Source organism: Malania oleifera, chromosome 5, assembly GCF_029873635.1.
Source record: "Malania oleifera isolate guangnan ecotype guangnan chromosome 5, ASM2987363v1, whole genome shotgun sequence".
NCBI classification, from domain to species: domain Eukaryota; kingdom Viridiplantae; phylum Streptophyta; class Magnoliopsida; order Santalales; family Ximeniaceae; genus Malania; species Malania oleifera.
Genome location: NC_080421.1, coordinates 30,140,375 through 30,212,463, shown reverse-complemented (window position 1 = coordinate 30,212,463; position 72,089 = coordinate 30,140,375). Strand labels below are relative to the sequence as shown.

Genomic DNA, 72,089 nt, shown 5'->3' with positions numbered 1-72,089 from the left:
ATACTTGTAACTACGCCTCCTACGTGCTCAGCGTCACCCGGTGTCATAGAGTACACCTGTGCCTAGGTTGTATTCCCCTAGTGACCACCTTGGGGTGCCTGATTCCCTCTCCCATACTGGTATTGCTGAGGTGTGTAATTCAATGTCGCGGGACAGTCCCACACCTGGTGCCCTATCACACCGTAGCGGTAGCGAACAACCATTCTAGCCCTACACTCGCTCCAATGCTTCTTATGGCATCTAGGACAAGTGGCACTCTAGGAACTCCCCTGTGAGGCTCGATATCTTGACACCTGCTACTGGCCTGATGAACTACTAGACCGCTTCCACATATCCTGACTAGAGCAAGACTGAGACCCATGAGACCAGGGCCTCTTCTTCTGGTTCGCCTCTCTCCCCCTTTCATGAATACTAGCCTCCCCCTCCATGGTTATGTCCACTAGCTTAGTAAAAAATTGGATCAATAATGCCGCCACCTGTGCGCGTATTTCCTATCTCAGTCCTCTCTCAAACATCCGACCTTCTTCGGCTCATCTAGAACCATATGTGGAGCGAATCGGGACAACTCCACAAATTAGGTCGCATACTACTATACAGCCATGGACCCCTGGGTAAGACGTAAGAACTCCTCAGCTTTTACCTCCCGAGTAGCAATAGGGAAGTACCTGCTGAAAAAGATCTCCTTAAAACAGCTCTAGGTAATAGATACATACCCTGGATACTGCTCCTCCACCAGCCTAGCCAATCTCCATCACCTCTATGCCTCCCCCACCAATTTGAAGGCGGAAAAATGGACCTTCTACTCCTCTGTGCATTCCAACACATCCAACAGTTCCTCCATCTCCTGAATCTAGTCTTCCGCCACAATCTGGTTTGGTCCTCCCAAGAATGCCGGTGGATTTGTCCGAGAAAACTGCTTAAACGTGCAGCCTCTATCAATCACTGACTGACTCCGTTCCTGAGAATCCCTCCGAGATTCTATCTTAGCCTACTGTGCTTTACTACGCATCATGGCCAAAGCCTCAATATCATCCTCGCGGGAGGTATCCACATGATTGTCCCCTTTAGTCATAACTTCCTTTCCCCTAGGATCCATCCTGAAGATTGGATAGAAACAGACTTAGAAATCCCACATTTATAATGGTTAATGCAAATATGGAATGACTAATAGTTGAAATATATAAGTTTGCAGTTAAAGGAATCACTTCTACATTTATACAGCAAAACTACCAAGGTATCGGTCCCTAATCATAACGATGACACGACGTACATACTTTTTCATCCTATCATTCTCAAACTAAATTTCTGAGCCCAATCCTTCAACCTAGAACCAATACCATCGATGGATTTACCATGGTTTTCCTGAAATCGTCATTCCAGGAAAAGCACAGAAGACCATCGAAAGACCATCATCTTAGAGCTTTTAGACTAAACCTTGACCTAACTTACCCATTCTTATCCTTAACTTATCTTAACCTATACTCTAGTAATTATCACTGACAATGTCTGCAGAACCTAGCAAACCTAGGCTCTGATACCACCTGTAACGCCTCAAACCCCTCGTGGTTCCGGGGTGCTACTTTAGTGACGTTTGTGTATCTGATACCATAATCATTAAACATAGATGCAATAGAAGTAATGAAACATGCACCAAACATACATTACCAAAGTTCTAAGTCTTTTCAAACATACAAGTTCCTAAACATCCATATTACAATTCGACCCAAAACTGGACAACTAGTTCGGCCCATACAACCATAATACATTTCCATTAACTTACCACATACTTATGTACACCTAAGATCATACAAATCTTCACAAAAAAAAACTATTCTAACTTTCACCCCCTAACACTGCTAAGCACGATACCTATTATTTCCTGGAAAGATGATTTATATATTGAAGTGAGACACTTCTTAGTAAGGGTGATCAAGTTAATATCAGTGTGTGGGCAGCATGCATTAATGTTTACATAAAAAATGTCCATTCTTTATATAACTAAAAATAGCTATCTTTACATCATACGTACTTATATAGTTGGAAATACTTACTTCATTTGCCTAACATAAACAGTTCATTAATCACATAACATTATTTACATAAATATACAAATATGCATAAAAGACACTCCCTAAGACTAATGCCATGCATAAACCCCCGTGGTCAGGGTTGTGCTACCCAAAGGCTGGACTAAGTCTGGGTTGATCAACCCAGACAAAGTCAAACATACATCTACGTCTAACACCGTCCACGCAGGCATCCACAATTTCTTGCATGCTCCGATTGCCCTACCATATCCTGAAAGTTTGGGCTTCTAAGTAAGGTACAACCTCTACTAAGTCTAATCACCTAAAACCACCCACACCACTCTCGCAGTACAGTGTAGGCGCACATGACCACATATATAATTCCTAGCAATGGTACCATGCACCTGACATAATGGTCCATCAGAGTTCCTAAATCATATCATGCAATTTAAGTAATAAGACCATATTTCATATTCATTTCACATAAAAACTGACATATAAACTTCTGGCCCTCGGCCATCATATCATACCAAGCTCACAGCCGTTAAACATAAATCTGGCCCTCGCGGCTGCAAACATCATCCTGTATTTCACAAGCAGTTCTAGTATTTCACAAAGTATTCATCATTTTGGTTATAAAATATTATGTACATATCGTTCACCTGCCACTCAGTTTCTAGTATTTCAAAACATAGCCCGTAGGCAACCATGAAAACATAGCATAAACAGTTTTAACATATATCGTAGATTTGAAAACAAATCTTTTAAATTGTCGGTTTTAGAAACTTTAACAAAAAACCTGAACATACTTACTTCATAAACATTTCAAACCGTTCAATTTCATAAAAAGATTGACTTAACTTAATCACAAGGCGCTCGAAAAACTGAATCCTGACTTTTCACGAGATAAAAAATCAGCTCTGCTAGGATTGTAGATATTTGCTCCCTAATCCTCGTAGTAACTTCCGATCATTGGGACGGGCGACGAACGGCGACGGATCGAAGAGAGAGAGAAAGTATGCACTGATTCTAGAGAAAGAGAGGGGGAGATACTTTGATTTCTTAATGAAGAAGCAAACAAAAATCCTTTTTATAGCCCCCTTGACCCGGTCAAATTTGTCGACGAAGTGGCGTCCTCATCGACGAACCATAGAAGTCCGTTCGTCGATAAACCCTAGCCTAATATTTTCCCATCCTAGGTTGGTAACCAGTGACAACCTAAAAAGGACTCAATCGTGTGGTTTTATTCACTCAACTATTAAATGCAAATTCAGCCATAGGAAGACACAAATCCCACGAACCTATGTTCTCACCTACTAGGCATCTTAATAGGTCACCTAAGCTCCCATTAACTACCTCAGTTTGCCCATCAATTTGGGGATGGTAAGCACTAGATAACTGAAGATTGGTTCCTAACATGACCCACAAGGTTTTCCAAAAGTAACCTATGAGCTTCACATCTCTATTATTGATGCATGTAATCCAAGTGTCATCTTCCTTGGGAGTAAGGAGAGTAGGGTAGACACATACACTTATGCTCTTTTGAATAAAGTCATGTTCCCTTAGTTCATTCACTTATTTCATCAACTTAGGCATTTTTTTAACAACATAGTTCTTCCAAAAATCACATATGGTCCCTTCCGCAACACATTGCTTAAGTCCTCTTCATTCTAAAACTTGAAAATTATCCACCCATTGTCATGGTTGATAACTTCAACATTAACCTTCCAGGAACTGACTAGCGAATTCAATGCAGACTAACCAGGGAACTTTGTAATGAAATAGCCCACCAGGCATTTCATCAAAGTCCTCTCTAGATCTGCCAAGTCTGTTTTCATGACTCAAGCACTAGTACCATAGAGTCAAAGACTTCACCTTGACTCACTTTCACACAACCCTAAGTACTTAGTGGATTTTAGCACTCAGATGTCCAATTTAGGCATACCTAGTCCAAACCAAGTGGGGTCAGTAACACATCCATGAGATTGAGCTTTACACGACGGAGTTGACGTTGCCCAAAAATTCCTCCTTGATTGAAAATTATGCGCTTATACACAAACTTAGTAAACTTAGTTCATTTTAAGCACCCAAGTGTCCAATTCGGTCATACGAGGTCCAAATTGAATGGAGTCAGTCCCGACATGTTGTCACATTGACCTAGACGTGCCGGAGCTAACGGTGCCCAAAACATCCTCCCCAGGAGCTTTTTGCCCACTTAGAAGCAAAGTTAGAATACAAACATAGTAAACTTAGTTCATTTTAAGCACTCAAGTGTCCGATTCAGGTATACAAGGTTCAAACCGAGTGGGGTCAGTCTCGACACGTCCATGACATTGAGCTTGACGTGCCGGAGCTGACGAGACCCAAAAATTCCTCCCCAATTGAAAACTATGTGCTTATAGGCGAACTAAGTAAACTTAGTTGATTTGAAGCACCCAAGCGTCCAGTTCGGGCATATGAGCTCCAAACTGAGTGGGGTCAGTCCCCACACGACCGTCACATTGAGCTAAACATGTCGGAGCTGACCATGCCCAAAAACTCCTCCCTGATTGAAAATTATATACTTAGAGGCAAACTTAGTAAACTTAGTTTATTTTAAGCATTCAAGTGTCCAATTCGGGCATATGAAGTCCAAACTAAATAGGGTTAGTCCCGACACGTTCGTCACTTTGACTTGGACATACTGGAGCAAATGGTTCCCAAACACTTCTCCCTAAGAGCCTTTTCCCCACTTAGAAGCAAAATTAGAATACAAACAGAGTAAACTTTGTTCATTTTAAGCACTTAGGTGTCCAATTCAGGCATACGAGATCCTAACCAAGTGGGGTTAGTCCCAACACGTCTGTGACATTAAGCTCGATATGTCGGAGCTGATAGTACCCAAAAATTCCTCCCTGATTAAAAATTATGCGCTTATAGGCAAACTTAGTAAACTTAGTTGATTTGAAGCACCCAAGCGTCCAATTCAGGCATACAGGCTCTAAACTGAGTGGGGTCAGTCCCAACACAACCATCATATTGAGCTGCACATGCCAAAGCTGATCATGTCCAAAAAAATCCTCCCTAATTGAAAATTATGCGTTTAGAGGCGAACTTAGTAAACTTAGTTCATTTTAAGCACTCATTTGTCCAATTCAGGCATACGAGGTCCAAACTGAGTGGGGTCAGTCCCGACACGTCCGTCACACTAACCTCGACGTATCGAAGCTTATGGTGCCCAAAAACTCCTCCCTCGGAGCTTTTTCCCCATTTAGAAGCAAAGTTAGAATACAAACATAGTAAACTTAGTTCATCTTAAGCACTCAGGTGTCCAATTCGGGTATGCAAGGTCCAAACTGAATGGGGTTAGTCCTAACACATCCATCACATTGACCTGGATGTGTTGGAGCAAACAGTGCAAAAAAGCCTCACCCCAGGAGCTTTTTTCCCACTTAGAACCAAAATTTGAATACAAACATAGTAAACTTAGTTCATTTTAAGCACCCAAGAGTCCAATTCGAGCATACGAGGTCTAAAATGATTGGCGTCAGTCCCGACACGTCCGTCACATTGACCTAGACGTATCGAAGCTGAAGGTGCCCAAAAACTCCTCCCCAGGAGGTTTTTTCCCACTTAGAAGTAAAGTTAGAATACAAACAAGCTTTGTAACTTAGTTCATTTTATGCACATAGCTTACAATTCGGGCATACGAGGTCCGAACTGAGTGGGGTGAATTCTGACTGATCAAACTTAGTTATTTACAATTGTATCATTTTTTTTTTAACTATGTCCGAATGTTCGATCATTATGCTATCAAATCATTTTTAATTATAGTATATACATATATGTTCAAATATTGTATACTATTTTTTTCTATGATTATCATTTTGTAGGGTTTGCAGTTATGACAACACTACGACGACATCAGGCACTATAGTCGGATGCCCACAACTTTTGAATTTTCTTGTATTTTTTGTTATCTGAATGGAATTAATTTGTATATTTTAATTTGAATTTGTATTTGTATGTATTTGAATTTTGAACAATTTGTATTCTAATTTTGAATATTTTATGAATGAATCTTTTAGTAATTCTGGTCTAAGTTTATGTATGCTAAAATGTAATAACAGGTTTTTACAGGAATTTTCAAAAAGAAAATTAATTCTTTCAAAGTATTAGTGACGGTTTGAAAAATCGTTACTAATAATAGTTGGGGGAAGTATTAGTAACGGTTTTTAAACCATCACTAAAAGTTTAAGATCATCACTATAAAATCTACTTGCTCTCGTCTCAAGATTGTTACTAAAGCCCAGGTATTAGTGAAGGTTTAATAAGTGTCACTAAAGCCCCAGTATTAGTGAAGGTTTAATAACCGTCACTAATAGGCCATTATTAGTGACAATTGTTAAATCATCACTAAAGGCTTGCCTAGGGAGCATTAGTGACGGTTTAAATACCGTCACTAATAGTAGAGTTTTAGTGACGATTATTAAGTTGTTACTAATACTTGGGCTTTAGTGACGATTTAGATTTTATAGTGACGGTCTTAGGCTTTTAGTGACAGCATAAAACCGTCACTGAAAGTGGAGTATTAGTGACAGTTTCTAGATTCATCACTAATAAGTATTAGTCACCGCAGATCTAGCGACTAATTTAAAATTGTTACTAATACTGATTGAACCATCACTAATACTAATTAGAGACAGTTTTATATTATTAGTGATGGTTTGAAACCATCACTAATAACTTTATTTTTTTGTAGTGTAACACGCTTAGCTAGTATGGGGGGACAAAACATTACTAACTTACACTTCCCACACAAGCATGGGAGACACAAATAATAAATACACCAACTTACTAGACACATTAATGACTCTCACAACTTACTAAAAACTCATGTAAGCTAAGTTGTCTTACGATATTACAAATTAAATGTAAAGACATAAGCCAAAAGAAAGTCAAATCTATGTGGGGCCTATAAGCCCGTGTGGGGCCCACATAGGTCTTGAGTTGAATTTTGCTTCACTACTTCCCGTTGAGTCTTCAAGCACCTAATGTCCTCGAAATAACATATCCAAGAACAATATAAACAAAATAATAAATTCTTCAACAAAGGTCTTCCATCAAAATCTTCAAATGATCCCATGCTTACCCACAAAGTAGTTATGAACAAAACTGGACATGTGGAGCTCGTCCATGTGGTACCACGTTAGCAAAGGATTGGACATCGGAATGTCATCCATGTATCACTATGTCAACAAAGGAAATAGGTAAGGCATGTTGATCCCATCATCTCTCTCGGGCCCATGATAATTCTTCTCCAAAGAATAAGAAGTGATGTACTAAGAATACAACTCTGGGTTGAGGTGAAGGAGGTTCTCTTTAAAAAGCTAGCTCCTCTCGAAAAGTGGTTTGCCTCTCCACTTGACCAAGAATTTTTGGTATGATCCTGCTCGTGTCAACGTAGTCTTATCATCCAAGATCTCATCAATCTTATCAAGGTTCATTGGTATGGGTAAAAGTGGAGGCAAAGGCAATTTTGGGGTTTCATGCTCATGAGGAGTGGGGAATGGAGTAGAATCACTTGCAATGTTTGTATTGGATGACTCCACAAAATAAGATGCTTCAAGAAAAGGGGTTAGATCCTCAACATTAAATACATTTCTTTTGCCAAAATCAATAGGAATATCAAGCATGTAAGCATTAGAACTAATTTTCTTTAAAACTTTGAAAGGAACCATCTTTTTAGCATGCAACTTTCTTACCTTTCCTACAGAAATCCGCTCGAGATGAATACGGGTCATAACCATATCACCCTCTGAAAATTCTTAAAACCTGCGATGTATATCAACACTCGATTTATAATGCTCATTGTTTAAGTTAATTTTCATTCTTATTTCAGAGTGTAGATCATGTATATGCTTTGCAAAAGCATTAGCTTGTTCACTCACTCTAACATGTGGAGGTAATGAGATAAGATCTATGGGCTTCGTAGGATGGTAACTAGTGACAACCTGAAAAGGACTCAATCATGTGGTTCTATTCACTGAACTAATAAGTGCAAATTCAACCATAGGAAGACACAAACCCACGAACCTATGTTCTTACCTACTAGGCATCTCAATAGGTCACCTAAGCTTCTATTAACTACCTCAGTTTGCCCATCAATTTGGGGTTGGTAAGCACTATAAAACTGAAGTTTGATTCCTAACATGACCCACAAGGTTTTCCAAAAATAACCTATGAGCTTCACATCTCTATCGGAAACAATGGTTTTGAGAAACTTATTCTTGACGGTAATTTTGTTGATTGCTCTATTATTGATGCATGTAATCCAAGTGTCATCTTCCTTGGGAGTAAGGGAAGTAGGGTCGACACATACACTTATGCTCTCTTGAATAAAGTCACGTTCCCTTAGTTCATTCACTTGTTTCATCAACTTCTCATGTTCTCTCGGGTTCACTTTATGATGTGGTAAATTAGGTAGAGATGAAATAGGAACAAGGTTAATGACATGTGGAATCTCTCTTATGGGAAGTGTTCACTTTGGTGTAATCCAAAGAGGGGGGTTAAATTGGAGATTTAAAAATTGTTCCTAAGTTTAACTAATCCAACAATAGTAACACAACCTAGAGCCTGTCTATATAATCGTAAACCCAATCAACACGTGTACAACATATAATAAATCAAGCATACAACATACATGTGCTGAAAATAAAAGTGCAAAAAATAAATTGCAAAAATATAAAGTACGCGGACGATATGTTATCGGGGTTCAGCCAATACTGCCTACATCCTTGTTTCAGCTCGCAAGCTCGAGGATTACCACTATTGCTCACTTAACGGGTAGAGCGGCATCGGTTACAACTAGGTCAAATTACACCTGGGTTGACCTCAACCTTTACAAACTCTCGTTACGGGACGGAGAAGGCCCTACCGATCCTTACAAGTTAGATCAAACCCTCTCAGACCATGCTTGGAATACAGCTAATTCAAAATATAATTTTGTGTACAAAGTATGTGCTTCTCGAACAAGCGTATTTGTACCAATATCAATCAATTCACATAAATAAGATAGGAACTATAAGCTCAGTGCAATATGTGTGATAACACTCAATCTAATGTCAATAGTCAATCAAGAGTAAGAGTGTATTCTCAAACTATCTTTGAAACTGTGTATCAATATATCTCAATCACAAGTAGGGTTTCAAAATTTTTCCAAAAGTGTAATCAGAATATCTCAAGAATGATTTTCCCAAAATTCTAGCACAAGAGATATTTGTAGTAAAAGCTTATAGAAAATATTTTGCTTCAAAAATCACAATACAAGCTTAGGAGTCCTACAATAATAATGCTAAGACCCACAAGCTACAAATTTTTCCCACACAATAGATTTATTAATTAAATCTGAGAAGAAGACTTTATGCTAAACTCTCAATCCAAAAACAATCACACTCTCACAAACAATGAGAGTTTAAGCAAGTGAGAATAATATAGAATCACTCAAAGGCACTCTCACTAGGTTTGATTTATCAAAAGAATAACAATGAGTGTGTGTATGGGTTTGGTATTTGAAAAATATGCTCTCAAAAATTCAGAGAATTTTACTCTTAATCAAGTTGCTAATTCTGCATTGATCTTGCAAATGAACCCATATATATAGAGATGCCCAATATTTTGACCGTTGAAGACATAAGGGGAATTATTAGTATTATTTAAAACATGGTTAAGTTAATTAACCCTAATTTACACTTATTAACCCACGGTAAAATTTGGCGAACCCGAGAGCTTTGGTCGCCCGAATAGACACATGACTAAAAGTAAATTTTTCATGTTCGAATGCCTGAAAATATGTTCGGTCTGCTGGCCAAAGCGATTTTCCGACCTGCTTGAGGTTTAGTCACCTGACCTCAAGTTCGGTCTGCCGAACTTACACTTTCGGTCGACTGAGGGCATTTTGAACGTAATTGTTCGGGCGCCCAAGTTGTTGGAAAAATCCTTAATAGAAGTTCAATTGACCGTGAACACTAAGTTCATTTTGGTTCGGTCGACCGAGACATTTTCAATGCCAAGGTTCAGTCTCCCGAATCCTTAGTATTTTAACATCTAAGTCCTATTTTTGAAAAATGATTTCCCCTAAAAGAATATATGAAAATGGAAACTTTCCTAAGAATATATGAAAATGGAAACTTTACTAAGTGCTAGTGTAAGGACCTAGGGTCTTTTCTAAGGCCCTTTTGAGCTTATGGTTCCTATATGCATGATATGCATTGATTATTACAGACCTTTGTCCAAATAAATATTATAGACCCAAATTGAATGAAATATAAAATTACAAAGAAGATAAACAAATTGGAACTTCTTCTTCTTCTTCAAATCACCATACGCCGCTATATGATTTTGTCAAAATGATCCTGCACACAAACTTAACAAACATTAAATACTAGTGTATTCATCATAATCAAAATGGGATATGACCCATAAGGTCAATAATCTCCTCCTTTTTGATGATGACAATTACTTTATGCAAATGTGGGTACATCCAAGAAAGGCTCCCCCTGAGAATATGCATAAAGAGATTTTTAAATCTCAAACATGTAATGATTACCCAACTTTGCCTACTTCTCCCCCTTTTGGCAACAACAAAAAGGGCATGAAAACAAATATAACTGTTTTTGAAAAATATGGCAATTAAGCACACAAACAATATAACTGGTCATATAAATGATTTTAACGACATGAAAACTGAATTAAACTATAAATATGCACAAACCATTACAATTGAAATATATCATAAGACCCATGAAAGATTTGAGTTTAAAGCACACGGCATATAATAGCAAATTGTTGGTTTGAGCACAAACACAGTCTAACTAGTTTGCATGCATTTTTATGTGAAGCTACCGAACCAGCTATGCAATTTTAAAAACATATATGTATATTATAATAGTAAGGCAAAAGAAAAAAATTTAGTTTTGAAATTAGTTCTTGCCATAAAGTATTAATATATATATATATATATATATATATATATATATATATATCCCCCTTATGATGTTTACTTAAAGTACTGGGGGTTGCTTGTCAAAAAAAATTTTAATTTAAAGTAAGCAAGCAACTGTCATTCTAGTTTAGCATTTAAGCACAATTTCATACTATAACCAAAATAGGAAAACCATATTGTTAGGATCAAGCATTACCGGTTCTTCTAAAACCAATTGGTGGTAGAAGGGGTGCAACTTTTTCCTTTAAACAGCAGCGCAGAGCCCTGCACTAAGCGTTGGGTGGACATGAGGGGCTTCACCAATTCCAAGCAAAGGTGTCGATGGGCAGGCACGTCAAGCACTGTCAAGCTAGGGCCCACTGCTATGATCCCTCACAATAGGGTTGACTGCTGACTTCCCATAAAGCCAACAATCACCCCCCAGCAGCTACCCAGGGAGCGCTCGAACTCGTGACCTCGCTCTGATACCACTTGTTAGGATCAAGCGCTACCAGTTCTTCTAAAACCAATTGGTGGTAGAACGGGCGCAACTTTTTTCCTTTAAACAACATCTTAGAGCCCCGCACTAAGCGTCAGGTGGACATGAGGGCTGCACCAATTCCAAGCAAAGGTATCGACGGGCTGGCACGCGAAGCACTGTCAAGTTGGGGCCCACCACTACGATCTCTCGCAACAAGGTTGATTGCTGACTTCCCATAAAGCCAACACATATAGATCCCAAAAAAATTTAACAACCACATGCAAGATCATATGGCAAAAGAAACACAGACCTTGTGGCAAAGCAATATTTTCATTTAAACATATTCAGAAAAAACAATACAAATAAGCACATGTCACAGTGAGTTTAAAACAAATCTAAGTTAAACAAGTTGGTGAGCATAATAAGATAGAGATTTGATTTTGGATGCTCCCCCTATCGATTTGAATTATAGCTTAGATGAAATAAACCACTTATACTCATCAAGATTGATTTCGCAAAGCATGTCAAGAGTATAAGGAATCTTTATCACTTGATCAGTAGAGTCTCCCCATTGCATCAGAGAGTATGTATTAAGGTATGCAATGACGTTCATAACCAAGAACAATCCATATATGTTCATAAGGCTTTAAGAGCGGGATATGATGTTCAGAGTTCTTAGAAGAGCCTCAATATTCAACAAGTAAAGTATGATGCATATGAGTTCTTTATGCTCTTTCTCAAAGGATGGAGCTTAGCTCCCCTAAATATTTTATGATTATATGAGGATGAAATTTAATATTCAATTGATTTGCACTCATCCTTTCAAAAACATTTTAACGTTTATCTTTAACATAATCATCTTTGGCACAAGGATTTATTTTGGAAAAATTTTATGAAAGTTTGGCAGCAGGTCGTTTGTAAATTGGACATTTTCCCATAAAACCTGTACCTGATAAATGGTTATTCTCAAAAAAATATTCATATACGGCAAGCAACAACCTATAATCCACTACCAACATGCAATTCACACCCACTACATCCGCCATGCAGGAGGCATTTTAAACTAAGCATGCAATTAGGTAGCAGTAATTAATTAAATAAAACTAATTTATCCATCAAAGAATATAAATAGTAAAGAGCAATGGATAGATTTGCATTCAGTACAGTGTTGATATTCATTAAGGCATATAAAATATGATCATGAGAGCATTTTAATTTAATAGTTGTGAAAGATGAATTCCCCCTGAGTTAAGCACACAACCAAATCATGCTTTTTCTATTTTTCAAATTCTTTAGCCAAGGTTTTAAGATTTTCAATGATACATACTCGGCTTTACATGATTAGGCTTAGAGGACCAAAAAGTCACAATGATTGTTTCTTTCAATGTCATAAGCCAACAATGCCTCTTCTCTTATGAATTTCAATACGTAAGAGGTCCAAGTTCAAATGGCTTTTCAATTTTAAAATTCATTCATAGGTTTCTCAGTTATTTGCGCTTCCATATATGTTGAAACCTATAGCAGTTATATTAGCCATTTAACCTAGTTCACAAAGATAAAGCTCTAAATTATTTGATTTAAAGTTTGAGAGCTTGTGAAGATGATTTAAATATTCTCGACAAATAAAATTATTATTTAGTTCAGGAGAGTATTTATTATGAGTGGACATGATTCAAAATATTTTAATGCAAGTGAATATGTCCAAACCATCTTATCAAAAGGAATTTAGGAGTATATGAATATTGTGAACAATGCTATTTAGAGAATGGAAAGTATCCTTCAAATATGATCATACAAAGGAGCAAGAATACTAGCCAATGGATGGATGGATGGAACTTTATCAGATGTGATTGTGGTTTGGCAAGGAGTTCCTATGGAGGATATGGGTGAACCAAGATTAGAGGAATTGTATTTTGAACTGAAAGGGAACAATCCCCTAATGGATGCCTCTGATTTTGATTACAAGGAGGATGACTTTTTATTAGCACTAGATAGAATAAGGAGTTATGATCAACAAAGCATAAACTTGGAGAGATGACTAAAAATTTTATTAGGCATTTAAGGCTCCAAGATGAGTTTAGGATTAGATGATGCTTAACATATTATTTATTTCCTAAATCTTAGTCTTATGCAATCGACAAAGTATGCTTAACATTAGATTTTCACATTTAAGTATAAGTTAAACATTTAAAAATACATACCTAGCAAAGATGCCTTGTCCAATTAGAAGTGGATTTTCTAGATCATGCTTTAGCCAATTTTCACATTTTATCCAGCCATTATGATATATATATATAACCTTGCAAGACTTAACATCCTGTTTTGATGCCAACAAACAAGAGAAACATAACATATTTGGTTGAGTAATGATATTTTAGAATACAAAGTAAAATGATCACAATGAAGAGTCAAAGCATGGATGCAAAGATGATCAAATAAAGCTTGAAGAACATGAGAGCATGGATGTTACAAAAGGACTTGCTAAAAGTTTAAAATATATCAAAGCTTGAAGACAAGCAAGAGAACCAAAGAAAAGGAAAGCAAGAGAGCTCAAAGAAAGACAAGCATGAAGATTCAAGCACTTAGAATGTCTAAAGTCATAAGAAGTCTTTATGTAAGTACTTCAAGTATACACCAATATGAAAATATTTCTTTTTTAAGTAAACAAAACAAAATTTCAAGATTCGAGAAGCAAAAGGAGTTTTTGAAAAAGAAATCTTAAAAACAGCATTTTGAACTAAACAAAAGCCTGACTGAACACCCTCAATAGGCTGACATATTTAATGGTTTTTAAGATGGATAGATAGAAGGTCATCAGGCGACTAATTAGACATTGACAGAAGTCTGACGAGGTAAATTGAGAAGCCTGAATGTGTTTTTCAAGGTGATTGCCACCTTACTGACTTTCAAATTAAACTAAGATTTAAATTGACAGGTGCCTGACCTAAAGTGACAAGCTGCTGCCACGCAATAAAATTCAAATTTTCCTAATGGGAAAGTTTTTAAAATTTGATTTCTTGGGGCTCAAACTTATCTAAAACTTGGGCACTACTCCAAGTAAACTTGAGGCTCAAGTTAAATGCTTTTCTAAATCTATAAATAGCCCCTAAGGCCATTGATTTTATTCCAAAGCATCAATTTCAGCTCTTAAACTTTCTAAATTGCTCTTATCTTTCAAAGGATATCTTGCTCACATATTGCTCACGAATTCCACTGACTATTGCTGACTTTCAATCACTAAGTTTGTGCTTCAACTATGAATCTTTCAATCATTGAAAGAATTAATCAGTGATAAATTCCCTTGAGCTTCAATTTCAATTTCATATTGAAATACTTTGAAGTATATAGCTTTAAATTTGTACTAATATGCTCTTTGAGAGAGTGTTCTTGTACGCAGCAATTATTTTGTATTTCTTGTAGTTCTTGGACGATTCCAGCTTGTTGGATCGTTGCCTAAACATGGGGTATCACTTGGAGAGGTGATTACTCTAAGTTATTGAAGAAGTGCCCAAGCGTATGGTATTTCTTGGAGAGGTGATTACTCTAACCTATTAAAGGAGTGTGTAACGGTTTTGTTCCACCCATAAAGGAACTGGTATAATGGAATCCTTTGGTGGATTGCCAAAGACGAGGACATAGGTTGGGGATAAGCTGAACCTCGTAAAAATTGTGGTGTCACTCTCTTTCCCTTACTCTCTTTATTTTCAGCATAGATTATTTGTATAGATGATTTATATATCTTAATCATAAAAACTACGTGGATTGGATTTTAAATAAGTTGAAGTTTAATTTATTTTTGGGATTGCGGAAACCAAAAGGGAGTACGTTGGTTGAACAATAATTTGCGAAAACCGTAAAGGAGTACGTCGATTGGTTAACACCCAAAAACCTATTAACTGAAGGATTATTTGAAATCAAATTTTGGAAAGAGTGTGAATGTTATATTGGTTATCATAAAGAAAGATCAAATTCTTTCTCCTCAGGGCTTGAATCAAATCCATTAATACATGGCTTATTATCAGCAAGCATACATTCTTAATTTTTACTTTAAGTATTGAACCTTGCAAGCATTAAAATCTATCTTTGAATTAATCTTGATAGTGCTGCAGTGCATACATTGACTTGTGCTTGGTAAATCAATTGTTTGGTTGATTTGTTGGTTTGGTTGATTGTATGGTTGTGGATTGAATAGATAATTAATATTGGTTATATAATTGCTAAAATAACAAGACGTTAAGAATTCACGAAAAGAATTAAAAGAAAATTTTAAAACCTAATTCGCCCCCCTCTTAGGACTACACCTTGGTTTTCATATATATACGTATTAAGTTCAGGTTGGATATATTACTTGAATACATATTGACTTAAGTATCTAAGATTCTTAGTATTTAGAATAAAGTATAGCGAATGCATCTACTAACCATTTTCATTTTAAGCACCAACCACTTCCTAAGCCTACAGTCATCACTACCCCTATAGCTAATCCTATGCACTAAGGAAAAATTTGATAATTATGTAATTTCAATTTGAGTCCGACTTTCCTTTGGTCCTCCTAAGGGGTTTACCTTCATAATTACCCACACCATCTCTTTATCTAAGCCTCTGGCACTTCTAGCTTTACATTTGGATTGGATGTGTCGTTTCCTTTTATAAAGTCAGCTCGTTTTGTATATATGTGAAGAATCATGCTTATTTAAACTCTTTTTGCTTGATGAGGCAAGACAATGACAGTGAGACCTATAATATGAACCCTTTTTAAAAGATTTATTTCTTTTAACTCCTAAGGGTTTATCATCTTCTATTTCTTCCTTTAGGCAGATAATTTTCAATATCTTCTTAACCTTTTTCTTTTCAAGGATGGCATGATACTCTTTTAATTTTTCTAATTGCTTTACCAACCTTTTACTCTCACTTTTAAAAAGGTTTTCTTCTTAGACATCCCAACTAGAATCTTATGCATTTTAAATGATTCATTTTCTAGTGAAGTATGTGAGGGCATGCTTTCATTATAAGATTCAATACATGATTCATCAAAAAATTTATCACTCTAACATTCATAACATTCATATGAATCAATGCATGCAATATTATCATCAGAACCAATAAATGACTCATTATACAATATATCATAGGATTTCGCACAAGAATCATCACAACATCCATCACATAAATTATTACATGAGCTATTAGCACAATTATCACTAGAGCAATCGGATGATTCATTGCATGATATATTCCAATATTCAACATAAGAATCATCAAGTGCATCAATAACAAAACTATCACCATATTCAATAGATGATTCAGCATAAGATACAACACAACATTTGACATAAGAATCATCAATTGACATAGAGTGAGAATCATATACCTCTTTTTTCTGTTAACGCAATTACGCTACCATTTACCACATCTGAAACATCAGAACTTGATACTTTAGGCGTGGTGGTCTCTTCTTTTTTCTGGGTCTCTCCATATTTATTTTCAAGTTGTTCCCAGATTTCCTTAACGCTAGCATAAGCCATGAGCTTAAGAAACACATTAGAACTTAAAGCACGATATAACAAATCCATGGCATTTGAATTTGCATGCATCCAGCAAATATCATTTTCATTTAGTGGCATACATATTCCATAATCACCTATCAGGCCCTCCAGTCCAAAGACTTTATAAAAACGCTCATTCAAATTTTCCAAGTAGTGTAATCACCACCACAAAATAATGAAGGACTAGAAGGTGACCGTCCCTCTCTGAATGGGGATACACCAATTTAATTCATTGTGATCTTTTTGCAAAAACGTTTAAGTCAATGCAACGAGGCTCTAATACCAATTTTTGACTTTGGTATAATCCCAAGGAGGGGGGGGTGAATTTGAGATTTAAAAATTCTTCCTAAGTTCAACTAATCCAGCAATAGTAACACAACCTAGGGTCTTTCTATATAATCGTAAACCCAATCAACACGTGTACAACATATAATGAATCAGGCATACAACATACATGTGCTGAAAAAAAAAGTGCAAAAAATAAATTACAGAAATAAAAAGTACACACACGATATGTTATTGGGATTCGGCCAGTACTGCCTACATCCCTACCTCAACTCACAAGCCCGAGGTTTACCACTATTACTCACTTAACAAGTGGAGTGGCACCGGTTACAACCAGGTCAAATTACACTAGGGCTGACCTCAACCTTTACAAACTCTCTTTATAGGGCGGAGAGGCCTTACCGATCCTTACGGGTTAGATCAAACCCCCTCAAGCCACACCTAGAATACAACCAATTCAAAATACAATTTTGTGTTGTCAAAGTATGTGCTTCTCTAACAAGAAAATTTGTACCAATATCAATAAATGCACATCAATAAGATAGGAACTATAAGCTCAGTGCAATATGTGTGATAACACTCAATCTAATGTCAGTAGTCAATCAAGAGCAAGAGTGTATTCCCAAACTATCTTTGAAACTATGTATCAATATATTTTAATCACAAGTAGGGCTTCAAAGTTTTTCTAGGAGTGTAATCAGAATATCTCAAGAATGATTTTCTCAAAATTCTAGCACAAGAGATATTTCTAGTAAAAGCTTGTAGAAAATATTTTGCTTCACAACTCAAAATACAAGATTAGGAGTCTTGCAATAAGAATGCTAAGACCCACACGCTACAAAGTTTTCCCACACAATGGATTTATTAATTAAATCGGGGGGGAAGACTTTATGCTAAACTCTCAATCCAAAAGCAATCACACTATCACAAACAATGAGAGTTTAAGCAAGTGAGAACAATATAGAATCACTCAAAGGCGCTCTCACTAAGCTTGATTTATCAAAAGAATAACAATGAGTGAGCGTATAGGCTTAGTATTTGAAAAATATGCTCTCAAAAATTTAGATAATTTTACTCTTAATCAAGATGCTAATTTTGCATTAATCTTGCAAACGAACCTATATATATATATATAGATGTCCAAAATTTTGATCGTTGGGGACATAAGAGGAATTATTACAATTGTTTAAAACATGGTTAAGCCAATTAACCCTAATTTACCCTTATTAACCTGCGGTAAAATTTGGCCAACCCAAGAATTTCGGTCCACCGAGCCATAGGTTCGGTTGCCCGAACAGACATATGAGAAAAAGCAAATATTTCATGTTTGGGTGCCTGAAAATATGTTTAGTTTGCTGGCCAAGGCAATTTTCCAATCTGCTCGAGGTTCAGTCGCCTGACCTCAAGTTCAGTCTGCCAAACTTGCACTTTCGATCGCTCGAGGGTATTTTAAACTTAATTGTTTGGGTGCCCAAGTTGTTGGAAAATTCCTTAATAGGTGTTCGGTCAACCGTGAACACTAAGTTCATTTCGGTACGGTCACCTGAAGTCAAGTCAACATTCTGACTTTTCCTATATTCAGTCGACTAAGGCATTTTCAACACTAAGGTTCGGTCACCCGAATCCTTAGTATTTTAAAATCTAAGTCCTGTTTTTGAAAAATGTGAAAACTAAGGTGTAGTCCCACGAGAGGGGTGAATTGGGTTTTAAAATTTCTTTTTGTTTTTAATGAAGTCTTAATCTTTTATTGATTTGTTCAATACACAACAAAAGCTTAAGTCTTTTATTCAATCCACAACCACAACACAATTAAACATTCAATCAACCACTCAAACCAATTAATTAACTACACAATATTCAATCAAGATGTTTAGTTTGTTTGAAGCCCTGTAGTGAATGAAATTTTGAATCAAGCCCTATATTTGTGAAATTTGTTTCTCAATTTGATATTCAATAAAAACATTCACACTTTTCCTAAAATTCAGATTTCAAATAAACCTTAGTTAATAGGTTTTGGGGTGTTAACCAATCAACGACTCCCTTACAGTTTCCGCAAAATATTGTGTTGGCCTAACTAGGTTTTTCAATCAGTTTTGGTGATAACAAACAAAGGACATTTTAACTTGGAATGTTTGAGTTTTGGTGTTTCAGGAAAACAAGGATCATTGTGGACTATCAAGTTAGATAAACTAACAAGTGATCCAAAAAGAAGCTTAGCACCACACAATACTGATCAAAGCATAGGAAGCCAAAACTAGCTCAAGCAAACATCCAAGGGATTTCAAAGCAAAAAGAAAGTGGATGGTCTCAAGCTTAGCAAATAAGTTTTTAGGAAAACCAATGTAAGTACTTCAAAGTCTAAATATCTATTGAAATATTTTTTGAAGCTTTTTAGGGGAATTATCTGGATTTAGAGACCTATTTTAAAAACCCCAGAAAAAGTTTTATAAAAGGATAAAGAAAGAAAGCAAATCATATTTTGCATAGGGAATAAAATATTTAGAAAACCAGAACATCAAAAGACTAAAAATTTTCTTAGAAGTCTGAAGTGGCAACTTTAGATAACTGAACTCCACGTTCAGTTGACTGAAGAATTACTTCAGACGTCTGAAGAATAACCCCAGGCGTCTAAAGAATTGTTTGAGAAAAATTGTAACTGGAATAAGCACTTCAGTCATCTGAACTTAACTCTTTGGTCATCTGAACGCGATACTTCAGTCGTCTAACCCTGTATCCAGTTCACTTTATTTAAAGGATCAGGAACTTCATATGACTGAACTCAAGTGTTCAGTCGTCTGAACACTATTAATGGGCAAAAATTTTCAAAATTTTATTTTTTAAATATTAGTTGCTTGGGCTCCAATCTTTCTAAAAACTTGGGAAATACAACAAGGAAACTTGAGCAACAAGGAAACTCGTTTGAATGCCTATAAATACATGGTTTTCTAAATCAAAATACCACCAAGTATTGAAAAATCTGCCTTAAGCTCTCTTGCTCTCAAAGTCTCAACTTGCTCATCCTTTGCAAACTGAAAGTGCTGGTGTTCTGAGATCATTTATCATCAATCCCTGAGTTCTACTTGCTGATTTCTCATCTAGAGAAAAGGGAGTTTGGTGAAATCTATTCTTAAGCTTCAAAAGTGTATTTCAGTCTTGATATGTACTTTTTGAAGTACATAGATTTGAATTGTACTAACTTGCTCTTTGTGTGAGCACTCTTTGTACACAATCCTCTTATTGTTTCACTTGTAGTTTTTGGACAATTCTAGATTGTTGGATCATTGTCCAAGCGAGAGTACGTCATTTGGAGAAGGCAGGCTCTAGCCTTAACAAAGGAGTGCTGTAATTGGTGTTGTTCCACCCGGTAAAGGAACTGCGATAGTGGAACCCTTCGGTAATTTGCCAAGGGTGAGGACGTAAGCTGTGTTGAAGTCGAACCTTGTAAAATCTTTGTGTCCCTCTCTCTTCCCTTATTTATTGTTTTTCTGCACAATATATTGTTGTGTATACTAAAGTGCAGATTACAGGGCTTGAAATTAAAATCAAATGAAGACTCTTGATATTTAGAAAGTACGTTTTGATTAACCATTTGTAGAAACCCAAAAAGGAGTACGTTGGTTAATTTACGAAAATCTTAATCAAGAGAAGCACAAACAAAGATTTCATCCAAGCAAGTTGCAAACATCTATAGGGTAGCTGACAAAAAGCTTAACAAAACTTGCACGTTTGTTTGAATACTTTGGTTAAATTGGTTTGTGTGTTTAAATTTCAGTATCTTGCGGTGTGGTTTTGGTTGTGGTTATTAGTTGATTGATTTATTTTTCTCGTTGTTGTATTAAAACAAGTAAGTTGTAAAAAGAGGTCAAAAATATTAAAATAAACCAATTCACCCCCTCTCTTGGGAAAGCTATCCTAATTTCTTATTGATTAACCAACATACTTCCTTTCGATTTCCGCAAGCCCAAAAACAAATTACACATAAGCTTTATTTCAAATCCAATTCACGTAGTTTTTAAGATTAATGAATTTAAAACATCCACACAATTTATATATGCTAAAAATAAAGAGAGTAAGGGAAAGAGAGTGACACCAGGATTTTTACGAGGTTCGGCTTATCCCTAGCCTACGTCCTGTCCTTTGGCAAACCACCAAAGGATTCCACTATATTAGTTCCTTTCTAGGGAGGAACAACACCGTTACACACTCCTTTAGTAGGCTAAAGCCTGCCTCTCCAAGTGATATCCCCTCACTCGGTCACTCCTTCAATTAGGCTAGAGCTACACCTCTCTAAGCAATACCCCACACTTAGCCAACAATCCAAACACCTTGGAATCGTCAAAATCACTGCAAGACAAGATTTAAAAGAAGGTGTACAAGAGATGCTCTCAAAAAAGCTGATTAGTACAAATTCAATTTATATACTTCAAAGCAAATCAAATATGAATTTCAGATTGAAGCCCCAAGAGTATATCACCGAATGGTTCTTTCAATGAATGAAAGAATTTAGAATTGTAGCATAATACTAGAGACTGGGAGTTAGAAAAGCCTCAGCAATTTTAGTGCAAGTTGAGAGTGAGAGAGCCCTTGAGAGTTTGAGAGCAATTGAGAGAGATTGAAAGCTGTGTTTGATTCTTGGTTATTGAATTAATTGATCTTGGGTGTATTTATAGTGTTATAAAAACAATTAACTTGATCCCCAAGTTACTTGGAGTAGTCCAAGTTTTGAACCAATTTTGAGCCCCAAGCAATCTAATTTTTAAAATATGTCCATTATGAAATTTAAAATCTGTCGCGTGGTAGTAGCCTAAGGGGTTCTTGTCAGTCGCCTGTCAATGAATTACATAGCTAAAATACACAGGCAGTAGGGTGGTAGTCACCTGTCACCTTGGGGTCAAGCGCCTGTCATTGAATAACCTAGTTTAAAAAAAAAAAAGAGGTAGAAAGGTGACAGGAGCCTGATGAAACCTCGTCAGGCTTCTCATTTTGCACCGTCAAGTGTTTGTCAAGACTCAGACAATATCCTGACAACCTTCTGTCTGTATATTTTAAAAACTTTTAAAGTAGCAGCCTACTGACCATGTTCAGTCAGGCGCCTGTTAAGTAAAAATTCTGGCTTTTAAAATATTGTTGTTTTCTCTCTCTTTTCTTATCTATTCTTGGAATGTTAATTTGTTTTCTTTGAAAAATATGTTCCAAGATTTTAAAAATTAGAGTCTCTAAGTCCCTTCATTCCTAATGAGTTTCAAAATGAATTTCATATATGAGATATACTTGAAGTACTTACAAAGCGTGTCTTATTAGACTATCTTCATTTCTTGAACTCCTTGAAAATCTTCAAGTTACTACTTTGAGTTCTCTCTTTTTCTGAGCTTCATTGATCCTTGAGCTTTCAATATTGATTACTTGAATTTGATATGAGCTTTCAAATCTTTATTGCTTTAAGTTCTGAGCTTTTCCTTTAATATCAATGCTCTCATGATCTTCAAGCTTTAATTCATGTCTTGAGCTTTATATGATCATCTTTCTTTGGAATATAAGCACTTGACCTTGCTTTGTCATATGTGAGACCTGAAATATCATTACTCAACCAAATATGTTAAGTTCCACTTGTTTGTTAGTATCAAAAAAGGATTTTAAGCCTTGTAAGGCCAACAAAATGATTTCCCCTGAAAGCATATATGAAAATGGGAACTTTCCTAAGTGCTAGTGCAAGGACCTAGGGTCTTTTCTAAGGCCTTTTTGAGCATATGGTTCCTATATGCATGATATGCATTGATTATTACAGACCTTTGCTTAAATAAATATTACATACCCAAATTGAATGAAACATAAAATTACAAAGAAGATAAACAATTTGGAACTTCTTCTTCTTCAAGTCACCATACGCCACCGTATGATTTTGTCAAAATGATCCTGCACACAAACTTGACAAACATTAAATACCAGTGTATTTGTCATAATCAAAATGGGATATGACCCATAAGGTCAATAGGAGGTAACTCATTACGTGGCTTAGAGATCACATCCTTAAACTCAGAAGGTATGGATGATACTTCTAGTGGTGTTTCCTTCTCAAGAAGGGGTATTTCAATCTCTTTAGTAACAACCTCCGACACTACCTGTGTATCTTGACTTTCTTGCTCAAATTGATTTTTACTTACGACATTCAATGATTCTTCACTAGTTTAGGTTTTTTCCTTCTTCTTTTTTTCTCACATTTCAACTCTAGGGGACTCAAAATATTTATTTTGCCATTACACCTAAATGAATAAGTGTTGGCAAGTCCAGTAAATGAGACATCCAAATCATACAATCACGGTCTTCCTAAAAGAATATGGGCAAACGCCCATGAGAAGAACATCACATCAAATTTCATCTTCATAGTTCGCAATCTTGATGGGGACTAAGCATCTATGGCTCACAGGCATGGTAGAGGCATTAACCCAAGCTACCTTATCTGGTTGTGGGTGTGGCTTAACTTTCAAATTCAATTTTTCAGCTGCGGATTTAGACACAACATTCATACGACTTCCACCATCTATGATCATCTTACAACTTTTACTCCCACACTTGATGTAAGTATGGAAAATAGAAGTGCAATGTCAATCCTCCTGATCATTGGGAATGATCATAATTCGTCTCAATAAACTCAACCTGGCACTCTCATTTTGCTCACTTGACAGCTCATCTATTGAGGGTTCTCTCTCAACATCAATCCTACAACCTAGATAAGGATTCCTGACTTGAGTAGACATCCTAAGGGTTGGGAAAGGATTCAAACAACACTAGGGCAGTCCTTTGGGATGGTGTTTATTCACAAAATGTAGAGTCAAGTGTAAACTTAACCAAACTAACATCCAAATACCCAAAATTCAGAATATAGGTGGGATGTTGTGGGCAAAACTATCAACTATATTCCTGAAACCGTCAACGGTTTCAGTCTGAAACTGAAATCATGCAACTCCTATGAAAATGGGACTTTGAGTGTTTAGCCTAATTTGACCTAAGCTATAATACCAAGATGATGTAGGATGGGATTGGTCGACCTATGTCCTACGGTTTAACACTCACACAAGCATATACACTCAAAACACTTTAAATTAAGAATTCAATTAACTAAACATAAATACCATAAATCATGCTTCATTTCACATGTTATTGGATTTTTTAAAAGGTGTATGATGATGCCCAAACAATAAGTCCCAAGTGTTTATTGATCAAGGAGTCTAGTTTTATATGGAAGATGATACTTTCAAAATCAAGATTACAAGTTCTAAACTGCCCAGCTGTCATACATACAATTAATTTTAACTAGCAAGTATTAATATTGAAATCTAATGGTTCAAATGTGCTATTAAAATATGGAATTTCATATTTTCAAACAAAGTCTTACACAAGATTAAGTTAAGGTTCATAAAATTACTGAAGTTACCAATAGATTCATTAGATGACTTGATGTTTTTCAACATGACTTAGACCACGCCGTGAGTCCTTCTTACAAGCTTTGAATCACATGATGAACGCAGCAATGGAGTGTATATGTGATAGTCGTGTGGGTGTCTAATGGAAGTGGTCGTGGGGATGTATTTTGGGTAGTGGTTGTGGGGGTGAGAGGGAGGAGATGGAGATGGAGATGGAGATGGATTGGTTGGATAAATAGTGGTCTCTCACCACTTGATCTCCGGAGAGAACAACGTAACCTCACACTACACAATCAAATATTGGACAAAGCTAAACAAGCTTCAACAAAAGGAATTTTATTCAATATTCAAACTTAGCTTTCTTTAGTTCTTACAATGAAGGGATATATAGCTAGCATTGGGAGGGGGGGGGGTCATTAACAAGCTTAGCTAGCGTTAGGGGACAAAATATTTCTAATTTATACTTCCCACACAAGCATGGGAGACAAATAATAATTACACTGACTTACTAGACACATTAATGACTCTCACAACTTACTAAAAACTCATGCAAGTTAAGTTGTCTTACAATATTACAAATTAAATGTAAAGACATAAACGAAAAGAAAGTCAAATTCGTGTGGGGCCCATAAGCCCATATGGGACCCACATGGGTCTTGAGTTGAATTTTGCTTCAATACTTCCCTTTGAGTCTTCAAGCACCTAATGTCCTTGAAATAACATATCCAAGCACAATATAAACATAATAATAAACTCTTCAACAATGGTCTTCCATCAAAGTCTTCAAATGATCTCATGTGTACTTACAAAATAGTTATGAACGAAAGTTGACATCTGGGGGTCATCCATGCATCACCATGTTAGTAAAGGTGTGGACATCGGGAGGTCGTCCATGTGCCACTATGTTGGCAAAGGAAATAGGCAAGGCATGTTGATCCCCATCAAGCCCCCTCACAACTAATATAGGCGAGGTCTGAAGTACATTTTTACCCTTTGTTAAGTAATTATTAGAACCTACACACACAAAAATCAAGTAAAATCTTTCAAATTTGAGTAACAAGGGTTTTTAAAACATTCCTAGATTTTTCCAAAGTTTTATAGAAATTTCTGAAAAATTTTCCAACATTTTTATAAAATTTTTTGGTATTTTTAAAGACTTTTCTTCATTGTTTTGGTAATTTTATTTTTCCATTTTTTTTAATTTGGCTCAAAATAACTCAAAATTTTTTATTTATTAATTTTCCTAATTAAAAAAATATTTTCCCCAATTTTTTATGTTTTTTTTCCAAATTTTCACAAATTAAAAATCAATTTTAAAAAAATTAAAATGAAAGTAAAAATAAAATAAACAAAACTTGCGATTCAAAAATCAGACTGGTTCAACCGGTTTGAACCGGGTTGAACTCGATTAGGCTAAGTGGGCCACATCTCCACCCATAGTGGTAAAACACAAGGTTCACTTTATTTTATTTTATTTAAGTTCATTGTAGCACGATGACGTCAGCATGACATCACCCGCCACGTGTTTTATATATATATATAAATTTCTGCAATAGGATGATGTCACCTACCACGTGTCAGTTTCTAATTTAACTTATATAATGGAATTGTCAATCTTAAAAGAAATTATTCTATAATTTTCATGCAAGGGATTATTTTTTAATTTTAAGAAGTTATTAACAAGTTAAGTATGTTTGCTTGATTCTTTTTTCAACATAAATATATATATATTTATATATATATATATATATATATATATATTATGTATAAGTTTGTGTACTAATATAATTAAACTTGACATGCTACAAAACATACATACACGGGTGTAAATTATGATTTTAGTATGGCTATAGCTGTATTGGTTATGTAAAAAAACGATAACTCAGTTAAATCGCCTGTCGTTGTAGTATAGTGGTGAGTATACCCGCCTGTCACGCGGGTGACCCGGGTTCGATCCCCGGCAACGGCGATATTATTTTTCGATTTTCTCCCTTATTTTTGGCTGGCTCTGCCGTCTGCACTGTGCACCCACATAATTGTATAATACAATAAAGGCTGTCTACGTGGACGAGCGTCGTAATTTAAACAACGGGATACTAATTTTATTATTTATTAAAATAAAGACTCAATACAATGTGCAGAATTTAATTAATTTTAAAGTAAAATATATTTAAATGTGAAATTAAGTTTTAAAAAATAAAATGCAGCTCTGCATGAGAGTAATGTTTAATCAGAATTTTAAATATAAAATTCAGCGTAAAACATTGATCTACACACTAATAAAATTAACTTGTTAATTGATCTATATATAGCGTCGTAATATTTAATGAGAACTCCATTATAAGTTAAAAAATTACTCAGGATACGTATATTGTGGGTCACATCTATCGGAAGGATCCATGGTCATACCCATGTAAGTATGTAACCATCACTGCAATGTTAGTTTTTTTTTTTTTTTTTTGAGTCTATGAAATCATAGATAACAAAATCATTAAATTACAATTATTTGTCACATGCATGTGACAGTTAAATATTTTTTCAAAAGCTATTTCATAGTTAAGAGAAAACATGGCACAAGGGTGTGATATAGTACCTTAGAGTACTTTAAGAAGTATTAGTAGGAGGTTCAAATTTAACAAACATTAGATTGATAAGAGTATTTTTAAGTTGCATTAAGATCATGAATTTTTTATTTTGGATTTAAATTTGGATGAATTTGAACAAACTCAATATAATTTTGTATTTCATTTTATTCAAATTCGCACAATCTAAATTTAAAACCTCTCCTAAACATAAAGTTTAAGTTTCTATCTACAAAGGTCAATCTAGCTAGCATTGTATAGTAGGAAATGAATCCTAATTAAATTAATGCTCAAATAATAAAGGCATGGAGTTAAGAAAAACTTGACTCATCATCATACATATGCACACAACAAAAAAAACTAGCACAACATGATACATGGTCATATGAAGCATCATTATTCTTTGGAAGTTCTCTGCACGATTGATAAGGTCTAAATCTCATTGTATTTGTCAATCTGTATGGTTGCATAATGCATTTGTTAGGAGTAGTTTTCAAGGATGCTTTGAAAGAGAGGCAGTTGTGTTTCGGTTTATAATGAACGTCTCCTAGTATGATAAGCATCCTCTTCATTTTGAGATCAACATGTATGATGTCATATTTTATATACCGTGGAACTCTCTTTTTTTACTTGGCCTCATCGAACTTAAACATTGTTTTGTTTATTATGCTTACATCCTCATTGCATGCTTTTCCTACCCAAGGGTTAAGTATAATATATACATTGTTGGTATATGTGTGCAATACCCACCCCCCATGAGTTGAAAGGCACACTTACCTGAAATATGGCTCAGATGAGGTCGAAGTAGTAGACTGAAATGGTATTATGAAGATAGAACGCTTCCCCTTCCAGGGATCTAGGAGTAGCGCCCCAGCGGGGGTTTGGGGGTAGCATCACTGGTGAGGGCTTATGAGGTGCAAAACGGTATGACCTATCAAGTGTGAATAGCGGCCACCGTCCATGGTTGGTGAGCCGCCACCAGCTACCATGGTAGGTAAGTCGCCCATGTTATTTTGCCCCAAGAGAGAGGCTATAAATGGAGATAACCCCCCCCCCCCCCCAACTGAAGCTAAACACATAACCTCCTTTACAAGTTGTGTCATCTTTTGTTTCTCCACTTCTTGTTCTTTTGCCATTGAAGCTCATCTAGTGAGCACATGGTTGGATAGATTGTTGTAATCTGATTGTTGGAATAAAAGTTTGTTTTGTCTCTTCAACTGTTTCTTCTAGCGAATCTTAGTATTGTTTATATATATATTCTCACCTCATGTTTGGAGAATCCCTCAATTTGGATTTATATTGGATTTGGATAAGATATAATACAAAATTACATTAAAATTTGGCCAAATTCACCCAACTTCAAATCCAAGATCCGAAATTCATGCTCCCAAACGTAACATTGGGATTATTCTAATAGCAAATGTACTAGTCACAATCCAACTCCATGAAACATTTTTCCCACATAAATGACTCCATGAGGTATTTTTCTTAACCTAAATAAAGTCTCATGGTTTAATCCCATTAAAGGCACCTCACAGGAGTTTAATGCACATACGCCATCTTTGTATGGCCAACATCTCCCTATACATGTTCTATGTGGGATTGAGACCTTAAGTACCTCAGAGAAATAATATATCTTATACTTAATCATCCACTCCTTAATTGACTTCTCTTTTTTTCAAAAGCATAGATTTTGGGTTGTCATTTATTTTATCAATTTGGATGGTGTTATTGAATCATATTATTTAGAGCCACATCACAATTTCTTGGTCATTATAATAGATACAATTATATTTTTTAGAGATAAAACTAATTTAATTCATTATTGATCAAACCTTAAGCTAGACGCTTGAGGAAACAAACTAAATCTGCATGTTGACTAGGAACAAGAAACCGACAAGGCAATAAAACAATAGCAGCCCCCAGGGTATGGTTCAGGTGGTAGTGCGGGTTGCGGGAGTGCCTCTCACGAGGTCAGGTGTTCAAACCCTCTCAGGCTCGCTTCCACCCCTGGACTCCTGAATTTACCGTCCCTTTGGAGTTGTGGGGTCAACTTCAAGGGGCGCAGGATTAGTCACCTGGACCATAAAATGGACGCGTGGATACCCGATGCGTAATCCAAAAAAATAAATAAAACAATAGCAGCTTACAAAACAACAAAGAACTAAAGAAGCGGCAACTGCCAAAATAAAATAAACATCCTTAAGAGACCTGAAGACATATCAAAATCAACTGAAACCTGACTTCCTTCACTCAGTGTAGTAAAGCAATAGCCTGCAACAGCTCCAATCTCCATCAACTAAACCTTAATAGTTACAACAGGATCAACATCTGAGCCTACCTCTTCCACCTATAAAAGCAGCCAGCCACTCCCTTTGTGAAAAATTGCCATCTTTAGCCTTTAGATACTCTTGATAAGCCAAGACCAAGGCCCCAAAATTAGCCTCAAGCTAGATACTTAAGGAAACGAACTACAGAAGGGCCAAGATTGGGAAGCCAACGGATATAACAACAGAGAGTGAAAACGCAAGCATAGTAAACTACCAAAGCAATTGAGAAAGCTACAAAGAACTTGAAGTTGATTGAGAAACAGCTGATGCCAGACTTCTACACCATAATAGAACCCACTGAAATACTCAAAAGGCCTCCCTTCATTTAACCAACCTATTTGTTGTGAAATGGATCGTATAATGAAGATGTACAGTGGAATAAACAACAACAAGTGAATGTAAACAACACACACAATCAGAACAAGATCAACACAAAGATTTCATGGTTCAGCAAAGCCTACATCCACGGAAGCAATCGCACACAAATTTCACTAAGGAAATCAAAATGTACACAATACACATCAATAATTATCATCTCTCTTCTCAAAATATACCCAAATGACATATATAGAAGTTCCTTCGAGGTTTCCCCCATTTTGCTCAACCACCCAACGCTCAAAAATTCAAAATTCAAAAAAACTGACGCAGCCCACAAACCTCTCGTCGACGAATACAGGGCCTCGTCAACAAGACCAAGAAAAATCTTCATTGATGAATACAAGGCTCTCATCGACGATGCTAGAAAATTGAAAATTTCCTGTTCTTGGTAATTTTTCATCAACGAGCTTCAGAACCTTTGTCGATGAACCTCTGTTGTTCCCTCATCAACAAGCATTGGCTCCTCATCAATGAGTCCTACTATGCTACCCCTTCATGTTTTTTCCTCCTTCCTTCTTTTCTTATCAAAACAAAAGTATAAGAACCATAAATAACAATCTCCACCTTGGCTATTATACGCCCATTAGGATAATCTCAAAAAACATGAACTGCTTCACTTTGAACTTGAAAACGCTTGGTTGGGTAGGTCTCCCTTCTAACACTTGAAGACATTACGTAAGTTCAAGCAATGCTTAAACTTCTCTGAAGTAATTGATTTGGTCAGAATATCTACTGCATTATCAAATGTGTGAACTTTCTCCAACATAAGTTCACCTAAAGCAATCAATTCTCGTACTCTGTGGAACCTCACATCAATGTGCTTGGTCCTAACATGGTATACCTGATTCTTCGCCAAGTAAATGACACTCTGACTATCACAATGCAGCACCACACCATCTTGTTGTAACCCCAGCTCTCTAACTAAACCAGTAAGTCATAAGGCTTCCTTTACAGCTTCGGCAACTACCATATATTCTGCCTCAGTCGTGGACAATACAACTAGAGATTGTACCATGGATCTCCAACATACCGGTCCTCCTACAAGGGCATACACATATCCCATTGTAGACCTTCTATCATCCATATCCCCAGCATAATTTGCATCAAAAAATCCCATAACTGAAAGACAACCTTGTTGCTTGCCGAACTTGATGTCATATCCCGATGTACCCCACAAGTGTCTAAGTATCCATTTGACGACTTCCTAATGCAGCCTTCCTAGATGAGAGAGGAACTTGCTCACCACGCTCACTGCATGGGCTAAATCTAGCCTCGTACATACCATGGCATACATTAAACTCCCTACAGCACTAGCATAGGGGACCTTTGACATGTGTCGGATTTCCTCATCCGAACTTGGGCAATCTGTAGTAGACAACTTGAAATGGTTCGCTAGAGGTGTACACACCGGTCTTGCATCAGTCATGTTAAACCTCTCCAACACCTTCTAAACATAACTACCATGAGATAACCATAATCTCCCTACAGTCCTGTCACGGAGAATCTCCATCCCAAGTATTTTATTGGCTGAACCAACATCCTTAATGTCAAATTCCTTATACAATAGGTCCTTTAACTAATTCACCTCAGTTAAATCCTTTACAGCTATCAACATGCAATCGAAGTACAATAACAAGAAAACTAGAGAACTATCCTCAAGTTTATTCACATAAACGCAGCAATCATACTCACACTATTTGTAGCTAATCTTCATCATATACGAATCAAACCGTTTATACCATTGCCTTGGAGACTATTTCAGCCCATAAAGAGATTTCTTCAACTTACAAACAAATTTTTCTTTTCTTGGTTCAATGAATCCCTTCGGCCGTACCATGTAGATTTGTTCCTCCAAGTCATTGTGAAGAAACGTCGTCTTCACATCCATTTGTTCCAAATGAAGATTGTAATAAGCTACCAACCCCAACACAACTCTAATAGAAGTATGTCGGGCCACTAGAGAAAAGATCTCATCATAATCTATCCCCTTCTTTCGTGGGATTCTTTTTCCACCAACCATGCCTTGAATTTCTCTCCTTCTTTTTTCTGAAATTGCCTCCTTCTTCCTATAAACCCATTTGTAACCTATCGGTCTCTTCCCATCTAGAAGCTCCACCAAATCCTAAGTTAGGTTCTTATGTAATGATTTCAACTCCTCAATCATCGCTCCCATCCACCTATCTTTCTTCTGATCGTGCATTGCCTCTAGAAAAGAAGTTGGATCGTTGCAACAAGTAAGGAAAACATAAGATACTAACTCATCAAAACCATACCTTGATAGAGGCCTGATAGTGCGTCCGGATCTCCGTATAGGAATATCGTCGACTTGCTGGTTTCCCAAGCTATAGCTCCTTGCAACCATGGGACCATGATCATTTTCATCGCCTTGAGCTTCCAACTCCACCCGCACAACATGTTCATCACTACCCTAGCTTTCTAGCTCCTGTTTCCGTTCATCAAACTCTTGAGTACACTTCACCATAGCCTTCTCATCAAAGACTACATCTCTACTAATCATCACTTTGTTTGCCACTAGGTCCCACAGCTTATACCCCTTCACACCCTCTGGATATCCCAAGAAGATGCAATGACAAGACTTCGGGTCAAGCTTAGACCTCTCCTTTCTAGACACGTGGACATAGGCTGGACACTCGAATACCTTCAATTCGGAGTAGTCTATTGCATTTCCTGTCCAAACCTTTTCTGCCACTTTACCCGCTAGTGATGCCTTTGGTGATCAATTAACTAGAAAATGAGCCATACTAACTGCCTCGGCTCAAAAATTCTTTGGTAGCCTTGCATTCAATTTAAGACACCGAGCCCTATCAGCAAGAGTCCAGTTCATCCGTTCTGCCACACCATTTTGCCGAGGTGTCTAGTGAACTGTAAAATGTCTCTTGATGCCCTGCTCCGCACAAAACTCCATAAACTAAGTCCACCCTTTGATGCAACTCTAACTAGGCCCCAAACATCTGAATGTACATGGTCAAGAATTCCTTTCGTTTTATGAGTAGCTAATCTGAATTTTGCCTTGTTCTGTTTTCTAAGAACACAAAATCTGCAGAATTCCAACTGACATGATTTTAAACCTTTCAACAATTTTCTCTTGTTTAGTTCTTTCATGCCATGTTCTCCTATATTCCCAAGATGTATATGCCACAAGAAGGTCTCATCTGATTCAGCATCCACCACTGCAACTCCACCTACAATGGTAGTTGCTTGCAAAGTGTAAATATTCCCATCTAGTTTCTGCCCTTTCATCACAATCAGATTACCTTTCCATACCATCAAGACTCCACCTTTGGACTTGTAATTAAAGCCATTACAATCCAAAGTACCAAGAGATATCAGACTCTTTCTCAACTCAGGTATATGTCTTACATTACACAATGTTCTTACAGCACCATCAAACATCTTTATCTTTACATTTCCTATGTCAATGATCTTGCAAAAAGCATCATTACCCATAAGAACTGATCCAGAATTTACTAACTTGTAAGTTCTGAACCACTCCTTGTTTGGAGTCATGTGATAAGAATATACTGAGTCAAGTATCCAAGAGTCAGTTAGATTATCCGACTCCGCTAAAACTGATAGAACATCACCATCCACTGAATCCTCTTCTTGAACAACATTCAAAGATTTAGAAATCCCCTCATACTTATTAGCATTTCCCTTCTTCCAATCCAGACACTTCAGTTTCACATGCCCCTTTCTACTGCATTTATAACACCGAATTTCCTTCTTCTTCTTCTTGATTGATTCTGGGATTTCTGATTAGACCCAATTTTAAAATTTCTTTTGCCTCACTCATTACTTCCCTTTACCACAAGTCCTTCTCCTTCATTACAAATTTTCAACCTTTGATGCAAAATTTAACAAAGCACTTGTTACTTCTTCCAAATCAAGTGTTTCTTTTCCCCATGTAAGAGTGATCACAAGATTTTCGTAGGTATGAATCGAGGGCGAAGAATTTAATAGCATCAAAGTCTTATCATCCTCATCAAACTTCACATCAACTCTCATAAGATCACTTATAATTTGATTAAGCGCATTGTTGTGTTGATCTAGACTAGATCCTTCTACCATCTTAAGCCAATATAAGCGCTAATTAAGAAAAATTTTGTTATTGAGGGATTTAAACTTGTACCGACTTTCTAACTTTTACTAGATAGCCGCTGGAGAATCCTCCATCACCTGATAGAGAACTTCGTCAACCAAATACAAGCGTATTGTCGACGCTGCCTTTGCTTTCAAATCTAACCATGTTGCCTCATCCATTCCTTGTGGTTGAGTATCAAGCAATGCTTTAGCCATTCCTTGTTGCACTAGAATACCTTTCACTCTCCTTTGCCATAAATCGAAGTTTTTGGTTCCATCGAATTTGACAATGTCAAATCTTGCAAAAGACGATCCCAATGTCGTAACAACAATCGTTGTGATACCAATTTGTTGTGAAATGGATCGTATAATGAAGATGCACAGCGGAATAAACAACAAAAAGTGAACGTAAATAACACACACAACTAGAACAAGAACAACACAAAGATTTACGTGGTTTAGCAAAGCCTACATCCACGGAAGCAATGGCACACAAATTTCACTAAAGAAATCAAAATGTACACAATACACTTCAATAATGATCATCTCTTTTCTCAAAATATGCCCAGATGACATATATAGATGTTCCTTGGAGGTTTCCTCCCGATTGTCCAACCACCCAACATTCAAAAATTCAAAATTCAAAAAAACTGCGACAGCCCTGGCGCCTCTCATCAATGAATATAGGGCTTCATCGACGAGACCAACACAAACCTTCATCAATGACTACAAGGCTCTCATCGACGATGCTAGAAATCTAAAAATTTCCTGCTCTCGGTAATTGTTCGTCAACGAGCTTCAAAACTTTTGTCAACGAAGTTCTGTTGTTCCCTCGTCGACGAGCATAGGCTCCTCGTCGGCGAGTCCTACTGTGCTGCCCCCTTCATTTTTTTTCTTCCTTCTTTCTTTTCTTATCAAAAGAAAAGTATAAGAGTCATAAATAACACTCTTCTTGCCAGTTTAGCTTCCACGACAAAAAGGAAAAGAAATTGGGAGGGCACAACAAGCGATTAACTTCTATAATCAGAATCAGAGAGAAAACAATCATCATCAAATTCTAAACCAACATCTAAACAGAGCCAAACCAACATAACTAGCTAAGCTTCCCTAACACAATTGGTCTTCCTTACAAGCACCTACTCCTTCCAAGCAGCAACACAGGAAAGAAGCTCCAAAAATTAACCCACAGAGGAGAAGGGGGTTTCATCCTCCTAAATTAGATAGGATGCATTAAAATTCTTCCTAATTAGGATTAGATAGGAGGGAGTAGGACCTAGACCAATGAAAGATGTTAGATATACATTTATTGTGCACTTCAGAAGTCGAAGAGAAAAAATAGTTGACTGCCCTCCTATTTCTTTCTTTTCAAATATCCTAGCATATAACTCCCATTATGGATACTTTTAAACTTCTAAGGAACCCTTTAAGATTAGTGTAGCTCCAAATATGATACAAAGAAATCATCTTATGTGGCATGAACAAATGAATATGAATGCTTTGGAAGACCGAGGCCCAGATTTTCCTGCTGAATTGACAATAAAGGAAAAGATAATTGACCCCCTCTCTATCCTCCTTGAAAGGAACACACATTGAGGCCATTCTCCAACCACTTTTTTGTAAGTTATAAGAAGTCATAATTTTATTGTTTATTTCCAACCAACAGAAGATGCTGACCTTTGAAGGGATGAATATGTTCCATAGCATGGTGGAAATAAGGAGGCTACTATGTGAGCTCTTTTGAGATAGGATTTTATAGAAGCTAGCCACAGTGAAGATTCTAGACTTAGATTCTAGGAGCAGGAGTCAAAGTTCCCCCCTTCTAACTATAGCATTGTAGATCAAGTTTAGTAACTGAACAACATGATTTATCTCCTTGCCTCTGATCTGCCTTTTGAAAACCAAATCCTAGAAAGGCTTATAGTTAGGGAAGCTTAAGACATAATCTATTTTAGCATTTTTCTAAGTTGCCATAGCGAAAAGGTTTAGGTAGAGGTTCTGAAGGGCGTTTTTAGTAGCCCATTTATCGATTTATATTTTTATTTTATAGCCATATCCTACATGCATAAATCTTTATATAATCCCAAATAGTCGTATTGACGTTAAGGAAAATTTTCCAAAAGCTCCACCTGATGCAACCTAAAAACATTGGCAGATGCCATTTGGAGACTATGTTTCTATACTTGATGCATATCACCGATTTCCATAAACACTTATCCTCCCTCGAAAATTGCCAAATCCATTTCCCTAAAAGAGCATTATTCATGATATCCAAGTGTTTGACTCCTAGACCGCCTAGGTTTTTAGGTTGAGTCACTAACCTCCAACTGGCTAGATGATATTTGTATTTTGCGTCTGGACCTTTCCAAAGAACATTTCTTGGCAATCTCACAAGAATATAGACCACCCGATCTTCTGCATAAGGAAAATGGACATGTAATAAGTGGGAAGATTGGAAAGCACTAAGTTGATCAAGGGAAGTCTACCTCCTAGAGAAAGGAATTTTGATTTGTAAGTTGCATGCTAGTTTTCGTTCCATTCTTTCTACTATCGGATCCCATATGTGCCACGAATTCAACTTTCCTCCCATGGGGATTCCCAAATATTATGTGGGGAAGGAATCCATCTTACAGCATAGAATGTCTACCTTTGAGCATGCATTTTCAATGTTACCAATTGGAGAAATTTAGCTTTTGGATAAATTAACTTTTAAACTCGCGCAATCGTTGCCACCTCAAAGCATAACATGATTGCCCTCAGATTTTTGAGTTCAGAAGATGAGTTGCTACAAAAGATCAGAGTATCATCTACAAATAAAATATGAGATAAATTTATGGAATGTAAACGGTTGTGAATATTAAGTCCTTTCAACAAATTTTTGGCTATGCCATTTGCAATCATCTAAGTAAGAGCCTCCATGATAATGACAAAAAGGAAGGCGGATAAAGATCACCTTGTCTTAGACCCCTTGAACTTTTGAAAAAGCTAGTTGCCCCTCTGTTAATCGAAATTGAGAAAGAAGCCATTGAAATGCATCAATTGATCCATCTTCTCCACTTCTCTCCAAACCCCGTGCTACTCATGATGCTGCTAAGGCAATTCCAATTAACATGATCAAATGCTCAAGGTCAAGTTTGCAAAACAATACTTTCGACTTTATTCCTTCTCTCAAGAAATCAATGTCTTCATTTGCAATCAGAGCTGCATCATGGATCTATCTACCCGATACGAATGTCATCTAGTGGTTAGAGATTATCATTGTAAGGACTTCTTTAAGCCTATTGGAAAGAACCTTTGCCAAAATTTTGTAGAAAATGCCAACAAGGCTAATAGGTATAAAGTCTTTTATGTTTTCCACCCCCTTTTTTTTTTTTTTGGAATGATGACTATGAAAGTGGTGTTTAGGATTTTTTTTTTTTTTTTTTTAATCTTTCTTTTGAATAAAATTCGTCGAAAGCAGAGATGAAATTGACCTTCATGAAGCTCCAACTTTTCTAAACCAAGCTTATGGTGAATCCATCAGGTCCAGGAGATTTGTCCCCATTTAACGAGGTGACGACTTTCCAGATTTCATTCTCTGAGAAGGGACGTTCAAGATCTTCCCTACATTTAGAAGGCAAAGATTTGACACCATCTCCCATCAATCTAAGCCTTCAAGAATAAGGCTCCTTAAGGAAGTCATGAAAAAATTTTGTGGACTTGTTTTTATGTCTTCTAGCTTCTCGCAAACTTTGTTTCTAATAACCATTCTTGGTATGAAATTTTTTTTCCCTATGCATTAAGGTCATTCTATGAAAAAAATCAGGTATTCTTGTCTCCCATCTTAAGCCACAATTCTTGAGACTTAATTCTTCATAAAGCTTCCTCCCAAACTAGCAGTTGTAGAAGCTTTATTTTTTAATCCCTCTTTTGAAGCTTTATCATGCTCATCTAGAGGGCGATTCTCAATTTTTATATTCCATAAATCCACTTCTTTTTGCTAGGTCTCTTTATTCAACATATCTATTTACATGTTTTCCTTGCTCCATTTTCTCAAATGCTCCTTGAGGGCCTTAAGTTTTCTAGGCAACATGTAAAGACTCGAAAATTTTAATTAATGAATAAAGTAATAAAAGAAAAAAAAAATGGAAGAGAAGGAAAAAGGTAAAAGGGGGAATTAGCAGGGGTTCGTCGACGAATCAATGGTCTTCCTCAACGAAGTCCCTCTAGGTCTCGTCGATGAAGTACTTGTGTCTCGTCAATGAAAAGATACTAAGAGTCAGGGAATTTCAGAGAATTTCAGGTTCATCGATGAACCAACTTTCTCATCAACGAAATGCCATCATGGGCTCGTCGACAAATCACTTTAACTCGTCGACAAAGTCTGGCCTATAAATAGGTTTTTCGTCATTTTCCAGCGACAATTTCTCTCTCCTCTCATTCTCTCTCTTTACCCTATGGTTTTCCTGCTCTCTCTCTCTTCGATTTCGGCTTCATTAAAGCCCATTTTGACGATCAGAGGTCACCATGGGATTCATGGGGAGATTCTTTATAACTTAACCATAACGAATTGTTGATTTGGAGTATTTGGCCGAGCACCACTCCAAAATCAGGGTAAGTGAAGTATTTTAGGATTCAATAGGCTATTTAAAGTATTCGGAATCTAGGAAATGCTAAATGAGAATTGTTCTGGGAGTTGAGTTGACTATTTTGGAGAAATGTGAATTTCAAGATTTTGAGTTGCGAACGTCATGGAGCGTAGGATCCAGGGTGTTAGTGGATCTCTCAATAAGTTAGGCAAGGGGAATAAATTATAGAAGTATTTTAGAAATTATGGGTTGAATAAATATGTGAAAATGGTGATATGGTATTTTAACTATATATATTATGATATCAATAACAGATGAAACTGTGTGGCATATGAGTTATACTGAGAACATGTTGGAACTGAGTTGTGTGAACTGCATGGTGAATTATGAGAATATGAGATAAACATATATTGAAATGTTTATGTGCAGAAAAGAATATAAGAGAAACTCAGTAATGTTTATATACTGAACTATAATGATAAAAGAATTGTTTTATTGAGAAACAATGAAAAGTGATATATTGAAGGGTATTTTTTGAGAAATGATGAAATATGTAACATGGATATGTTTACTGGGAAAATTGATGGAACATGATATATACATACATACATACATACATACATACATACATACATACATACATATATATATATATATATATATAATGATTTCTATGATAAATGTGGTAGTATGAAATAACGATATGTTTTATACTGAGAAATGTTGAAATACATGAAATGAGAACCTATTGTGAATTTTGAAATGTGAGTATGGAAATGTGAATATTACAATGTGAATACTGTAAAGTGAATATTGAAATGAGAATATGAAAATATGAATGTTGGAATGTAAATACTGGAATGTGAATATGGCAATGCAAATAGTATAATGTGAATACTAAATTGTAAATAGCGAAATGTGAATGTGGAAATGGGAATACTGGAATGTGAATGTGTAAATGTGAAAATGAGAACCTTGATGGATGGATTGTGATAAAACGCACGGTATCGATGCTAGCGGATGATAAGTACAACCACACAGTCTCATGGAGAGTATGGCGTGACAGTCGAATGAGCCAGTGAAAAGGGTAGTTTTGCCCCTTGGAGTCCAAACTAGGGTTAGGCAGGTCATTCGTACTATAGACGGGCATATGGATTATTTATTTTGATCTAACCAGGTAGGCCTACTACAATTTAGATCCAGCCTTCAAGCCACACAACCTCGACCATAGGGGGAAGCATGGCGTAGAGAATATCCTTAGGGTAGCCATGAGTTACAAACACACATGTATCGGTTACCGAGGACACTCATGTGCTAGATGATGAAATGGAAATGAGAAAAGAAAGAGTGTGAGTTTAATAACATAAATAAATAAGGCGAAGTAAAACTCTTCGCTTAAGGGCTTACTGAGTAAGGTGAGTACCTTGATAATTATCAGTTGTAGCTGTACCTGAGTTAATCGAATAGGGTTACAAATAATATTAGAGCAGAGGGGAGCTACATGTATGGGCGTGTAACCTTCCCTATCCTTGGGAACCTTCGCTGGTAAACATGGGTTGCCTATGAATGAATTTGAAAATGGAATTAAAGCTTTTAAAAGCTTGTATTTTATATCTATATGAGTATGATCACATATCGGTATATTTTCTCAGAGTATATAAGCACTTCAAATGAGTGTTTTATGATATAACTAAACTAGTATTGCCACACATTGTAAATAATTTATTTTATCTTATTGAAACATGTCTCACCTAAATATATTAATATTGTAGGGAACCGTGACAGACTAGAAGATAGAGCTCCGAGATAAAGGGGAGCTGGTACCTTGATAGTCAAGGTGAGTATTTTGTGCTAGGGGATGTATGATTTTCCTAGAATTTTTGGTTGATTTTTGTGAATGTGATAGATATGTGTATATATATATATGTGTGTGTGTGTAGTACTCTGAGTATTTGTATTTTAAATGGTTTATAAATATTGACTTCCGTTATTCGGGTTGTTTGTATGAGTTTACTCGGTACCCACTTTAGGTCGGACTATGTTTAAATGGTATCGGAGTTTTTGACGCGACCGATGTTGGGTTATCATTTATTATTTATTAAAAAAATGGTGTGAAAATCAGGAATTCACACAACACATAGGAAGCTTATCCTTTAAAGATCATAGAATTCTACTAACTCTCAATTTTCCTCTCAAATCCTTCGATCATAAACCAGCTATTATCGAATATGAAGGGTGCTTTTCCGACAGTCTAATAAAATGGGGTTGTGATTAGAGATGAAACAGGTCAAAGTCGTTTGACACACCTGCGGTTACCAATGTGATGTGAGAAGGATTTTGTCTATTATGGAAAAGGTGGGGTTGTTATGGTTGGTGAACCATGTGAACACTGCCCCGTTGAGAGGAAAATCGATAAATTCCCATTCAGATATAAAGCCATAAAAAGAGCTGATGGACTAGGAGATATTGGTGCACCCTGTTCTTTCATTTGGGAACCTTATTTCGTTGAATTCGCAGCATATGCACCATGGGAGACATGAATTTTCCTTGTAATGAGACAGTTCAACCCAAAAATTTGGTTTCTCCTAGCCATTGTGGGGCTCATAGACAGTCGTTAGGATCCATTCCCAACCTGTGAGGATGTTTTGTAAAGCCATAGAAATAGAGAAAATGCCTTTAATAATTTCCTTGTGCCTGATAATGTAGGAGTTTTAGGCCACAAGAATACCACCTAAGGCTCCTCTTGAGCTTAATTCTGTCCATTCGGCATAGCAGCTTTTCTAAATTGATCTCATCATTGTGCTCTCTATTTTTTCCATTTTTGTTTCCTATATGCACAGGATGTCCAGTTTCCACAAGTCCAACATATGTTTGATTCTACTTCTTTTGGTCTAGCAGTTGAGCCCTCTAACGTTCCAAGAGATAATTTTGGGATTCGTGATGGAATTGCAAGTGTATCCTAAGATTCTTTTCCTTTTTCTATGTTCAAAAGGAAGGATCTGAGTTCAGACCTACAGTCTTCTTTTCTAAATCTGATTTCGCTGCTAATCTCCATGGCTTTCTCAATAACCCAATCTTTGTTGCTTTCCTTATCTGCAATGAGGTTAAATCCAGAGAAACTTAAAAATAATCCACAATTGCAGCTAGTTGAGGGGCAAACCTGTAGTTCACTCTGTGGCGGCAGGGAAGCATGACTGCCTTCAGCAACTGATTATTCATAGGGCCTTTTTTGGCTAACAAGAGGGTTGTGAAGCTGCTAGGTTTTTCCTTTTGGAAATTTGGGCTTGCTTTTTTAGCTTTGAAACATAGCTAATTAGGCCTGGCCCATAAAATCTAGCATTCGACCCTGTATTAGAGGCTCGTGGCACAGATTGATTTTTGGCTGTTTGAATTGCAGACTGTCTATAGTCATTTTCGTTGATGATTTGCTTCATTTTTTAATTAGGAATTAAATGCATCACATGGCGACTTGTGGCCTTCTCCTTCCAGCCGCCCCTTAATCCTCGAGCTTTCCTTGGGGCTTGTGAAGGCGCACGCGCTAGCCTCACGTGAATAGAAGCGCCTTCGTTGCTGCCATCTTCACCTTCGTCTTCCTCGCGTACTGTGATTGCGTTGTCTTCTTCTTCCTTTGCATCTTTGTGGAACTCCATCTCTCTGATCCGACTCTCATCATTATTCAGGATCCTTTTACGAGTATTGGCTTCTCCGATGATCACATTGTTCAGATATTCAATTATGCTTGAGGGATTGTTGTTCTGGTTTTTGGAATTGTTTGGATTTTTCAGGATTGATATATGTTTTTCTGCTTCTAGCTCTACCCTAAAATTGACATCACCATTGGCCATGAAGATGGACTCTGGGATTTCTTTCGCTTCTCTCAATTTTACTATGATATTTTCTCCCAACCAGTCCACATGCATTAGGTCAACAATTTGTCCACCACATTTTAATGCAATGGCTTCCAAAATGGCCCCGACCCTGAAGGTGAAAAGGGATCCCTTTAATGAAAATCTAGTTGAATGGCCATTGCTCCTTTGGTTTGTGGCATAATGAGGTAGGGTTCCATCTATTGAGCTTTAAAAGTTTTCCATTTGACAGTCCTGCGTTCAAGTCTTCATACTTCATTTGCTATGTCCTTGTTGCTAAATATAAAAAGTAATTGATCAAATAACATCCTTCTAATTCCAAAATCTCCCTTAATTTTCCACATGTTTTGCATCGGATCCCAATTTCTCGTAAGTCAATGGGGCATTCTTTGAAGCTTCCAATGAAACATGCCCTCAGGAAGTTGATTATATTCTCTATGCTCTTCTTGTCAACTTGTGAGAAGATGTTAAGAGTCTCTCTTAAAGCGATGTAATGTAAGTGTAAAAAATAATAATAATAATTAATAAATGAATAAATTTTTAATTAATTAATTAACAATTAATTAAATAATATAATATGATATATTAATACAATATAATAATATTATATAATATATATATATATATTATATATGTACGTAAATGATGGATCAAGAAGAATCCTGATGCATCAAGAGAGTCACCCCCCTCTTAGACGCTCTCCTCTCACTCCCCCTCTCCGTACTCTCTCTCTCTCTCTCTCTCTATACTCTCTCAATTTCTCTTCCATTACAGTTATCATTCCCAAGTTTCAGCTCCGCTTTTAAATGATTTAATTGGAAAAATTTCATCATCACCATGTCGTAGGCAGGTTAGGGTAAATGGATTACATTATGTCATAATTTATTTTAAAATATACCTAATTTAAATTGAGTACAAAAATTTAATTATTTTCATATTTATATTTTATTTTAAAAATATGTCTGTTTTAAATTAATTACGTGAATTTAATTATATTTATATATTTGATTTAAATTAAGTTTGTTAAATTAATTATATTAATTTTATTCATTATATACTTGAGTTAAATTAAGTTACGCAAATTTGATCAATTAAATTTGAGTACGTGAATACGGTTATATTTGTTTTGTTTAAATATATTTGCGTTAAATTAAATATGTGGAGGTAATTATACCGCATTTTTATTAAAATAAACCCGAGTATATTATTATACGTTTTCTCTGGTGATTTATGAAATTATAATTATTATACAAATCGTGTGACATGAGTTTAATTTATTTTATTTCATAATTGAGTAAGTTTGAGATTTTTACGATATTATATTTATTACGTGTTTATTGTGAATTTTATGGGGTTATGTTTATTATGTGTTTGATTGGGAATAATGATAAGATTTTGTTACAAATTATATGTTGAGAAAATGATGAAATCATTATACTGTGTTATTGCATAAATTGCAATATTATGTTTTAAAAACCCTGATAGGCCGGATGTGGTGGATGCTCGGTACTGTAGTTACAGAAGAATATTAGTGCAGCCACACTGTTGTGGAAGTGTTGGTAGTAGATAGTCAATTTGGCTTAAGTAGGGTTGTACCCACTTGTTTCCGGACCAGAATGTGGTAGGCAAACTGATCTTATAGACATAAACTTTTGACTTAGATTTGGTCGATCAACCAATGCTAAATCCAGTCTTCAAACCGTACAACCCATCATGGAGGTTAAACATGACATGTATCGATCAGAAGTTGTTTTTTATACATATTTGTGTATTTATGTGACTTTCACTATTAAATAGGCATATATGTTGTTTTGGAAAAAAGTACGTGTATTTATTTAAATATGTTTTTCAAAGTTTATAAATGCAATTTCTAGTATAGTAAAGTTTTATTATTAAATTATCTTTACACTAAAACTCATTTTAATCACATACTGATAATAATCTAGTTCTTACTTACTAAGAGATGTCTCACCTAATTATTTTCATACATTTCAGATACCTTAAGGAGCTTAACCGAAATCAGAATAGCATAGCGGAAGCGTGGGTGAGATTAAAAAGAGCGGGTATAATATATATTTGAAGTCTTCCACTGTATAAAATTTGGATCACCGCAGGTGTAGTAGTTACTTCCCATTAGGGCTTGGACGTATGTTTTTCCATTGACTGATATGATCTTGAAACTACCTTGACCCCTATTTACATTGAAGCTAGACGATGTAGGGGAAGGGTGTGATGTATATATATATATATAATGGTGATGGGAGGATGACTTCTTCTTGGGGTAACATTGGTTTTCTAAACTAGTATTGGAAGCTTTCCCAGAATGGAAAGCTGAAGGGAACCTGCTTGGAAGGTGGCACATGCAAACACAGCCATGCAGTATATTAATAATATATGCTCACTGTATTGACATCCTTTTGTCCACAGTCCATGCTATATATATATACTGCAGCAGTTGGCTTGATAAAATTACTTAAATACTCATGCCCATCTATCCATCTGCATGAAGGAATATATTGCGTGATGGATCAGAACACGCTCAGTCTTCATGTAATTAACTTCATGGGTTAGGGCTCTTTAAAAATACTTAAAAATCTAATCAGGTCAATAATTTGATTTTGATTTGAACTTAAAGTTTGACTAATTAATTGCTTTTTATTTGATTTTGATTTTTGAGTGTTCATGAACATATGATTATTTGAGTTGAATTGATGAACTATTTATTTATAATTTGTATAGTATATGTAATAATTTATAGTATATCCTAAAGTTTCAAAATAATACACATGATTAATTTTTAGTCCTTGGTTTTTATGGGTGGAAGGGACTCGCTCAATCACTAGTTGTGATTGAATTCAGTGAGAATTACACACAATTTGCACACAAAATAATGGATTTATTTCAATCTAAAAATAAAATACAGAGAACTTCTCAAAAATACAATTTCTCTCACTCACTCATTATTCACCCTCTCTACCCCACATATTACATTACACACACACACATCTATTTATAGTAATTGCAAGAACAGTAGGTGGGAATTAACTTCAATGGAGGTGGACTGGTAGGTGGAGTAGGTTGCCTAAAGCTTAATAATTTCAACATAAATGGTTGGATTGGTGGAGCTGCTACTGACCAAGTTTAATAAGTCAAGTTTAATTTTCAACATCCCCCCTTAAACTTGACTCTCCTAACTTTGTCATTCCAAGTATTGTCTTTAGTCTTACAAAAATATCATGTTTGAGTGGCTTTGTGAAAATATCAGCAATTTGATCATACGTTATATAAAATACCAGCTCCACTTCTTTCTTCTTGACATGCTCCCTAATAAAATGATACCGAGTATCAATATGTTTGTTTCTTTCATGGTAAACTAAATTCTTCACAAGTGCAATCGCTGATCAGTTTTAAATGTAGACTTCTGCGGGGTTATCTTGAAGAAATCTCAAATACTTCGGTATATTCTTGATCCATATACCATGACAAACAGCTGAACTGGCAGCAACATACTCAACTTCACATGATGACAACATTACTATGGGTTGCTTCTTTGATGACCATGTAAACGTTGCATCTCCTATGAAGAATGTGGATCCAGTCGTGCTTTTTCTTTTATCAAGATCTCTTCCCCAATTACTATCTAAATAGTCAATAAGTTTACAATCACCTCTTGATGAATAGAACATATCATCAGTGATGGTAACCTTGACATAGCGAAGTATCCTATTCGCTGCATTCAAATGGGACTAGTCAGGAGTCTCCATGTACCTATTGACAAATCCAACTCCATAGAGTCTGTCTGGTCTACTGCACATCAAATACCTCAAGCTTCCAACCAAACTCTTGAAATATATGGGGTCAACATATCCTTGTTCATTCTTTCCTAACTTCAATCTCGTTTCAACTAGAATTGTCATAGGATTGCATTTGTCCATCCCTAACTTCTTCAGTACTTCTTTTGCATAGTGACTCTAGGAGATGAAGATTCCCTTCTTGCTTTGCATGACTTCTATGCCAAGGAAATGAGTCATCTGGTCAATATTCGTCATTTCGAATTCTTTGACCATGCTTCTCTTGAAAGTGAAAAACATATCTGGATTGTTGCTGGTGAAGATCAAATCATCAACATATAGGCAGGCAATCAACATGCGTTTGTTTGTCTCCATCTTCATGTATAGTGCATGCTCATAGGGACACTTCTCAAATCCATTCTTCTAGAAATAGTCATCAATCCTCATGTTCCTCGCACGAGATGCCTATTTCAAGCCATATGGTGCTTTCTTCAGCTTGTAAAAGGTGGCTAATCGATATAGATCTCTTCTTCTAGAAAACTGCTCAGAAATGCTGATTTCACGTCCATCTAGTAAATCTTCCATCCATTTTTGTGTTGATAGTGAAATTAGTAATCTGATAGTTTCAAACCTGGCAATTAGGGCAAAGATTTCCCCATAATCAATCCCTTCTTTCTGCTTGTAGCCCTTGGCAACAAGTCTTGCTTTGTATCTCTGAACTTTTCCTTGAGCGTTCTTCTTGGTCTTGTAGACCCATTTCACACCAATAGTTTTGCGGCCCTTCAAGAGATTTGTCAACTCCTAAGTCTTGTTCTTCTCGATGGATTGAATCTCCTCATCCATCGCTTTTCTCCACTTGTCTTCTTCGTTTGCCTCCTCAAAGTTAACCGAGCAGCGACCCAAAAAATAGAAATAATAAGAAAAAGAAAAGAAAAAAGGAATTAGGTTTGGTAAAGACCAAACCTTCGACGATTTTGTGGGAGCTCAGAAAACCATCGACAATTTTGTGTGACCGCAATCCAGTAACGGTAAAACGGTAAAAATGGTTTTGTTAAAAAGTCAAACCGTCGACGGTTTCGTTTGGCAGTGTTGAATAAAGGAGATCCTGCAAGCCATTTTATGTAATTAAAATTTAATCTATCTATTTCTCTCTCAAAACCTACGAACATCCTCTCCCTTCTCTATTCGATCTCTCTCCGATTTCAGCTCAAATCTATGATCGGACACTACTACGGGGTCCTAAGAGCGACCCTTAGCCAGTTAATCGAAATAGATTTTCGAATTAGGCATTCCAAGCACCACTCTAAGGCTGAGGTAAAGGAGATGAATTATTAGTTGTTTTACAATTTAACTAGTTTTGGAATGTGTGGACCTAGGAAATGTAAATATGATTATTATTCTAGGGTTGAACTGATTAAGGCAGGGTTTGTGAATACATGGGTTGTACGAACGCCATGGGCGTCAGTCTAGGATACTTGCAGGCACGCTCTCAGTAAACGTATAAGGGGAATAAGTTATGTCAATTAGTTTTAGAAATTTTACCGGTTAAAGTATAGTATAAGATTATGAGATATCAGTATATGATTTTTTGGATATTACAAGATATGAAATTATAGGCATGGAAATTTATGATTTTTCAAATGATATGCATATTCGGGAAAATTCAAAAATTTGGGTTGCATGAAAAACCCTATAGATGATATATTATTTTCATACAGCAGGAAATATAATTTTCCCATACAGTAATAAAATACAATTTTTACCATACAGAATATAGTATTATGAGCATTACTCAAATTGTGTGGCATGAGAAATACTAGATTTAGTACAGAATTTTAATACAGAATGTTATAACTTTTACAGAACCATGATATTATAACTTTTATAGAACCATGATATTATACATTTTACAAAACAATGATATTATAGCTTTTACAGAACAATGATATTAAATCTTTTATAGAACCACCTGATATTATAGTTATTACAAAATCATGGTACTACAGTTATTATAGAATCATGGTAAAACAGTAATATATATATATATATATATATATATATAAATAGTATTATGCAGTATCAGAACCCTGATGGAACAAAACAGAACACAGAGCACGATACCGTAGCTAATATAGTATTGATAGTGCAACCACACATCTCAAATAGAGTGTGGTAATGGCAGTCGGTTGTGCCACAGTGAAAAGTAAAGGAGCTTCCTGGCAGTCTGGACCAGGTTGAGTAGGCCAATCGTACTACAGACAAGTTATAGTTTGACTTAACCTGATAGGCCAGTCATGGTTAAGTCCAGCTCATCGCACAACTCGATTATGCGGGGTTAATTCATGATTACAGTTATCCATCCAGGAAAATTTTCATAGTTATATATATTGGAAATGGTGTAAACCCAAAAGGGGGTGAATTGGGTTTTAAAAATATTTTGACTAAATTAAACATTTACGCCGATTCACCACATATCATATCCCATTTTCATTTGTGTATGTAAATTAATTAAAACGATGAATGCAGATATACATATGGAAAATATCTCATTTAAAAAAGAGGTGTGCATGCAAATAATTATAATGATAAATGAAAGCATACACATGTGAAAATTTAAGTGCAGAAATATAAATGAGAGAGAGAGAGAGAGAGAGAGAGGTACGCTACTTGTTATCGAGGTTTGGCCAAATCAGCCTACGTCCTTGCCTTGGGCATACCCCCCCAAGGATTACACCAAACCTGCTCACTTAAATGGGCGGAACAGAAGTCGTTTACATCCTCTCCTTAAAGGGTGAGGAAAATCTCAGCTCAATTACAAGACTGAGTCCAACTTGTCTCACTTACGAAGTTGAGACTCTCCAGTTCAAATTTCAGGCTAAACCCAACAGATCTCACTTATAGGGCCAAGACTCCCCAGTTCAATTAATGGGATGAACCCAACTGGTACAATAAAACTTTTTTGTACATAAAACATGCTTCTAAAATACATGTAGAGATGTACACATTAAAGCTCAAATATATGCATTGTCTAATGATATGCATTATGCTCAGTAGAGTAATTTTGCACAAATAAAATGAGTATTGTTCTCCTATAAATATTTTTGCAAATAAAGAATATTTGGAGAATCTACGAATTTAAGCTCAAAAAAATATTTGTGCTGTAAATAATTTTCTCTCCAAAAATATTTATCAAAGAAATAACTAGGAGAAAACCTAAGCAATACTCTCAAAAATAATTTTCGAGAAATAAATAACAGGTGAGAGTATATGTAATGACCCGAAGAATAATGGTTTTTAAATAATAAAGAATGAGAGAAATGGAAACAGGAACAAAAGGAGGTAGCCGACTTCGTCAAAGAAAGCTTTGCGTTCGTCGACGACATTGCACTTTTGACATAATAATCCCAAGAAATTTTTCCAAGCCTCGTCGACGAACATAGGGGTTTCGTCGACGAGGGTTCTTCAGGATCTCGTCGACGAGGTCCCGTATTGTCGATGAGAAGATACTGAGAGAGGATTTTTTGAAGTCTGAAATTTGTCGACGAGGGTGCATGTTCGTCAACGAACTTTCTATAGGACTTATCAACGAGGTGACGTGTCTCATCGACAAATTTGGCTCTATAAATAGTTGAAAGTTAGATTTTTACACAGAAATTCACTCACTCACTCTCTCTCTCTCTCTCTCTCTCTCTCTCTCTCTCTCTCCTACAGCTCCTCCTCCATCTCTCTTCGATTTCGGCCTCGTCGTTCACCGAATTGACTATCTAAGGCCACCATGACGCTCCTGGGGAAGTTCTCTCCAAGTCTGCCGGAGCGGATCATCGGTGGGACGAAGTTGGATTTCATCCCACATTCAATGTAAGGTCTTTATGTTCAAATTTGACTTTCCAATAATTGTAGGAAATGCTATAGACGTAGAAATAGTGATATTTTATTCTAAGATATATGGTTTTCAGGGTGTTAAGTGGAGAACCCTACGGGTGTAGGACCCGTCACAGTAGAAGGATTTTAGCAGAAATCATGAAAGGGAAATATGCTACGTTAGGAAGTTTTATAATGATTTTCAGTATGAAATGTATATTTTACCAGATTATTATTCACAGCGAAAATTTATACAGTTTATCAATTATGTATAATATATTTTAAATTACTGTGTGGCAGGAGAATATGGATATAGTACAAAAACATGTTTTTACAGTATTTTTAGGATTATATTTTATAGAATATACAGATAGAGAATATGTTTTGTAGTATTTTCAGAATACCATGATTATACAGTTTTCAGCACCATGACATAAAGTTTTACAGTTCATTTCAGAAATACAGTTGATACAGATATAGTTTATCACAACGTCATGGTTTATAAAGTTATTATAGAATTATGGTAAAACAGATAGTTGTATATAAAAATGTATTATATAGTATCAGACCCTGATGGACATTACAAATACAGTTTACAGAGCACGGTATCGTTGCTACATACAGAATAGAGTGCAACCACCAATTCAGATAATACATGATATGAAAGTCGATCGTATAGAGCCCACGAGTGGACAAGCTCCCCATCAGATATGGGTTGAGGAGGGCTGATCAGACTGATGGAGTATAGTGGTTTATCTTGGTCAACCAGTCAGGGTAGATCCTGCCTATAGGCCGCACAACCCTGTCATGAAGGGTTAAATCATGATATACAGTTTTTCACAGGGAAGTTTTCAGCTATTAGATATATATACAGTTTTACAGTAACAGTGTGGGTACTTATGTATAGTAGAAGTATTATGAATGGAAAACCTATAAAAAACAAATACGTTAAGCAACATGGGTACAGGTTGTGGTTGTATATGTTATTTGTACTTGTATTCTCATATTCAGTTATATATGATTATATAGAAACAGTTCTTCATAATATTGTAACTCATTTGCCACACACTAGCAATAGCATATTTTGTCTTACTGAGCATCGTCACATTCTATTATTTTAACATTTTTCAGGCGATCCAGGTAAGCGAGCAGATTAGGCTCGCAGATAGAGGGGTCTCAATACTGCCCTGTTAGTAGAGTAAGTAATTTTTAAAGTATTTATGTATAGCCTTAGCCCAGTTGAGGGTATTTTGGGAAACAGTCATATATGTACATTTTGGGGACACATTTTAGCACTTTGGTATTGTATATTTTCTTGATGGTGTTTATATGGATTCCGCTTCTCGCTGCTTAGGTTGATGGTTTGGTTAAATTTAGTAGGTATCAGAGCATTATAAATCTTATAGTATAAAAAAAAAATTAGAACTGGAAAAGAAATAGCAGGTCGTTACAGTATATGTAAATAAAATGTCCTAAATAAAATACTCTCCTCGAAAATGATTTTGAAATAACAGTGTGAAAGAGAGTTAGAGAGATTTGTATAAAAGATTTTGCTCCAAAAGAATGATTTTAACAATAAAAAAATGTTTTGGGGGAACTTTGAATAACAATGCATTAGAGAGAAAATTTGGGCTAATCAAAGTTGCTAATCTGGAATTATGAGGGGATATTTATAGATTTTTTTAAAATTATGATCATTAGGGACACGTTCGGTATTTTGGAAAAGTTTAATTAAAAAATTAATGACGTTTTAGCCCTTAAAAATTTTCCAACCCGAGAGGTTCAGTCGACCATATCACTAAGTTCGATCGACCGTCGATAATTTGAACTGCAACTTCAGTCAACCATATCAAGGTGATTTTGAACCCTTCGTAGGTTCAGTCGACCAAGGCAAGGTTCGATTGACCATTCTTCTACATTCGGTCAACTGTGGTAAAAATGAACTACAAGGTTCGGTTGACCAAGTAGTTGGGTGTCAGACACGTGTTGGTTTGGTCGACTGAGGGCAGTGTGTTCAAACTGGAACGGTCGACCGAGCAAAGTCAAATGTTGACTTTTAACCGTTCGGTTGACCGTGGCTTTTATACTACCATAGATTCAGTCGACCGAGTAAGTTAAACTTTGACTTCTAGGCAAACAGTGGTTTCGTCGACCAAGCTAGTTATTACTAGTTTGGTCGACTAAGGGCATTAACAATAAATATTTTGCCCAAAAAATCTGGCGTCGATCGACCAAAGGTTGACCGAAGGCTTTATTTTTGCCCCAATTTTGACTCTAAAGCTATTCCAAAAACTTTGTATGATTTTAGTCTTTTTAGAAAAATATTTTTGGTAAAATGTGCTGGTCCCTAGGGTCTATCTATGACCGTTCTGAGCATTCAAACATATCATGCAAATGCTTGCATTATTATAAACCATAGATAAAAAATTAAATGCAATACAATTACAAAACAAATGTCTTCTTCTTTACTCTTCTGTCTTTCGTGGAAAACATCAGTTGATGTGAGTTTTCTGGCTTCCATCTTCCTTGTTTATATGTGCATTCTGAATTGTAAACCTGTTCAAAACAATAGGCACACACATAAGATACATGTGCTTTGTCAGCATCAAAATAGAGATCGGACTCAAAAAGTCAACAATATATATATGTACGTAGATTTACAGAAACAAAAACTATGAATTATAGTTAGAAGTATGTTCAAACAAAAAAAGTGTATTTTAAATGATATTGGTGTGAGTTATGATACATATTTACATTCAACTGCTATCTTATTTACAGTTTAAATGAATAATTATGTTATTGGTGTAAAACTCATCTGCCCCACACTTGATATAACTTATTATGTCTTACTGAGAGGTGTCTCCCCCTAAGAATCTTAAACATTTCAGGTAATCCAGATAGCCTCACGAAGTGAGCTCTGAGATAATGGGAGTGTAGTTTCAGGAATATAGGGTATGTATTTATTTTGGGGTATGGGGTTATGTTCGAAAATCCTTATGATTTTTTATGGATTTTTGGGAAGTTTGTAGGTAAAATTTGGAGACTTTAGCACTCTAGTATTGTATATAAAGTTTAGATGTATTATGTTTTCCGCTGCATAGATAGGATGTGAATATGGACACGAGTACCCCCACTTTGAGTCCGAGTTAACTTTATTGCTATTATTACCACAGTATCAGAGATATAGAATTATGTTTATATATATAATGATAGAAATTTTGGGTCTTTACAAACCGAGTTGCTAGTCAACAACAGACAGTATAGAGCAACATACTCTTCTATAGGTTCTATAGTTTCATACAAATCAACTAGATTATGGGCTACTCTCGGCCTCATGTCTGAGATTTCATGCTCAATTAGTGATGGAGTTTCATTCCTCTACGGTGAACCGTGTGGAGGTGTCTGCAGATCGAGAACTTGTGACTCAATAGCCACTTCTCTTGGCTATGTGGGTTTTTCTCCTTCAAGCGTTAATTTTGCATCTGTGGAAGATTATGTCTGGTCCCACTTCCAGGATTCATTTTCTTCAAAAATGACACCCTGGTTGTGAATAACTTTCTTGTTGATGGGATTGTAGAGTCGATATCCTATGGTGTTGTTGCCATATCCAACAAGGATACACTTCTCTCTTTTATCTTACAACTTTGTCCTTCTTGCCTTTGGGATCTTCGCATAGGCTATGGAGTCAAACACTCTAAGATAACTCACACTGGGCTTGTAAGTACTCCAAGATTCATGTGGTGTCTTTGTATCAAGACTCTTCATAGGAAACCTATTGAGCAGATAGACTGCACATGACACTGCTTTTTCCTAAAAACTTTTTGGCATATTCTTATCCTTTAACATGCTCCTGGCCATGTTAAGGATCGTGCAGTTCTTTCTCTCAGCTACGCCGTTCAACTGGGGAGTGTATGATGGTGTAAATTGTTTTTGAATCCCTTGTTGCCTAAGGATTTCTAGGAAAGCTTTGTACTTATACTCTCCTTATTGGTCTGATCGGAGTGACTTGATATGATAGCCACTTTGTTTCTCCACAAGAGCTTTGAACTCTTTGAACTTGTCGAATATTTTTGGCTTCCTTTTCAGGAGGTAGACCCAAGTCTTCCTGCTGTAATTGTCAATGAAGGTGAGGAAGTATCAGTTATGTCTATTTGAAAACGGTCTCAATGGACCACACACTTTTTTGTATACTAGCTGGAGTGGCATAGTAGATCTCTAGTCTACTTGTTTTCCAAAGTTGTTTCTGTGTTGCTTGCTAAGAACACAGCTTTTACATATCATATTTGGGTGGTGGATGTTGGGTAAGCCTTTCACCATCTTCTTGCTTCCCAACTGTTTCAAACTTTCAAAGTTCAGATGTCCGTACCTAAGATGTCATAGCCAATCTTTGATGATAATACTCAAACACCTTGGCATATCATGTTGAATGGCGAGTGGAAACATTCAATTCTTTTTCATTTGTACTCGAGTAACAAGCTTACCTCAAGCATCTGTTATCACTATATGCTTATCTCTAAGGCTAATTCAGTAGTCTTTCTCCACAAGATGTCCGAGACTAAGTATATTAGTATTTATGGCTGGCACATAGTACACATTGGAGATAAAAGCATGGTCTCCATCCTTTCTCTTGATTAAGACATTTCCCCTTCCTCAAATTGGGACTTTAGAGAGATCACCAAATGATATCTCTCCCTGAACTTTCTCATCAAGTTCATTAAATAGGTTCTTTCTACTATTCATATAATTGCTAGCTCTAGAGTCAAGGTACCAAACATTTTGGTTGTTAACCTCATAAGTCACACCCGGTTTTGATAATGACAAATACTCTTTGTATTTAATAGTTGATGAGTTTGTGTGCAAAATCAATTGGAAGTATCATATGATGCACACACATGGACTTGAAAAAGATAAAGACCCACAACATTTATTTGTTGTAATTTAATTGAGTTTTATTTGGGTATATAATAGTAAATAGGAAATGGTCTATAATAATCAATGCATTACATGCATGATAGGGTAGATAAGCTCAAAGGATTATTGAATGACCTTAAGGATTCCCTTCGGTCGACCGACGCCAGATTTTTGGGGTTAACTCAAAGACCATAGATTGTCTTTAGGACCCTATTATTGCATAAAAATCTGCCCCATAGTCTTGAAAAATAAACATCATATAAATAGGGACAATTTAACAAAGGGAAAAAATCGAAATGCCCAAGGATGGCATGTTCGGTCGACCGAACTCAGTTATACTGAGATCTTCGGCCGACCGAACCCCCACTAGGTCAACAAGTTGACCCTTCGGTCGATCAACCAGAAATGTAAAGCAACGTTATGGTCAACCAAACTGACACGTGGGGTTCTCCCAACCGTACGGTCGACTGAACCTAGCCAAGCTTATATAGCTTGGTCTACCAAACCTCCCTGGGGTCAAAAGTTGATCCTTCGGTCGACCGACCAGAGAATAAACTCCAAAGCTCTGATCGACCGAACATTCTCAGGAGAAGCCCCAACCGCCTGGTCGACCAAACCTCCTAGTTCAAAATGATCAAGTCAACCGAACCATGCGAATTTGAATAATCACCTTTGAAACCCTCAAGATGGTCGACCATACTTTCAGTTCAATTTTTCCACGGTCAACCAAACTCAGACATTCAGTCAACCAAACCTTAAGTTCGGTCGACTAGTGCTCTCGGGTTGGCAAAAATTACCGAGGTTAAAAACACGATTAAATTTTATTAACCTCACTTAAACTTTTTCTAAAAAGACCAATATGTCCTAAATGATTATAATCTTGGGGAACTTTATATATACCCTCTCATTTGCAAAAATTAGAGGGTGATTAGTAAAAACATTTAGAAAACTTTCTCTAATTTTCAAAAGTTCTATTTCTCACATTCAAGTTTTGTTCATTCAATCTTACTCATCCTCAGTGCAAACCTTGCTAAGTAAGAGTGTTATTGTGAATTTCTAGTTAAGCTTACACTCTCATTAGTTCTAGTTGATTGAGATATATTTTTATTAGAGAGTAAGCTTGAGTTTTTCTAGGAGACTTCATTAATAAGTCTTCCATAGGAAAATTTCATAGAGCTTGTGACTTTTGCATCATCATTGCAATACTTAAGAGTTAATATTACTTTTTGTTTGTGAAATACTATTTTACAAACCAATTTCAAATATCTTGTGTGGTTTATTTTGAGAAAAATATTTGTTGAAAGTATTTGAAGTGTGCTTGAAGATAAATACTATTTTACAAACCAATTTCAAATATCTCTTGTGATTTATCTTGAGAAATACATTTTGAGATATTTTCTTAAGTGCTGAAGATCTTTGTTGCTATATCTTTTGATTGATATTATCATCTTAACACAAAGATCAAATAACTTTTTACAAACCATTTTTGTACATCTCTTGTGGTTTTTTTTTAAGAAAAATATTTTTTGAGATATTTAAAGTGTGCTTGTGATCTTTGTTGCTGCATTGTGATGAGACTATTATTTTGACACAAAGATCCTATCACTTACACTCTCACGTACTGATTGCAATATTTGCATAAATCTTTGAGAGTAGACATTCAGACTACATTGAGCTTATCTTATCTTATCATTAGGTAGTGTATTGATTATATTGGTGCAAATCTGCTTGATTGAGAAGCATATAGTTTGTACATAAATTTTAATTGTAAATCTGTTGTATTCCAGGCATGGCCTAAGGGCGTGGTAATTCAGTCCGGTAAGGATTGGTTGTAAAAGGTTGAAGTCAGCCCTGTGTTAATTTGACTTGGTTATAAAGGTTGGGGTCAGCCCTGTGCTAATTGACCTAATTGTTTAGGTGCCACTCCACCCATTAAGTGACCTTATAGTAGTAATCCTTGTGCTTGTTAGCCAAAACGAGGATGTAGGCAGTTGGCCGAACCCCGATAACATATCATGTGTCATTCTCTTTCCTTGCACTATTTAATTTTTCACAGTTATTTGTTTATATTTCAAATTCAGTGAATGCTTGGGAAATACTGAGATTGTGTTAATTGTTTAAATATTTGCTCAGTTATTTATCTGCGTTATTGAGGAATGCTTAGACGACCCTAGGTTAAGTTATATTGTTTGTTGGATTAGATAGTCCTAGGAAGAATTTTTTTAAATCTCCAATTCATCCCCCCCCCCCCTCTTGGGATTGCACCAAAGCTAACATTGGTCTTGGTAGGTTGAATTGTGTGCCATTAGCATCAACAATTCTCCTTCAACTTTCTCCTTTTCTACAAAGTTAGAATTTTCATTTACTTCATGATTTTGGGGATTACCTATGCACTCATTGATGTAGTGTCCATACTTGTGGCAGTTATAGCCTTGAACATTCTCTTGTCTACCTTCAGGCAGTCATTGTATCCCCCTCTTCTTCCTTGTCCTCTGCCTCGTGAGACATAGTTCTGTTGATTGCGTCCTCCTCAAGTGGAACCTCTTTTGCCTCTGCTGTCTTCTCTGGATTCAAAATTTCCAAAATTTATTCCATGAGATCCTCGGCCTCGTCCTCTTCCTCGCTATGATGTCCCCCCTTTGTTGTATCAATATGTAGTTAAGGACAACATCGTTTGGAGGGCTTGCTCCAGTGTTTTATCATCACTCCTTTTATTGACTTTCCGCTCATGGGCTTAGAGTGAGCCCACAAGTTCTTGTACGAACATGATTTCCAGATCTTTTGTCTCTTCCATGGTCACAACTATATATTCAAATTTTGGATCCAAAGATCACAAAATTTTCTCACAAATTTTCTCATCTTTGAGAGTCTCTCCATTTCATTTCAATTGATTTGATACAACCATAACTCGTGTATAGTAATCAGAAATAGCTTCACTATATTTCATTTTTAAGGATTCAAAATCACCTCGCGATATTTAAATACGAATATTCTTCACTTTGTCTGCACCTTTGTGTGTTCGATGGATAGAGTCCCAAACTTCTTTGGATGTATTGGCAGAGGCAATGATTTCGAACGTGGCCTCATCAAGGCCTTGGTAGATTATGGACTTCGCCTTGCAATCCTTATTTCGATCGGCTCGCAAGATTGTTCTTTGAGCATCAGACATAGATGCTTCAACTTCTTTTGATGGGGCTTCTCTGTACCCATCTTCAATAATGTCCATGACATCCTGAGAACCTAGTAGGGCTCTCATTTTAATACACCAATTGTCGTAGTTCTCCTTTGTAAACTTTGGAATAACGCCTTATGCAGTATCATTAGCTATCAGATTTAATATATCTAAAACAGAGTGATAGGGATCGATTTCAGCAAATTTGATCCCACCAGTGTGTTTAGAAGGTTGAAAAACTTTAGGAATCGGTTTTGGGTTGCAAAGCACCGGTTTAAAAATTACTTAATCGGCTGAAAGAAGATTCTGGACCGGTTTGACTGAGCCGGTTTGACTTAACAGAGATTAACAATGTCAGATATTACCATTAGGCCATGTGGCGAATTATGGGCATGTTGCATGTCGACAATTGGACGCAGGTCGATTAGCGGGGTCAAGTCGTGCTCGTGAGTCTGGATCCAGGTTGCTGGTTGTTGGGCTGAGTTGACGATCAAGTTTTTGGGTAAGATCACGTCAATCGGGTGAAGATGACGCGTGAGGGGCATTACTTCGCTGGTCATTACTCTCACCGACACGTGAGGCACGTGTGGATGATGCTGTTTGGTTTGTCAACACGTGTAAAGACCCTCGAACTACGTTTGAGACTCATATTTCACCGTTAGACTCATCTCGGCGTGAAGTTCACAATGGTATACTCAAAAATTAATTTTGAGCAACTTCAAATCTAGGAAAAAAAATTTGAATTTATCTCTATTCGCCTCTGTTTGGCGAATTTCAGCAAACCAGGGCACTCTGATACCACTAATGGGTGGAAGGGACTCACTCAATCACTGGTTGTAATTGAACTCAGTGAGGATTGCACACAATTTGCACACAAAACATTGGATTAATTTCAATCTAAAAATAAAATACAGAGAACTTCTCAAAAATACAATTTCTCTCACTCACTGATTATAAATTCAAATCTAATACCTTTTCATATATAGGGTATGGAGTTTTGTCTTGGCTCGACAGTTCCTATTAGATTACCACTTTACCTAAAAGTTTAAGCTTTTAGGTTGTGGGCCAACAATGTATATCAAGCTTTTAACACTCCCTCGTACGTGCAGCCCAACAGCATGTTAAGAGATAAACACATGATAAATAGCACCCATAATAAGGAATTCAATATTATTATTTTTTTAAATTGCAGGCAACAAGACTAGAACCCAAGACCTCATGGTAACCACCTCTGATACCACTTGTTAGGACTGGAGGAACCCATGGGTGGGCTTGATACACATGGGTGAACACCAACTTGACCTAAAAGCTTAAGCCTATTAGGTTTTGGGCCCAACCATTTATATAAGCACCCATCATCCACTCAAATTTTCCAATGTGGGACAAATTCACAAGTGGAATTCTCAACAATTTCCCTCTCACTTGTGAGTTCCAACTACTCCACCTTGAACAGAAATCGTCTCCTTTATCGAAGTAAGCTCAATTCCTCAACAATTGCTCAAGTGGGCCTTACCACTGGCACCTTACGTGCCTCGAATTGCATTTCACGTACCTCCAATTGTTAGCACATCAAGAGAATTGGCTTCACAGCTTGACTTTATGCTATTGTTTGTCCCAAGTTATGAACCATCGACTCTGATACCACTTATAAGAACCAGATGAAAGGGGGAGACCAGAATCTGCAAGCTTAACAAGTCTCTATATAGTCTCAAACAAGCATCTAGGCAGTGATATGCTAAAATGTCTTTCACACTTACAAATGCCGCTTATAAGCAATCTAAAGCATATTACTCTATGTTTGTCTGATCTAATGAAACAAGTTTCACCATCTATTTGGTCTATGTAGACGATATTATTTTGGCAGGAAACAACTTGGAACAGATCAACGAGCTTAAGAAATACTTGGGAAAATACTTCAAATTGAAGGATTTTGGTTCTTTGAAATACTTTCTAAGGATAGTGGTGACTCGCTCCAAAACTAAAATTTTCCTATCACAAAGAAAATATGTCTTGGAGATACTTAAGGAGACTAGTTTCCTTGGGGCTAAACCATGTAATCTACCAATGGAACCAAACCTGACACTTAGTGAGACGAATGGAGAACTTATCTTGGATCTATCTTCATATTGAAGACTAGTTGGGAAACTGATACATTTGACTATCACTAGACCAGATTTGGCATATGCGTTGCACACATTAAGCCAATTCCGGGATAAGCCTCGAACTTCCCACTTGGATGCAGCACGTCGGGTTTTGCGCTATCTCAAATAGTCATCTGGGCAAGGAATTCTTTTGTCAACTTCCCGTGGTATTCAATTACATGCATTTTGTGATGCCGATTGGGCTCAATGCAGAGATACTTGGCGATCTGTTACTAGGTACTATATTTTACTAGGAAAATCACCAATCTCTTGGAAAACCAAGATGCAAACAACGATTTCATGGCCCTTAGTTGAAACAGAATACCACTCTATGGCATCAACCTGTTGTGAAATTACTTGGTTAAAGCAACTTTTGACAAATCTCTAGATAGCTCACCCACAACACATCTATTCACATCACATCTATTCCAGTTTTCCCCTAGCGAATAAAGCATATAAAGATCAATTGTCATCTTGTACGGGAGAAGATCCAAAACCAAGTTATTCAAACTATTCACATACCCACAAGTCAGATACTAAGTTAAATTGCCACTTTACCTAAAAGTTTAAACTGTTAGGTTGTGGGTCAACAATGTATATTAAGCTTTTAATAGTTTCATCGAGTCTACACTGTACATATGCGAATATAATTAAGTTATGGGTGATTAATTAGTCTAACCTAATAAAATTTTACAGCATGGAAAAGGGACAGGTAACAAAATGGTGTTATAAGCGGAATGAGTACTGCGAAATTGCAACTTGCGAAGACCATCATCACAGTCAACAGAAGCCAAACCCATTCCCCACATGTCACATCCACAGACACAGCTGCTCTCTCTCTCTCTCTACAGCACTCGCAGCACTGCTCTTGTAAGAGTTCCATTTTGGGTATTTGCTAACATGACCATTATTTTACTTTAGGTGATAATATAACCTGAATGCAATCTCTTTCACTTTTACTTCTCTTCTTCCCATCTCCCGTTTTGCATTTTCTTTCTCACGGAGGGGCTTCGGCTAGAGACCACCAGCCTAGCTCTTTGTTCCTGAATCACACAAGAACAGTGGTGAGTAATGATTTGGGTTCTTAATTTAAATATTTAAATTAAATTCCTCTTCCGATCATCACACACACTTAATTAATTTGCTTTTCATTTCTCATGATCATCATCTATCCGTATGATAAATTCTTTCTTTGAATTGAACCAGACTTCATCATATGCACTTTCTCTTAACATGTTTACATTATTTCTTCACACACACACACACACATATATATATATATATATATTCGGCATGTGTTATCTTCTTAATTAATTTCCTTTATAAGCAGTTATAAATCATATACATGATCAAATAGGTGATTAACACATAAATGGGGCGAGGGAAGATAGAGATAAAGAGGATAGAGAGCAAAGTAGGCAGGCAAGTGACTTTCTCGAAGAGGAGAGCGGGGCTGGTGAAGAAGACGCACGAGCTTTCTGTGCTGTGTGATGCCCAGATCGGCCTCATCGTCTTCTCCGGCACCGGCAAGCTCTTCCAGTACTCCACTCACCCTTTCAGGCATATACCTACCTACCTCCCTCCTCCACTCTACTTATTCTTCTGCTTATGTGTGTGTATAATGTTTCAATGTTTGTTCTTTTCACTTCTGATTTTTATTTTATTTTATTTTAGAGAATGAACACATCTGCACATAAGAAATATGCTACATAATTGATAATCATGTGGGCTATTATCTTTCTCTTTTTTTTTTTAATTACCAAACAAAAAAGAAAAAGACCGCACATAGATCAATTCCTTTGATATATATATTTCCTTCCCCAGCTAATTCCTTTATGTCTTTATATAATGAGATCTAATATTCTCTACAATAAGTTTTCTGCGAAACTTACAATGGGCGGCATGTCGGTTAATTTTTTCCACTCAATGACTTGAGTTTGCTCATGTTGTTCATTTTGGATATCGATCTTCAACTGGATTTGGTCTCCTAGCCGTAGCTTGATCCTATTTATGGTCCCTTTCAAGGTTTAATTGGGTCATTTGTTGCCCCAAGATGTGTTTAATTTCTTTTATTAATGATTATATTCAATTTTTATAGATCTTGTTAACTTTCATTTCTGTCAATTAGTAAGTTTAACTAGATCATGTGTAACACTGTATTTAATTATAATGTCCATATGCATTACTATAGTATGGAGCAAGTCATTGAAAGGTACCAGACAACCAAAGGAATTCCATTTCAGCACCACGATAACCTACAGGTAGGTACACCGATGCCTCAATCAGATCGATCACTCAAGACCCATATGCCTTTTTGTTATACATTTTTTTTATCAATTAATTCTAAATTAATTTTAATTTATTTCCCTCTCAATATGATTTGATCAATGAATCTAGGAGCAACAATACGACAAGCTGGCGCAAATGAGAAGTCAAGTAGATCAGCTTGAACTAAGTCTGCAACGGTTCGCAGGCAACCTGGGTTTCACACAGTATGAGGATTTGGATAAACTAGAAGAGCAGCTTGAAAGCTCTGTTAACAAAATTAGGTCTAGGAAGGTACATTTATATATTTTCTTTTAATTAATTTCTTCAATAATTACTCTTCCCCCTTTCTAATTTACATTAGTACAGTACTGTGTTTATGATATATAATTTAGAATAATGAATGTATGCAGAATGAGCTTCAACAACAGCAATTGGATAATCTGCGCAGGAAGGTAGAAGTACTGTTAAATTATAATTATATATACATATATAATCATCTCTCTCTCTCTCTCTCTCTCTCTCTCTCTCTCTCTAAAACACGTTTGAGGTTTATATTAAATTTCTTCCATTGTTCATGCTTAGGAGCGGTTGATGGAGGAGGAGAACAACCATCTCCAAGGTTTGGTGAGTATGTAGAATTCAGTGAATTGCAAAAGTCTCCGGGCCTTGAAGTTTATAAGTTTTTAAATTTTTGTTAGCTTTAAATCTTGAAGTTTCATATTCATGGGTGTCTCCTCAAATTCAAATTGAATGCTCAAAATCAACCTGTCAAACACGTAGTTAATTACTTGTATATAAAATCCTAGCTAGCTAGTTTTACTCCTCCAACTCAAACGGCACTTATATATACCGATTTGCTCTTCTGGTGCACGGGAGAGGTATGATATAGATAAGGGATCAGCACAAGGCAGCCATGTTGGAGTATCAGCGGGTAGCAGCAGCAGAACTGAAGGTGGCACCGCTATCACCGCCGCCGCAGCAGCAGCTGCAGCAAGTACTGGCTGAAGCTGCGTTCTTTGGAGCAGAAGGACCCAGCAGTGTGCTTCAGCTTGCGACTCTCCCGGATTCCGGCCACGATGATCATCGTCATCATCTTCATTATCCATATCGTCTCCACCCCACCACCAACACTCACCCGACGGCGGCCACCAATCTTCAGCACCCAAATTTCCACCACCCCCGCAGCGTCGGTACTTATATATAATATAACATATATAGTTATTATTATTATTATTATTATCTTCAAAGCTAATGTTCTATGTTCCTGTTTGCAGGGTAGAACTGTTTCATGAGAAAAGGCAGCCCCAATCACGTACGCATACATATTTATAGGTTGCTGATGGTAGATCCAGGCATGGGCTATAGTTTAAATTAACACCTTTAGTTTGAATTTGTAATAGGTAATTAATTTGTTCTAGTCTTTTTTCTCTTTTTAAGAGGTAAAGTTGAAAATTACTGCATTAAGAACTCCCCAACAAGATGTTTGGGAGCTGAGAATTACACAGCTAGAAAGTAAGGACAGAATTACATCCCTATCGTTGCACAACATAGCAGATATATATCCTTAATTTATTTGTTTGGTTAGTCACTTTGTTAAAACCCTCGAGTATTGCTTTGTGGGCTTTTATTTTGCGTGGATAGCTTAAAATATGAGATTATTTAGCTACTTGTTTTCATTTCAAAAATAGTATGTGAGAGTATGAGACAATTTTTTATAGGACAAAACCGTAAGGTAAATGAGTTAAAATGAACAATACTTAACTGGAGTTGGACTCAAGACTGTTACACTTTATTAACTTAATTATACTTAATTACTTGTATATTTATGGCATATCTTAACATGGTAAAGATTTGTGCATATAACAAAAGGGCCCATGCCATTATCTAGTTCACTTCACCGTAAAGCAATTGATCGAGTTAATAAGTAATGTTATGACTCAAATATGTTTTGGGGATGGAGGTGGGCTACTTCACTATTTTTATGGTAATTTTTTATTATTTAAAACTATTTTTTAAAAAAATAAGTAAGCAACGACAATTTTTAGTTCAAACTGCACAAAAAATATAATAACTAAATTTTGATTGATCAGATTAATAATCATAAAGAATAGTACTTGGAGAGTTGGACTCACTACATCATTTACTAATCAATTGCAGAGATTGACTAAATTATTGTGTAATTTAGAAATTTTGATCAAATAGGAAATGAATGAGGTAAATTAGGATAAGTGAATCAATATATATATATTACCTGGCTAGCTTATGGTGATTTTTTATTAATAATGAGAAAATTAAAAGAAAAATATGAAATTAGCAGGAAATGACCTAGGTAAAAAAAAAAGATAATGAAATCAAGATTTTGAAACTCTGTGATGACTTTTAATTAAATAAAACCAAAATAAAAATACAAAGAAATTTTTCCCCGCGTTTTTTAATTTGTCAAAAAGTATTAGAAAGGGGGGGAAATATAGAAATTCAAATGTTCAAACAAACTCAACAACCAAATATATATTATAAAGGATCGATTTTTTTTTTTTTTTTTTGATAGACTAGTAGTTGACCAAATTAAAAGTAAATTCAAGGTCTAGTACTGAACATTAGGTTTAAATAAGCTTGGCGGTGCACATAATTTGATGAAACGCACACCTTAGTTGTCAATATATGTAATCATTTTGGGGCATTTGGTTAAAGAGGAATGTTCATATTTTAAATGGTCTCTCTCAAACTTTGCAATGGCTTTGGGATAGAGTTGCCCTTCTTACTTCTATGCTTTTTTGTTTGAGTACTTGAAAGGAAGAAATTGTTTCTTGAACTTTCAGTGGGATTTGTTTGCTCATGGATCTTTTTTATTTCTTGTTCTATTATTATTATTATTATTTTCCCCCTTTTTTTTTCTGTTTTCTGATAGAAGGATGCCTTCTTCTTCTTCTTCTTTTATGTAATTCTATATATATGTACACCATTGAGAATACTATGTCTATTTCCATTACTATAGCTGGTATTGTTCACACTATACTATGGCAGTAAATTAGTAGTTAGGGATATTTTTCTCTTTGTTCATTTGTTTTGTGTGTGTGTATATATCTATATTCTTCTAATGGAAGTCTTTCGGGTCTTTTCTATTGCATAGTACTCTTAGTTTGTAGGGTTTACTTTTAGGTTTCTATAATTTGTGTATGTACATGTAAATAGAAGCCTGCACATGCATTATGACTACTCACTTGTATAGGGGGGATCGAGAAAGAGTAATTGAGGCTTTAAAAATTTTACCCTAAATCACAAAAATACATTATATATGGGAACCAAATGCCCGGCCTATATATAACTAGCTATAGGCACAGCCCACCCTGCTCCAAAAACTGAACCTGAAACCATATGTGCCCTGGCCATATTTAGTTAGGCTCTCTCTCTCTCTCTCTCTCTCTCTCTCTCTCTCTCTCTCTCTCTCTCTCTCTCTCTCTCTCTCTCTCTCTCTCACACACACACACACTCATCAGTAAAAACCATGTGAAACTGAAGAAGAAGCTGGCAAGTGGATAGTGAAGCAGACATGAAATTACCTTTATGGACCACTACTGAAATATATAAAAGAGTTACTATCACAGTATACATATAAATATTTTCTTAATTGGCTAAGGACATTACCTTTGGAACAATATATATTATTTTTTTAAGAGGTGAAACCAAAGAGATTTATTAATATATATTATTGATTAGAAATGCATATATGCATGAATGTGCCTACTGATAACTGCAACGTTTTACCTACCCTAGCAATCTAGCTACTATAAATATCCTTCATCATGCCATTTAAACTCCCTCCACACATATATGATTGACATGTATATTTCTTAAACTATTTCACACCTTAAGACTTGTGAGAAAAATCAAATATGAATGCTTTAATGGTCTATAATTGTGTGTGTGTGTGTGTGTGTGTGTGTGTGTGTGAGAGAGAGAGAGAGAGAGAAGACCTAAGTGGAATTTTAAGATGTTGACTATATATGTGAGGGTGGTGAAGACCCTAGGCGAGGACACTAGTAATTAGGCATTTTTTCTTTCTTTCTTTTATTTTATTTTTATTATTGACATGCTCCACTTCTATATATTTATGGTAGAATATCTTAATTTTTTGTGTAACGGGAGAGAAAAAATTAGGCCCTCCGAGAGGACTAGTGTGGTCCTCCCATCCGACCTGTCATCTAATGAAAACAACCCATGCATATTTAAATTTTATCACCATATTTAAAACACAAACTTTATTAAGCACAACATATTAAAATATATTTTTTTTAAAATAAATGCCAATAAAAAAGTATTAGAAAAACCCTCATCTTATATTTGGAAAGACTTTAGATTTGAATTTAGATAAAATGTAATATAAAACTATATTAAAACTTAACGCCCTAGAGTTAGGATTGAGATAGTTAGCAGACGCATAAATTTTATCACTTGGATCCTAGTTAGGTTAAATCGGCTAATCCTTTATCCTTAATACTGTAAGGGTAATTTTTTTTTTGGATATCTCTTTTTAAAAATATCATATTTATTCCTATAATTATCAATAATTATTTCAAACTATTCATTTAAGTATCTATAATTATCCTAAAATATCTGTATTAAATTTATTCCTATAATTACTCATAATTATTTTAAAATACACCTATAATTAATTATAACTATCCCAAAATGTCCCTATACATTTTAAATTTTTTATTATTTAAAAAAAATTGAAACAAAAAAAGGATATATATATATATATATATATATGTATATATATATATTCTTTTTGTGGTAAGATAGGTTTTGAAAACTAATGTTGGAAGCTTTCCCAAATTGGAACCTGAAAAAGTTGCACATGCATGGAACCAGAGTGGGTTAACGGTCGCTGTTATATATGCCATCCTCATTATTCCTTCTGTTCATACTACTTTCGCCGCAGGCAACCTGACCTTGGTGAAATTACTTAAATGCCCCCCCAACCCCAAACTGGCTAAGCTGTCGCCGTTGCCCATCCATCTTAATTCTTATAAGTGAATAAGTACCGATTTAATAATTAATTAAATTTTAAATATAAATTAATATATATTAATATGTTGATATGTTAATTAGTATATGCTAATCTATTAATATGTTAATTAGTATATGCTAATCTATTAATATGTTAATTAGTATATGTTAATTTGTTAATATGTTAATTAGTATTTGATAAAAAATATACAATTATACTATGTTTTTATTAATTAATTTCAAATTAATTGGGTTAACCGAATTACACAAAAAGGTAATTCGGTTCGTTTCGGTTCGGTGGGTCCCTCTATTCAGTCAATTCATCATTAATTGAAAATTTTGGTTAATTCAGTTAATCAACTGAATTTGAACGAACCAACCATTTGCTCACCCCTAACTATATACCTTCTCTGGTTATATACTATTACGGAAATAAATACTGCAGCAGATCATGGCAAATCAAGTGTAACTATACCTTGATTTTAGGAGTCCCCAATTATGGGCACAAATGCTACAGCAGATCATGGCAAATCAAGTGTAACTATACCTTGATTTTAGGAGTCCCCAATTATGGGCACAAATGCTACAGCAGATCATGGCAAATCAAGTGGACATAAATGCTACAGCAGATCATGGCAAATCAAGTGTAACTGTACCTTGACTCTAGGAGTCCCCAATGGCTATAAAATTAATTGCTTTCCATGTATTTCTTATTTCCTTGTTTATAGTTTATTGTAAATCATTGTACAGTGATTGATATAAATATACATCATCTCTTACAGCGAGGACACGGGAGTTTCCAACATTCTTTTTTTTTTTTTTGGAATACGCATCGGGTTTCCACGTGTCTGTTTTACGGTCCACGTGACTAATCCCGCGCCCCTTGAAGCCGACGAGTTTCCAGCATTCTTGTTTTATATTTTATGGAATTAGAGCCTATCATAACATCTAATTTTCAATCCACCAATATGGCCTCATCTCCTTCCAACTCAGTTACTCCCATAAACATCCATAGTTTCGTCACAGTTAAGCTCACCGGGGACAATTACTTCTCTGGAAAACTCATATCGTCCCCTACCTACATGGTCAGCGCCTGTTTGGGTTCGTTGATGGAACCATCTCTAGTCCTAGCCCCACCATTCCTAATCCTGAAGCAGCAACCTCCCAAACCGCTCCCACTGAAATACCAAATCCCAAATATATTACCTAGTATGATCAAGATCAGGTTGTTAAATTGCCCTGGTTTCCTCCTTATCCGAGAATATCTAGGCACAAATGGTTGGCCTCACAACTTCAAGAGAAAATGAAACATTAGAAGATAATCATATATTATTTTATTATGTATTATAATGTATTAAATGAAACTTAATTCAACTATAAAATGAAAAAGAAGAATCATCTATTACCATAATACAAAATTTATTATTATAATATTATATTATAATTTTTACTTAATAACAAATTTAAATATTAATTAAAATAAAAATTAACATAATTATTAATTAAATTTTAATTAAAAATTAATCATATATTATTTTACTATACACTATAATTTCTTAATTATTAATAAAATATGTTGAAAGAGTAAACTTGACGGTGGACGGTGGTAGCAATGGTTGATGACGGCTGCCGACCAGCCACTTCTGTTGATCACCAACCTCACCTACCAATTGAATTTGTTAATTATTTTGGTTTTGTATCTACTATAAATAGATGTGTGTGTGTGCAATGTAGTATGTGGTGTAGAGAGGGTGAATAGCCAGTGAGCGAGAGTGTTTTTTATTCCTCTGTAATTCAATTTTTGTGAAATAAATTGATAGTGTTTATTGTGCAAATATTCACTGAGTTTCAATTACAACCAGTGATTGAGTGTTCCTCTCCACCCATCAATGGTATCAGAGCGTTCAGGTATGCCGAAATCTACCAACTAGAGTCGAACAGAGAGAAATTCAATTTTCTCCCAGATTTGAAGTTGCTCAAAAGTCAAAATTGAGCCTACCATTGTGAAATTCACGTCGAGACGATTCCAACGGTGAAAACCACGTCTCAAACGGACTCTGGGAGATGCCACATGTGCTCACACGCGCCCCCAACGTATTCAGCGTCTTTCCCACGCACCGCACGAGCCGACAAAGACTACGACCGCCGATGACACACACTCCACGCACCCCACATGCGTCTTCCTCACCCGGTTGGTGAGATCCAACCCGACCACCGATGCAACTCGGACACCCGATCCAAGACCCGGCTCAGCGACCCGCAACCTAGCTCTGTCCCCAAGCCCCGACCCGCCTTCCTACCCGCGTCCAGCTACCGACACGCAACATTCACAGAAGCTACCATGTGGCCCTACGGTAAGCATTAATGCCATTAAACGGCTGTTAAGTTAAACCGGCCCAATTTAAAAACCACCTGAAATTCCTGTAATCGGTTCAGTGATTTTTGGACTGATTCTTTGCAACTCAAAAATGGTTCCTAAGGTTTTTTGACCTTTTGAACACATTGGTGGCATCCGATTTGCCAAAATCTATCCCCATCACTCTGTTTTGATATATTAAACTCAATGGCTAACGGTACTATACAAGCGGTCATTCCAAAGTTGACCCGGGAGAATTATGACAACTGGTCTATTCAAATGAGAGTCCTTCTAGGTGCTCAGGATGTCATGGACATCGTTGAATATGGGTACATAGAAAGCCCATCAAAAGAAGTCGAAGCAGCCATGTCTGATGCTAAAAGAACGACCTTGCGAGTCAATCGAAAGAAGGATTGCAAAGCGAAGTCCATAATCTACCAAGGCCTTGATAATGCCACATTTGAAATCATCACCTCTGCCAAGACATCTAGAGAAGTTTGGGACTCTCTCTAGCAAACACACAAAGGTGCAGACAAAATAAAAAAGATTCGTATTCAAACATTGCGAGGTGATTTTGAATCTTTAAAAATGAAATCTACTAAATCTATTGCTGACTACTATACACGAGTTATGGTAGTATCAAATCAATTGACAAGAAAAGGAGAGACACTTAATGACAAGAGAATTTGTGAGAAAATTTTGCGATCTCTGGATCCAAAATATGATTATATAGCTGTGACTATGGAAGAAACAAAAGATTTGGAAACCATGTCCATAGAAGAATTTGTGGGCTCACTCCAAGCCCATGAGCAGAAAGTCAACAGAAGGAGTGATGATAAAGCACTAGAGCAAGCCCTCCAAACGAAGTTGTCCCTCACTGCAGATAGATACGAAAAAGGGGGGACGTCACAGCAAGGAAGAGGATGAGACCGAGGATCTCGTAGAAGAAATTTTGAAAACTTTAAATCCAGAGAAGGTGGTAGAGGTGGAAGAGGTCCCACTAGAGGAGGACTCAATCAACAAAACTATGTTCCACAAGGCAGAGGACAAGGAAGAAGAGAAGGATACAATAACTGCCCGAATGTAGACAAAAGAAACGTTCAGTGTTACAACTGTCATAAGTATGGACACTATAGCAATAAGTGTTTGGGGCGACAACAAGAAAAGGTTAGCAAGGAGGCTAACCTTACTGAAACTGAACATGTAGATGGAGAGTCATTGTTGCTAATGGTGCACAGCTCGACCCAAGATCAGGCTGAATTTTCCAAAGATACGAAATTTACGCTTGAAGGAGAAGAACCCACACAGAAAAGAGAAGTGGCTATCGAGTCACAAGTTCCCGAGCTGCAGACACCTCCACATGGTTCATCATAGAGGAATGAAGCTCTATCACCAATTGAGCATGAATTCTCAGACATGAGGCCTAGAGGAGCCTATAATCTAGCTGATATGTATGAAACTACAAAACCTATAAAAAAGTATGTTACTCTATATTGTCTGTTGTTGACCAGCAACTCGGTTAACTTTAAGGAAGCTAACGAAGAAGACAAATAAAGAAAAGCGATGGATAAGGAGATTCAATCCATCGAGAAGAACAAGACTTGGGAGTTGATAAATCTCCCGAAGGACCGCAAAACTATTGGTGTGAAATGGGTCTACAAGATCAAGAAGAAGGCTCAAGGAGAAGTTTAGAGAGACAAAGCAAAACTTGTCGCCAAAGGCTACAAGCACAAAAAAGGGATTGATTATGGAGAAATCTTTGCCCCAGCTACCAGGCTTAAAACCATTAGATTACTAATTTCACTATCAGCACTAAATGGATGGAAGATTTACAAGTTAGATGTGAAATCAGCATTTCTGAATAGCTTTCTAGAAGAAGAGATCTATATTGATCAACCACCCAGATATGTGAAGAAGGGCAAAGAAGATAAAGTGTACAAGCTGAAGAAAGCACTCTATGGTTTGAAGCAGGCACCTCGTGTGTGAAACATGAGGATTGATGACTCCTTCCAGAAAAATGGATTTAAGAAGTGTC

General features: G+C 36.2%; 1 protein-coding gene and 1 non-coding gene across 2 annotated transcripts; both read left to right on the top strand.

Annotated features, from left to right (window-relative positions):
• Positions 1-26,619: 26,619 nt before the first annotated feature.
• On the top strand, positions 26,620-26,691 carry TRNAD-GUC (transfer RNA aspartic acid (anticodon GUC)). The gene has a single exon. It is a non-coding gene; the product is annotated as a tRNA-Asp (tRNA).
• Positions 26,692-61,792: 35,101 nt separating this feature from the next.
• LOC131155907 (truncated transcription factor CAULIFLOWER A-like) lies at positions 61,793-64,268 on the top strand. Its single transcript, XM_058109355.1, has 7 exons — positions 61,793-61,980; positions 62,612-62,681; positions 62,818-62,979; positions 63,099-63,140; positions 63,271-63,312; positions 63,578-63,878; positions 63,963-64,268. Exons 1-7 carry the CDS (start codon positions 61,793-61,795, stop codon positions 63,965-63,967), a joined length of 810 nt encoding a protein of 269 aa, XP_057965338.1. The 3' UTR covers positions 63,968-64,268.
• The last annotated feature ends 7,821 nt before the right edge of the window (positions 64,269-72,089 follow it).

Bases quoted from the DNA above. Each gene is read 5' to 3' on its own strand.
- LOC131155907 (XM_058109355.1), top strand. From the start codon at position 61,793: ATGGGGCGAGGGAAGATAGAGATAAAGAGGATAGAGAGCAAAGTAGGC. The intron at 62,980-63,098 runs GTACATTTATAT...GAATGTATGCAG, and splicing joins ACAAAATTAGGTCTAGGAAG to AATGAGCTTCAACAACAGCA. The intron at 63,313-63,577 runs GTGAGTATGTAG...GGTATGATATAG, and splicing joins ACAACCATCTCCAAGGTTTG to ATAAGGGATCAGCACAAGGC.